At 37.9% G+C, this 60,948-nt stretch overlaps 2 protein-coding genes across 2 annotated transcripts; both read left to right on the top strand.

Annotated features, from left to right (window-relative positions):
- Positions 1–311: 311 nt before the first annotated feature.
- LOC141464768 (transmembrane emp24 domain-containing protein 11-like) lies at positions 312–6,038 on the top strand. Its single transcript, XM_074147871.1, has 5 exons — positions 312–481; positions 1,359–1,459; positions 2,209–2,334; positions 4,597–4,743; positions 5,583–6,038. The coding sequence occupies exons 1-5, from the start codon at positions 352–354 to the stop codon at positions 5,730–5,732; spliced, it is 654 nt and encodes a 217-aa protein (XP_074003972.1). The 5' UTR covers positions 312–351; the 3' UTR covers positions 5,733–6,038.
- A 2,486-nt stretch (positions 6,039–8,524) lies between these two features.
- RNF212 (ring finger protein 212) lies at positions 8,525–31,791 on the top strand. Its single transcript, XM_074148230.1, has 12 exons — positions 8,525–8,636; positions 10,228–10,289; positions 14,249–14,323; positions 17,116–17,172; positions 21,995–22,053; positions 24,191–24,255; positions 24,345–24,414; positions 25,049–25,094; positions 26,451–26,514; positions 28,280–28,352; positions 29,142–29,338; positions 31,754–31,791. The coding sequence occupies exons 1-12, from the start codon at positions 8,525–8,527 to the stop codon at positions 31,789–31,791; spliced, it is 918 nt and encodes a 305-aa protein (XP_074004331.1).
- The last annotated feature ends 29,157 nt before the right edge of the window (positions 31,792–60,948 follow it).

Here is a 60,948-nt window from a genome sequence, read left to right as displayed (position 1 = left end):
GTTTATGGAAAGAGATGTCCAATGTGGTTGCTTAGAGTAACCTAGGGAACTGATTTCCAGTACCTGAGAGGTCTTTTTCAGTTTCATATTCTTCAATGTGTATAAAATAAAATATTAATCTAGATGCTGGGAAAGAAGAAAGTTTTTACAAGTTATCTTTTTCATGTTATCTCATTCTGCAGAACATACTGCAGTTATTTATAAATGTGTTACCACCAGCTGCCTTTTCTCACAGTTTTTTTTTCTCCCTCAAAAACACACTGATAAGCAGCAAACAAGGAACGACCACAGGACTACGTACATTTGTAAATAGTTATTTCAAAACCAGTGAGACTGGGATATGTAAAAACCATGAAAAGCCAATTAATAGGATTTCTTATGAACTTTTGGATTTCTTTTTCACTTGCTTTATATTTTCACAGTGGAGAAAGAGAAGAGAAATGTATAATCGAAGATGTTCCCACGGACACCTTGGTAATTGGTAGGTACCTATCAATGCTATATGATGATCTAACCTATGCAATAATTAAGACAGCTTGCAATGTAACAGGAAAATCTGTGATTGATAAATATGGTAAAACATGGTGATAAGAAAGAGGGCACACTGAAAAGAAATAGAAAGTGTCCTCACACATTGTGTGTATTCATCACACAAAGAAATGCACGTTTCCAGAGTGCTTAACTGACTAGACAAAGAATGTCTTCCAATTCTACAGCAGTGGAATTGCTGCTTCAATGTGTGCTTCTGTACATTCTGACTGATTTACTCATTCATACCTAAATGTCAATAACATGATTTTCCCCATATGAATGGGAGAGTTACTTTTTTGTTTAACACTGGTCTGAAAAGAATCAATTCAAGATGTACTAAAGTTCCATTTCACTTGGGGTATCACAAGTGCATTTAAGTCATCTACAAGACTGTAAATGTAAGAGTGAAATAGGATACTAAAAAATAATATATAATAATCTTTTTTATAAATAATGTGATAAATATAAAAGACAATCCTAAGAACGTAGTTTGAATACAGCACACATACTTTTGGAGATCTCAACATGCCTTCTACAGAAGGTAAAATGCCAGTCCTAATCTTGTCAGAGCATTAGGAGTAATCAAAAAGTATTATTTGTTAATCAACAATTTTTGTATTATTCTAGAACATTTTCTAGTGTAGTAAAGATGTATTGCACTTCACACTGTTATATATTGCCCCCTGAGCAAGTTTAATCATAAGCACGTGAAATACATATTTTTTTTAATTGTTAAGCATTTATCTCTTTTTTTGTTGAAAAAGCAATAAAGATGTTTAATATTAAGCTATGTTTTATTTAGCAGATTTATCTATGTTTTTATTCAGGGATTTACAAAGTACAACGTTGGGATATACATAAACAAGAATTTCTTGAATCTGCTCCTGGTTTGGGAATGTTTGTGACTGTCACAACTCCTTCTGCTGAGGTAAATACGCTTTACAAATGTTTCTGTAGGATTTATGAGTTGACCTTTGCACTGATAGGCAGCATTATCTAAAAAGAATATACATTTTTGGGGAAAAAGTAAATCTACAGCCTACTGGCTCGTTCAGTATTTTGATGCCGAAAGGTATAAGCACCCTGTGATTTCTGTCAAAGTAAACAGAAATGACGATGTTTGATAATGGCATATATGGACATTTTTTGCATTACTATTGGATTTGGGAAACTGAGTCATTAAGAATAGTAAGTGACAACTGAGAAAGCAGGTTAGATTTTTAAAAAATGATAATCCACTAATTAAGTAAAATGGTACAGAATGTAGTTGAACGGCAGAAAGGAAGGCTGATGCTGAACTAAACTGCAAAAGTAAAGATTACCATAAGGCTGCATACAGCCATCTCGCATAGCAACTGCCTGCGCTGCCATGAGGTCCTAAGCTTTTTCAGCAATGGACAACTTATTTCTGTGCCTAGACAAGGTTTTATCTTTCAAGCTTTAAATGCTTTAGAGAGCGTTGATTTTTGTACATTGCAGAAATCTATAGCATTTCAATATTCACTGTGAGTTAAAATTGTTTATTTTTCTTTAAATCTATTCTGAAGTTGAGATAAATTTAATGACTTCAGGAGGTTAATAGATTACTTTTTACATCGAATTCACATTACTGTTTTTTGATTGTTTTATTGGTATTTATAATGTACACATCCAACATATATAATATCTAAATTACAGGTACTATTATCAAAACTGTACGGGCCACAAGGAACATTTTCTTTTACATCCCATCTATCTGGGGAGCATAGTATCTGTTTACAGTCTAACTCCACAAGATTTGTAGCATTTGGAGGAAGTAAACTGGTAGGTATATTTCTTAAATATTCTTTGTTGTAATAGTATTAATTGTTTACAAAATGCAGAGATTACAAATTAGATTAGAAGTTGGTCTAACTTCAAGTAGATAATTCAACATTTCCTAGTGATTAAAGAAGACAAACCTAGAGTTATGAAGATGAAGAGGTAAAAAGTCTGTTCTGATATTTAAGAAGTCAAGATTAAAGAGGAAAGACTAATAACTATAGAGTGATTTCATGTTTGTACACTGTAATGTTTGAATGTGATTCTGATCAATCAGAACAAGTATTTTGTTCCAAAAGATAAATATGTAAGATTGACTAACACAAACACTTGTCATAAAGACATTCCATGTATTCATGAACTTAGATTGAATTCCTAAAGAAAATTTAACATTTTATTTTTCGAAAGATATTGAACTTAAGAATATATTAGCATACTTGATATTGTGTACTAGCAACAAATTTAGTCTTAATGCAGATTTTGAAAAAAAAAAAAAAAAGAAGAAGCCATCAGAGGTAATATCATGGCTCTGATCTATTTCAAAAAACAATTTCATAAACACTGTTTTGAAAATTTTATCTATATACCTCTTCTCAAAACATAGTTGGTCAGGTAAGAATCACTCTTTAGAGGTGTTTTTTTCCCAGTTGACTGCAAAGGTGTTCTATAACCAGCTAGACCTAAGCATCTCGTAAATGTGTTAAGCAAGGTAGGCCAAATTTCATCCTAGATGTACGCTTTGGGAAGATCTAGATGACATAGAACCAAGGGGAGTTAACAATACTGAAGTAGGACTATTGCACTGGAATAAGCAGGTGTTCTTATCGATTGATTTATGGAAATGAGTTGAAAATTAATCATACACATTGCAAAAGCACTTAGGTTCTACTGATAAAAAAAAATTGTGGTGCTCATCAACTAGAGAGGGTAAGGGGGATAAAGTATTGGTTTGTCATAGTTACCTACACACCATGAATATGATTCTGAGATTACACCAGGAGATTTTTATCTAGTATAGATGGAAGTACATTAATACCATTTTACATGATGCATGCACCATGTACAGTTCTAGTCATCCTATTTAAAAGAAGTGAACAGGTGCAGGGAAGGATAACATTAATAGAACACATATTAAATAAGGTGGTTTTTTAAGCTTAAGAACAGAGAAGTAAAAAAAGGAAAATATTGCTCTTTATATCTGCAGAGATAAAGATCACAAAAGGAAAAACATTCTTTAGGTAAGTTAAATCTTTAAGTGGTATTCCATAAGAACCAGATGCAGTAGTAGTTATTTGAACTGCTTCAAACTGTAGTTTAATAAATTAAAGGATAAATTAAAGGACAAAAGCTACCGTAAGGTTGTGAGATGGATGTCTGGATGTTCAGTTAGCTAACTCCAAGAGAGCTGAAAGGAGATGTGCTCTTCATTTGTGGCTGATGTATGAGTAGACCAAATTTCTATTGTGGTAATAACGAGCTCTTGGATTTCTACAGATTATCTGTTTGGCTAAAACTTTTTTATTTTCTCAGGTACAAATTGGCTTCTAGGAGACCTTTCTCCTATTAGGTTTAGTAAAATTTTTCATTGCCAAAATAAGTTGCATAGTATTGCCAAGTTGCATTCTTCTCTTTTCTTTCTATGGGTCTACTGCTTGGCAGGTTGAGGGCAGTTTTGCTATAGATCATACAATAGTTTATAGGATAATGGTGGGTATTTCAAACCAGAGAAACCATGTGTGGGAAAGAAAAAAGATACCTTATGGGTGGTTCTGCTTTAATAACTGTGATGGACTGCAAATAATCACGTAGCTGATCTCCTTCCAGTCTTACATTCCTAACTGTTAGTGGAGGAAACCTAGAAGAACATATATAAAAAGCTTCCTGCAGTACTACTGAAGAATGTAATTTCTGCAATATTAGGATGGAAAATGAAATACAATGAGCAGTCCTAATGGTGCTCATTTTTTTAACTAGTTTGCACAAAAACCAGAAAACATTTGCATGGTGTTGAATCAATGCTAGCATAAAATGATGTCCTAACAGTAGTCAAGATTTTAAATTTGTATAATAAATTTAAAAATAAAATTAAGAAACACTTTAAATATTCCACCTGATTCTCATTTTAGGAAGGATTTCTATAAGCAATTAAAACTTTTTTCCTGTAATGAGCTTAATGGGAAATTATATGTTGGTTTTTTTTTTTTTCCTAAGGAACTTTGAAAACACAGAAGACACAGTAATGAGAATATTTTTTTCTGTTTGCAGCGTATCCATTTGGACATTAGAGTTGGAGAACATTTTTTGGATGAATCTGTTGTTCAAGCCAAAGACAAAGTGAATGCAGTTAATATTAGACTAGAACATCTAATTGAGCAAGTTCATCACATAACCAAAGAACAAAACTATGAAAGAGTATGTATGTTCCCTAATAGAACTGTTAAAAATATTGTGCATATGGTTATTGATTTATAAAGTATTATGAGGTTTATTATTTAATTGCAGTGTTACTTTTAACTAACTCATAAAAATCTATTGGTATTTAAGCAATATAGCCTACATTACCTTGAAAAATATTTTTAAGCTGTAACATAAAAACTATTTACTCACTGTGAACTCATGCTTACAGCAACAGGTGTTATTTTAAAACAGGGATTTCCAAAAATAGTTTTCTTGGTCAGAGTCATTAACAGCAGCTGAGCAGGTGGCAGGTACCATTGCTGGTGATGTTGCCAGCTGTCGTTTCCATGCTGGTCTGCATAAACTTTATTGGAATGGGTAAGGAAATGACTGAGTGTATAATTATATATCTCCATGCAGTTAGAAATAAAGCCCTCCTTGACACATTGTCTTCACTTTCCTGTACATATGCAGGCAGTCAGACTGCATTCGAAATATATCAACCAGTTCCCTAAAAAAAGAAATTTGGCTGCAAAAAGATTCTTGACTGCAATATGGAAGTGACTTTAAACCTAAAAAGGCTTAAGCCTGTACTAATATTTAGCACAATATATATTTTGTGAGCAAGGGAAAGCTCTGCCTTTTTTTTTCAGGGTACAGTGCACCTGCTTCTTGGTTTTGATTTGTAAAGATACCCGCCTTAAGGATAAGAACAAATGTTATTTTTTATGAACATGAAAAAAGTGTTTGTTCGCTGCTATGCAGAAGAGGGAAGCCTGTCCAGTTGCCTGGATAGCAGCGTGAAACATACAGATGCTGAAAGGTAATAATTATGTTTTTCCTTTTTAATTTAGGAGCGTGAAGAAAAATTTCGGAAGACAAGTGAAGAAACTAATAGCAATATTTTGTGGTGGGCTATTGTACAAACACTAATCCTCATCTCCATTGGAGTCTGGCAAATCAAATCTCTCAGAGACTTCTTTATATCTAAGAAGCTTGTTTAAGTCTTATAAAGTAAATACACAGATTCAAAAATTGCACACCATATAACACCTAACATCCAAAGAAATCCTGCATCTATGAGAAAATTGGTCATATATAACTCTCAAGCTTCTCTCATCTTCCACTACTATTCTTACTGTAGCTCTGGTTTCTCCATCTCTATCACAACCTCTGGCATCCCCTTACATTTTACTCCTTGAATCACATCTTTTATTAGGTTTTTTCCCTCTACAGATGTAAAGCTAAATCTAGAAGAAGGGCTCAGTGACTAAGGCAGCATTTAAGTTCAACTCAGGATTGTTAAATCTAAAATAGAAATCTAAAATAGAAAAAATCTAAAAAAAAAAAAGTTTCCTAATATTTTAAATTTCTCTACTTGCTTACTGATTGTATTCAGTACTACCATGAAGAGTTCAATGTTTCAGACTGACTAGGATTCAGACAGTAGGCAGATAAACATCTATATCCCCTGCGGTGCTTAATTTGGTGAAAGTGTCTTGAACTCAATCTATGTATGTGTAATAATACCTAGCTTTTCCTCAAATATAATTGTGATTGTTTTGTTTTTAAAATATTCAAAGTTTTAAGTGACAGTGGAGCCCATCCTTAAGATTATGATCAATGGTTGCAGCAATTACCATGGAAGAGAGAGACCCGGACAAACAATTTGGAATTGTACTTACTTTTTACTTCCAGATAAGCCCTAAACATTAGGCTGTAGAGTTCACATCAGACCGCTACCACAGTTATTTATGTAAATTATAGTCTTTATGAAGTATGCCAAAGTAAACCAAACTGCAGGTTTCTTGGTAAGCACTGAATTTGTGCCTAGATATTTTAAGTTGTTCCTACACTAAATTCCTCAGTCCATTTCTGTGTTGGATAATTATTTTTATCCAACACGTATGTAACAGGACTGTCTAAGGAACTTACCATTTTTTTACTTAATCATGTATTTCCATTTCACGTATTGCAGCTTGGTTGAATATATCTTTATGCCTTAATTTATCTAGTTTATGTACAACTAGCAGAGTAGCTATAGTATCAAGCAATTACAAGTCAAAAACAGTGGTTAAAAATTCAGATAATTAGCTTGACAAAGCAGCAGTAGTGTAAGAAGAAGCTGGAGGTGGTCATAACATGACCCATCTCAGCACTTGTTAACATGTAAAAGTATGAAACCTGAAAAAGTTCCTAGATAGCAGAATATTGCGGTTTGGCTTCCTACTTTTCTTTCCAGACCGACCCTTTGCTAGTATAAAAGCTAGTGAAAGTTGAAATATCTGTAGACCAATTATTGTTTTAAAGGCACTGCTTGCTTTCTGTTTTCTGTCTTCTCACCTTTTGTTTTCATTAGCAAGGAAATGACATTGCCCTTTAAGTTCACTTACATTACAGTATGGGAATGAAAATACAGCTTTGAGTATGTGAGAAACCATAAAGCTGATACGAAGTAAAGACAAAAGGCAATGCTCTACAGGCCAAATCAATCAAAATAAAATCTCATAAAGCTACTCACTGAGGTGTGTCTTATATTTCGAAATTCTGAGACTTTAGAATTGTAACTTGAAATGTGCAGTAAATAAGTGTTATTACATTCACTTTTATAGAGCACACAACATGTCTTGCAATAACATCTTTGGTGGTGGGAAAGAAGGAAAGGTGTTATAACCATATGGTATATGAAGTCTAAGAAGAAGGTTTTTATAATAAAGGGTTGCTATAAGGCTGTGGTTCAAACTTTATCTGATATTTAGTGTAAAGCTCCTAAATACATCCCAATGACAAACTTAACTCATCTCTCTTACAATACATTTAAGCTTTTAAACCAAAAGGGCAGGTGCCATGTCAGAATTATAAAGGAGCAGATTATGCTCCCCAGTATTAATTAGGTCTATACTCAAACCAGCAGTGAAACTTGGAGTCTTCACTATAGCTTGAGAGCGCTTCATTCTTTATCTATAATAATTATAATTAAATATCTTTGCTTTGATGAAATGTTTTCAGTCTCCTTCAAGATTTTTAATTAACTCTATAAAGCAGAATCTGAATTATAGCTCTTTTGGGAAATACTTTGGGGGCAGTAGTCTTTATGAATAGAAAAGCTGGACATTCCTCCTATGCGGTCTGTGGCTCTGTCATACTCAGAACTACAGCCTGCACAGCAAGTAGGTCTGCAAGGGAATTTTCCCCTGAAATTTCATCAAGGGAAATTAGCAAGCCCTAGGTTTTTTTTATATAAAGTATGAAAGTCAAAACTCCTTAGTTTGCACTTTTTTCCCTACCAAAAGAAGCAACAACAAGTCTGTGACAGTAAATTAATGACCTTCCCAGATTCCTGCATTTAGAAGACTGAAAAGGCACTGCCATTTTCCACACACCTGCTGTCCCAACGGCAGCCCCTGCTGCATGGTCACCTCTGTGAGGAGGACAGGGCTCATGGTAAAGCACCTGCCAGAGCCCTGGTGGCTGATCCAGTTCAGTTGCCCACCTGTGGGGAAAGGAAGGGAAAATCTCTTACAGAGGATCCCCTGCATGGGTGCCCTCTCCAGTTTGGTAGTGGGAGACCAGAAAACCCCCTTTTTTGGGGCTGTGAGGGTCAAACTCTGCTGCCCTCAGGCCCCCTGGGTGGGGGAGGGGGAGGTGCCACCCCTCACCTCAGGGCCCAGCGCTGCCTCAGAGCCCAGGAACATGGCAGAGGGAGGCCTGTAGGCCTCATCCCGTGGGCAGCAAGGAGGGTTGGCATCTGTCTCAGCCACCTGCTCCCTGCCAGGCCCTCCTGCTCCTCTGCCCCATGGCCGTCCCAGTCTTTTGCAACATCTGCTTCTGTGAGCCCCGCAAGCCCACCCCACGGTTCAGCCTCACAAGCTGTGGCCATGTTGTCTGTGAGATCTGCCTCCAGAAAGGTAATGGCTGCTGCAGGCATGGGCGGCTTGGCCCTCTGCTTGAGCGAGAGAGGCAGGGCCAGTGTGCACACATTTACCTTAACTGTTAGCATTTCTGACTCACTGTGGAAAAAAGAAAGGCTGAGCATTCTTTTAGTCAGCCTAATGTTATTGATAAACCATTTCAATTCTTGCTATTGATTTTCTTTAAACAGTAAATCATCTGTGTCTGCCTCCGACGAATCTGGCTGGGGCAATGTGGCTTTGAGAACAAACCTTGGACACAGAAAACTGGAGGCCTTAGTAAAAGTTGAGTCTGGATGCTTATGATCCATGATTGCATTGTAAAAAAAATAAGATGGAATTCTTTTTCTTTAGCAAAAGGGCAATTTGCAAACATAGGATTTATTTAGGGTGGGTTTGCTAATGGTCTTAAGACATTTTAAATCTCGGTATTGTCACTGAAACACTAGAACATTTTCACCTCTAGGTTGGAGGTGATGTTTTAAAGCTCTTGTATGTTGTATGCAATTTCTGAGTCATATTTGGGGACTCCTGTCACATGCTCAGCTGAAGATCTGTGGAAAAAATAGCACAAAAAGGAAGTTGGTTTTCAAAAGAAAAAAATAGCAAACAAATATCAATGTTTTTCCCTTTGAGATCACGCTAAATGACTTGGTTTTTGTAAAGGCACACAGAATAAATGATCAATCTGTATTTCAGAATTAAAAACTTTTGACTAAAAGTTTTCACAGGATTGCTGTTGAGGAAAGAGGGTCATAAAATGCAGCCTATAACTACAACTTACAGGCTCCTAGAACCTGAACAATAGCTTTCCTTTCTGCTCTTAGTATTGTCGAGACATTATATTTTTTATTATTATTTATTATATAAACCTGAGACATTATAATTTTTTTTTGCTGTGAATCCAAAAATAATATCAGGTTTAAAATGTTTTTACACTTTAAAGATATTTATAAACATCTATCCTTAGAATACTTAGAAAGGAAGCAGCTAGTAAAATTATCAATTATATATATTGTATTCATATGCATTTACTAGAAATATTCACTAATATGGTTGCCAATAAGCAAAGATACATTTTAAAAAATGATTGTTTTAAAAGTGATGTGATGAATTTTTCACTGGAAAAATTCGCAAGGTAAAATTATTAATTCTTTGAAGTTAAAGTTTCATATGTTTTATCAAGAGCCAGACTGGGCCCCAATCTAAAAGTCATATATCTACTTGACTGTAAGTCATTAGTGCACTTAAGCATACATTTAATTAAACCAGGCAAGTAGTCCTATTTAAATCAAAGGAACTAAAAGTCACCTGCATTCAGTGACAATAATGATATTCATAAAATCATTTACATGAATGCTTATTTGCAGGAGTTAGACCTGATGACATTCACACACATTTTCCCTGTGCAACTGTGTGTAATGGTTATAGAATCAAATTCTTTACTCATGTTTATTTGCATTTCTCATATAACCTTCAGATTCCTTCCACAAGCTCCAAACAAAGGTGTAGACATCAAATTCTATTAAAAATGTATTCAACAGCTGTTGCATTTGATGTATATTTTAAATGTGTCTTTACCTTACAGGCAAAAAAGATGAATGTTTGATCTGTAGAACTCCTTGTCGTACATTATTCCTTTCAAAGCAGGTAAATGAAGCTTTAGTATTGTTGTATTACATTAATCTGTAGTTTGTTTAACAGCTAAATGATTTACATTGCAGAATACTTCCCTTTTGTTTGCCAACTGTGACACGAATATTTACTGATGAAAGGTTGATAGACTTAGATACTTATGCAGTATACAGCTTTTAGCTTTACGGATTTCTTCAAATAAAAGCCTAGAGAGACTCTTTAAGTTTTCAGATTCTGCTGGACTGTAAATCACTCCAACCTTTTCAAGAAACATGACTGGCTACTGTTTAACATCAGTGACTACTTTCAAAATGTGGAAAAACGTTTATTGACTTTGGCATTTGCAACAGAAAAAAGTTGACTGTAATGAATTATTTTATGTAATGGACTGAACCAAAAATCTACATGGCGGCCCATCGATGTTTTCAAGTGTATTGGGTTTTTTCCCCGTTTTCTTTTAAGCTTAACTATTTTCCTTATGGCCATGTGATTAAGACAGGATCTGAAACATTGTTGGGAATTCTTGGTATTCACTAGGGAATGAACAGCTTTTAATTCTCTTTCTTGAGAAATCATTAGAAAGATTTAATTTTCCCATTTCTCTGAGGAACCATCTTTTCCTTAGCTGATTTTATAGATGGGTTGTGAAAACATTTACGTTTTCCTAGACTGATGCCTACCTACAAGACAAGCCTACCTTACAATGATAGAAGAAAAGTACTAAGAGTAATCAATACATCAAGTCCTAGAAGGCTATAAGGCAATCTTGTATATGAAATAGAGGACAATTTGGGACTAAGTCTGAAACCATGACCTTGAAGGAGGCCATGATTTCTCTAGGTATTTTTAAAACTTAGCTGATGTATCTCTAAATACTGAAATCTCTACCTCTAAATACTATATATAAAAAAGTAAAAAACTGCTACACTATATTTCATATTTGTAAACGTGGAATCTTGCAGAAGTGAAACAGGGTGAAGAAGACAATACTACCAAAAAATAAAAAATTAAAACAAAACAACAGAATGCAAACAAAATACAAAGGGAAAGTGCACACAGTAATCAAAGTGAAAATCCAAAACCCCCTCACAGAACTTCTAAAGGAGATATTTTAATAAGCTTTCAATATCAGCCTACCCTGGCTGCAAGTTTTGTTATTAATTTCAGTCACAGAATAATTTAGGTTGTCAGGGACCTCTGGAGGTCATCTTGTCCAACAGCTTGCTCAAAACAAAGTTAGTTTTGAAGTTATATCAGTCTTAAATTGCAGCATTTCAACAGAATTTGATAATTTGCTTCAAAAAATACTGAAGGACTTTAACAATACAATGACTGGGATAACTAGCAAAAATATTAGTTGTTTCATTAGAACCTGCCCCTGCTCTGGAGAACTGGAAGGAAGCAAATTACCATATTCTTTAAAAAAGACATTAATGTTGATTGCTTAGCCTTGATTAAGAACAGATAAAATGATTGGAATGATAATTAAAGATGCATATAAAAAAGTCAAGGCTCTATAATTCAGGAACTCAAGTGGAAATATACCTGGTAACCTTTATGAGCTTGCTGCTATGGAAGAATTCCCAATGAGTAGGAGGTCCTATAAATGTGTTAAAACTCCTCATTAAATTGTATATTGGGGCAATCAGCATCTACACATTTAACATTCTCATCTTTACAGTAATGCACGCTTGTCACCTTTGTATCTTCCTTCTATGTCTCACGATCCCCACTTGCTTCTTCCCAGGAGATCGTTAAGTGTTATGATAAATCAAAATCTCGCTGTTCATTATTTCAAAATATCACGTTAACATCTGGTACTCCTCCATGCAACAGATAAAATATAAGTGTTCTACAAACCTTTATTTTGAAGAGTTTTTAAATCAGCAACAAAGCTGGTTGGTTTTTATTTTTCTCAGATCTGATAGGTACTTAAACCTTTGTTAGGACCCTAAAGAGGTTTCTAGAGCTTGCCTTCAATGAACAAATTTTAAAGAGGCCAAATGTATTTTTATGAATACATTAATTTTTCCAGATGAAATTTTACTGTCTTGTTTGTACTTTCTTTACTTAAATGCCACGGATAGGTTAGACTGTGCTGTCTATCTACTTTTCCCTTTCTTGTTCTGCCAATTCATTCTGTGGAAATTTTTGAATGCTTTGGCTAATGTCAACCAAATTCAAAAGAGCAGAGGAAGTTTCAAATGCAATTAATTTCCTCCTGTGAGTTGTATAAATATTAGTAGCTGGGAAAGGAAGGAAAAGCTGTTTAGTTCCTCTGGTGAGGGAAGTGCAAGTACAGCTCATCAATAACCAGAAGTGCGTTTGCCAGCCACGTGCGGAGTTCTACAGTAACCAAACAGTGCATGCCATCTTCACTCAGATGAATTGCCATACAGGACATCAAAGAAGCTGATGTCAGAATATGGGGGACAAAAGATATAAACCTCTTGCAAATCCAGGTTATTAATTTAGCTCCTCATGTAATTATTTTTCATACAAATGAGACTCAATTCCCTCGTTACTAAAAATATATCATGTAAGCACACATTGAAGATAGGTTTGTCAAATGCAGCTGTTATTTAGTCTTGGATATTTGACTTTATACTAGTGTTATACTATTTTTGGAGTAGGGAAAATTATTGTCTATCTATGTTTAGGCATTTCCAAATGGAGTAAAGCCTAAATCTTCTTTTACTTCAATGCAATATTTTTAATTTAAGTGATAGCACTTATATTTTTATTTTCTTAGTAGCCTAGAAAAGTGATGCTTCATTCGTAGGTGGCCTACTTCTTAATTCCTTCAATAATTCACCTTTCTTTAATTTTTCAAATTTTTAAACTTTTTAAGATTCTTTAGTACTTCTGGGATTCATGGATTTTGGAAGGTGGTTCCTTTCCTGGCAGACGACTTTTTTTTGGGACAACCTTCTTTTAACATCTAAATATGTTGGGATTCTTTTTGCTTTTTTATTCAACTTTTGGCTAGTCATAAAGCTACCTTCTATTATACAATCACAATATATGAAAGAGAACCTTCTGGTTTACAGTTTACAGGTAGATGTGGAGGTTTTTTAATTGAAATGTGATCACTGTTAGTAATATAACTATTTTAACTTAGTACTCTAGCTAGTGTAACTATTTTGGGATTTATTTATTTTTTCCTTATGAATAAATTAGGAATACATGTATTCTGGATTAAAGAAACACTTAACTAAGTTATCTACATTACTTTGTAGATTTGGATAGCTGTCCAAATGTTACTCTAATTCTGAAATTCACTCCATGTTTTGTAGCATTTCTTTTTTACTATAAAAAATAAATATATTCCTGAATTAAAATGATAGCTTAGGTGCTGAGCAGTTACTCAGTATTTTCTAAAAACAGAGATGGCCATTTGTGAGGCCACACCATGATCTCTGATTAAAAATGTCAGTCATAAAATACCTGAAAAATTCAACTATCATTTTAGGGCTTTTTTCTTGTGCTAGGATAGCATTCTGCTGCCCAACAGGCAGGAGAGATAAAAAGATTCCAGTCAACATTGGAACCATACTGAAAAAGGACTTTGAAACACAACTGTTTATATGATGCATCCATGGGGCTGGGGATGGTGGGAACCAAAAAGCCCAGAAAGGGACTGCCAGAAACCTGGCTGTTGGTCTGGAGGTAATGCCTCTTCCAGGGGACCACAACATCTTCCTTGAATGTCCTTTGGAAATTGTTGTTGTCTTAGTTGCAATAAATATATATGTGTGCAATATACTTAAACAAAAGTACAAAGTCTTCCAGATAGTTAATAAAGGCATTAAATAAAACTGGGCTTGTTTTCAATTTCTGTATCATCCTACTCTTGATCTGTCCATTTTTATTTGTATACATCAATCAATTTAAGGAACACTTGACAAAATGCTATTTTTAATACAGCTTGTAAATAAAAATGCTAACATTGGTATACTTTCTTTTCTTGGTAGACAAATCCTGATATTCAGTCACTGTTCGTGGGAATAGATGCGTTATGCAAGAAATATTCAAAAGAAATAGCACAGGTGAATCTGCCTTATGACTTTTTAACTATAAAATAATCAGCAGCTTCTACTGATGGGAAAAATATGTGAGTGAATGCTTGAAAATGAATGTATGCCTGTTACTATCTTTATTTCCTTAATTGTACAGTTGCAAAGTTTTTAAGAATGCATAAAGTATTCATCACGGTCACTGTTCATGTTTTCAAACTCTCTCTGAGGACCACTAGGCCGGTTATTTTAATGATGTAAAATCACTTTCAATGCCATACAATGAAAAATTAGATCTGCCAGAACCTTAAACCTGCCCAGGCAGTGTGCCCTAATTACAGCAATAAAAAGTTACACTGTGAAAACTTCAGCTGGCTAAAGCCCTGAGCTGAACGTGTGTTTTCTCTCTCTCTCTTTTTTTTTTTTAAATCAAAGTGAGCAAGTTAACAAACATCCCTGATCTCAAAGGCTTTATTAAAAACAATAAGAATCTAATTCCTAAAAAGCAAAAGAACCATCCTCAAAACAGGTCTGCTTTTTTCAGAGAGATGCAATAAGAGATTTCAATGTAAATTTCCTCTCTGCCTTCTGTAAACTCCAGACAGGATGCCTTCCTTCAGGCTTACTTTCCAGTCCAGAACTTTAGTAGCTGTCTGGTTAAATGAACACATATAAATACCCATTGCCTCCTCCTTTTCTGCATCTCTTTATCTTGGCTTTGGGACTTGTCCTTGTCCCTGTTACTGAGCATTTCTATGGCAGTTTCAACCACTCTAGGTTGAACTGTAGTGGTACATTCTCCCTGAACCCATCTGCAACCTTCATTGTATATTCTCATCTCCCTTGGGCTGCTACTTGTTGGATCTTGTGGTGACATTGCTGATCCTGCAGAAGAGTATCCCGGGGAAGATCATCTGCTTTCTTCAACGGTGATTATGGATTCACATTTCCTCTACTCTGTGCTTCACAAACTTCTCCAAAGCTGAGCGTGGTCTCTTTCCTCAGCACTCCTCCTCCTCAGATGCATAGGTGACACAAGGTAAACAAGAAGCCTTCCTCTGTCCTTCCATAGACACCTTTTAACAGAATGTATGATGATCAGCAGTTATTCTCTAAACTGAACAAATCCAGACAGCCATACCACCAATCACACATGAATACAAACATCTGTAATGTGTCAAATAAAAGAAAAAGAGGACATGATCCCAAAAGATTAAGGTAGGTTTTCTGTAGCCTGAGATAACCTGTGGGAAACATATTGAAGTGTTATTAAGGCATTAAAGTATGTTCAGAACTTCTACCAGGGTAAAAAGACGTAAGAGCAGCTTGTGCTTTGTTAGGGAAAAGGTTATCTAATCTACTATCCTGTCACAACAGTGGGTGCTTTCCTAAGCAAGGCTGGCATGTAGTGATATAGTGCTCTTCAGAACAGCTTCCTATCTTTCAACAGTTTGTGGCACAGGGATTTCTCAAGGTGGAATTGCTGTCTTTGCATTCAAAAGCTTTTGGTGGATATTTTGTCCCATGTAATTGTCAAATTGTTTTCTGAATATTTAGTTCCTATCACATACTATGGAAAGGAGATCCTCAGGTCTAACACTGTGTGATGATGATTTCCTTTTTCAGATTTTAACATGTTAGCTACTAGTTTCATTTGATACTCTTGAATCCCATTCTAGAGGAAAATATAACCATTCGCATGCACTCCATCTGTGCTAATCATTAGTTTTAGACTGCTAACACATCCCTTTAACTATCTTTTTTTTTTTTTTTCGGCCATGAAGACTCATACTCTGTGTGGTCATTCTTTCACTGAAGCTCTTACAAACCTCTGATTAATCTGAATGATTTCCAGACCTACTATATCCCTTCTGAGATTAGGATATAGTAGCATGTATTTTTTAATACTATTCCTTTTTTAACCACTTCTAAAATCTGATTTTCCTTTTTTGACTGGTACTGAGCACTGAATTGACATTTTCACAGATTCTTTCTTTATAGACCCAAGACCTCATTTCTGATTGGTGGGAGGCAGCTCAAAGCCATTACTTTCTGTGTGGCTGTTTCTTCCATCAGTTCTGAAGACACTTCTGATCCTTAGATGTGTATCCAATGGGAACCTCTCAGGCTCTTCTACAGTGAATAAAAAGTAACCATTTCAATTAGATACTCCACTACGGTTTTATCTTCTCTGACTGTTTCTTCTTGGTTGTCTCTATCCCCACTTATCTTCTGGCAGTAGGAAGAAAGATTTATTACTCAGTTATTGACAATTGTAATTTGTTCCTCAAGATCTTGTCTTGCTTACCTTGTATATTTTTACTTTTAACCTGTCATGATTTATGATCCTCATTTGGACACAAGAAGTGCTTACACACCACCAGACAGCATGTCTAACAATTATTTTTTAATTAACGGGATATTTTTACAAGGCAAGTTATAATTGCCAGTAAGACACACTAGTTTTTATGTTGCCATTAATTTTATGTGTTTGCTTAGCACTAATGAATAAGAAACACTGGAGCTAAACTGGCTTTCCAGTGTCTTTACCTTGTTATTGAGCATAATGTTAAAATATAAATTCATTGAAATAAATCTACCAACTTTAAGGTAGGTCATACTAGATTAAATAAAATTTATAAGACTTTCTCTATCAATCATAATAACTTTGAATGTTTTGTTGGAGAAGATTTAAAGAAGATAGGTTAAATACTTATTAAAATATAGAAAAAAATGAATACTGTGAAGTAGATCTCCATTACTTTTTTGCCGAGGTTGCATAAATGTAATGTAGTCCAGCTTAATATAATTGTATTTATTTTTAGGTTTCAGAATTTCAAGAAAAACACCGTAAACATTTATTAACATACCACAAACAAAAGGTAAATCTAATTGCAATTTTTTAATTTTGTTACTCATGTTTGCCTTGTTACTTTGGTTTATTTTTAGAAAATATATTCACCTTTTATTGGAATACTTAGAATAATTTATGAGGATTGCCTGATTCCTGTCATTATAAATACCACTTTTTAATTGTTTAAAATTTGTGAGGAATTTATTAATTACTGTTACTATTATTTAATAAAACAGATTTTAGTTGTGGGGTGACTGAGATTAAATGGAGAATCAAAGGACAGGGAGAGAAGAAACCAATTCACTGTATGGAGGAGAAAGTAGAAGAGCTGGGAAGAGATTAGTACTCAGTGATAAGCCTAGAGGAAAAGAAGACTAGGGCTGAAAAACTGAATGAGAAGCTTGAGCAAGGGAGAACAAGACTAAGAGCTAGTACCCTGAATTAGGGAACACTCAATGGGTAGAGGAATAGAATTCTAGAGGAATGGAATCTGCTTGAGGGTCGGAAGGCTCTACAGAGGGATCTGGACAGGTTGGATCAATGGGCCAAGGCCAATGGGATGAGGTTTAATAAGGCCAAGTGCCGGGTCCTGCATTTCGGTCACAACAACCCCAGGCAACACTACAGGCTTGGGGAAGAGTGGCTGGAAAGCTGCCCATCAGAAAAGGACCTGGGGGTGTTGGTGGACAGCCAGCTTAACATGAGCCAGCAGTGTGCCCAGGTGGCCAAGAAGGCCAACAGCATCCTGGCCTGTATCAGGAATAGCGTGGCCAGCAGGAGTAGGGAAGTGATCGTGCCTCTGTACTTGGCACTGGTGAGGCCTCACCTCGAGTACTGTGTTCAGTTCTGGGCCCCTCTACTACAAGAAGGACATTGAAGTGCTGGAGCGTGTCCAGAGGAGAGCCACCAAGCTGGTGAGGGGTCTAGAGAACAAGTCATATGAGGAGAGGCTGAGGGAACTGAGGATGTTTAGTTTGGAGAAGAGGGGGCTGCGGGAAGACCTCATTGTTCTCTACAACTACCTGAAAGGAGGTTGTAGAGAGGTGGGTGTTGGCCTCTTCTCCCAAGTGAATAATGACAGGACCAGAGGAGATGGTCTGAAGTTGTGGCAGGGGAGGTTTAGATTAGGTATTAGGAAGAATTACTTTACTGAGAGGGTGGTCAGGCATTGAACGGCCTGCCCAGTGAGCTGGTAGAGTCGCCATCCCTGGAGGTATTTAAGAAACGTGTAGACATGGCACCTCAGTGCATGCTCTAGTGCCCAAGATTGTTGGTTTGTGTCTGTTTGTGGGGTTTTTTTGGTGTGTGTTTTTGGGGTTTCTTTTTTGTTATTTTTTTTTTGTTGGTTGGACTCAATGATCTCAAAGGTCCCTTCCAACCATGAAGATTCTGTGATTCTGTAATTAATTATTTTGTGGAGAACAAGTACTGAATTTGTGACTATGACTCTTTATCTGTAGGTTGGAAAGAAAATTTCTTTTTCATTTCTCAGCTACTTCTGAATATTTGATAAAATATTTGGCTGTTTCATGCATTTCTAAGGACATGTCCAGGTATATTACTTAAAGCTACTTGGCAGTACTGGTGAACCAACCCATCGGTAGGTGCCCTGTGTATGAAATGACAGAAGCAAACTCATATAGCTGGCCAATTGGCCATTTTGTGTGTGAGGAGAGCATCTGATATAGTTCTCATGGATAGAACACCTTGAAAACTTAAGTGCTTTGTGGCCCATTCTCTTCTGTTTTCCATTACTGTGTCTTGGGATCAGTCCTAGTGCACTGTGGAGTAGGCAGTTTTTTCAAGGTCCTGTCCTTCTACTTTCAAAGCCAGGCCACATAGGAGTCCTGATTTTATGCCCTCTTCTCATCTATTGTTCTGACTCTGGGTGGTAAAACTGAAACCCACAGGCAAAGTAAAATAAAGCTCTTAATAGAATTTTGCATAAATAGAAATGTTATCTCCAAGGAATCCGTGCAGAGCTTCGATACTTTTTGATGGTAGGTTTCTAAGTTATTTACTGTTGAGATATTTGTTTAACAGTTGTAAAGTATTCAAGGATGCTGCTTGACCTAAGGAAAGTATTTAGGTGACAGTACAGAAACAGCCGAAGATTTAGTTGGTTGCTATTTCAATGACACAATGTCTTGGGTATTTTTCTTGTAATTTTGTCCATTCTATCAGTATTTTAAAACTGCTCGCATTGGATCAGGGTCAGAAGAGGCTGGTTATCTTAAACACCCTATGTGAGGCTATGGCTAGAACTGGTGAGTCTGCTTTGGTGCAGAAATGGTTTGAGAGTGAGGCTGAGGTGAGCAAGGAAGAGAAGAGTTTGCCCGTGCAATGACCTAGACAGGCTGGAGAGGTGGGCTCGTGCAAATTGAATGAAGTTCAACCAAGCCAAGTGCAGGGTCCTGCACCTGGGACGTGGCAACCCCAGGCACAAATACAAGTTGGGTGGAAAATGGCTGGAGAGCAGCCCTGAGGAGAAGGACTTGGGAGTGCTTATGGATGAGAAGCTCAACATGAGCAGGCAGTGTGCACTGGCAGCCCAGAGAGCCAACCGTGTCCTGGGCTGCATCAGGAGAAGTGTGGCCAGCAGGTCTCGCGAGGTGATTCTGCCCCTCTACTCTGCGCTCGTGAGACCCCTCCTGGAGTACTGTGTCCAGCTTTGGAGTCCTCAACACAGAAAGGACATGGACCTGTTGGAACGGGTCCAGCGGAGGGCCACGAGGATGATCAGAGGGATGGAGCACCTCTCCTATGAAGACAGACTGAGAGAGCTGGGGTTGTTCAGCCTGGAGAAGAGAAGGCTCCGGGGAGACCTTATAACAGCCTATCAATACCTGAAGGGAGCCTACAGAAGAGCTGAAGAGGGACTCTTTGTCAGGAAGAGTGGTGACAGGACAAGGGGCAATGGTTTTAAATTGGAAGAGAAGAGATTTAGATTAGATATAAGGAAGAAATTCTTTACAGTGAGGGTGGTGAGGCACTGGAACAGGTTGCCCAGGGAAGTTGTGGATGCCCCATCCCTGGAAGTGTTCAAGGCCAGGCTGGATGGGGCTTTGAGCAACCTGCTCTAGTGAGAGGTGTCCCTGCCCATGGCAGGGGGGTTGGAACTAGATGATCTTTAAGGTCCTTTCCAACTCTAGCCATTCTATGATTCTATGATTCTATATACCCATCTCCTTCCTGTGAGTTTCAGTTAGCAATGCTCCCTCTTTCAGGGCTACTGGGAGAGAGTCTGAAGGAGCTGGGGAAGGCTAAATTGCAGCTGACAGAGGCACACAGGATGAGAGAGTGGGAGTAGATGCTCACACTCAGGGTTGTAATCTCTGTCTGAGTCTTCCTGCCACTGGCTTTGAGGTAAAGGTGAGTGGGAAAAGGATGGAGCAAGTGATTTACAGTATAAGCAGTTTGGCAAATGACAATGACCCCCAGGGAGGTGAGGAAGCGCAAATCTACCCTTTGACACAAGTGCTTCTTCCTGCCGTCCTCCACTATGCAGGTCTTGGCTTTTGGGGAAGGCAGAGTACTGTATAAGGAAATTCACAGCTGGGTTCTCATGCTTGGCTGTATTGTTTGTGGTCCCCTTCCTTATTTCTAGTATGTGATCCTTGTCACTGTCAACCAACAGCTCTCGTGACCTTGATAGAAACTTCTTTGTTGCTGTTTCTGTGAGTTGTACAGACACTGGAGATGATGGTGTGTGGTGTGGGCACTTCCTGGCAAGTCTAGACCCCAAGATAGTGAAAACCAAATAGTTACCTTCTTTAAGACATTTTGGCCTTACAATGATCCAGTCCTACTGAGTTACAGAATAAGGTACATTGCTCCTGACATCCGTACTGGTCACATTCTTAATTGAACCTAGCTCTCATTAGAAAAAAGAAGAATACAAAAAAATAGATCTTATGTAAATTAGATTGTCTTTAATCTGTTTGTAGAGTTTCACATCTGTAAAAAGAGCATAATATCTGCCACTAGCAATATGATTTTATAAAGGTGTATCAAGTAATGTTATTAAAGAATTCAAATAATATTGTGAGCAGAAGCATGAAAAGTTAACAAGAAAATTCATAATTTGTCTTCAAATCAAAACATGAATAGTATGAAGTAGTATAGGACTAAGGTCACACAATGGAAATTAAGTATAAAATACAGATGCAGTATTGAGGCTACTGAGTACATTTTTACATCCTCTATAAAATATAATGTATGATCATGTAATGAAAAACTGTAAAAAATGCACATACTAGGGACCTGACCTAATGTTCTTGACCTTAGTGTTCAATTTTGCAATCTCATAACATTTTTTAATGGAGATATTTTTGGTTGTGTCTATAACATAATAGGAAATACTCTTCACATAAGCTTATTACAAATAGATAGTGTGAAGAACTGAATAAATTTTGGATTGGAAATGAGAAATATGGGAACATGGTATTTGGTATTTTGTGAGGTTATTGGTAACTTTTCCAGGTAATTCCTTATTAAATGCACCATAACTTTTATATCAGGTATGGAAAAGAGAAAGAAAAATAAAAGCAAACTATTTTTAAGCACTTTTCTTAGTATTAATTTATCCAATATTACCAGCACACTTTTTAACAAAAGGTAATCAAAGTAAATCTGCAACTGCCAAAAAGAAGCATAACTTTTTCAGCCTGACTGCTAAATGGATCTATACAACAGCTATAGTCTTGCCCCAGTAAATGTGGAATAGCAATGTTATTTGAGATTACAACCAAAAGAAAACAGTCTTTCAGCACTTTGGAATACTAATTGTATGAGAATGAAGTTGTATATCACACAAATAGATTTTGTTGAAATCTCTGATTATCTCACAGACAGTAAAACTGGAAGAATCTCTCAAGAAAGTAACACAACAAATTCATCAGATACAACGGTAAGAGGTTTAATGCAGCAAAAGTAAATGAGAAACAGTCTTTGTAATCAGAAAACAGTAAGTTCAATTGATAATAAAGAAATCATGCTTTATTTGCCTTTCTCATATATTGTGGGGTATAAATAGAAGAAACATATTTTTAAGAAATAAGTGAACAGTGATTTCTGTCATCAGGACCATTTTATTCACATTAATTAAGCCTGTCAGGAAGGAATCCTTTTATTTTTAAATTCAAGTCAGTAGTTACTCTAAAAATTAACTTTTAGCAATCTATTTTTTGTGATGAATTAAACATCATATAGATTTCATTTTTAAAATTTGTATTTGTATTTACATGAACATGTTTTTTTCAATGGGCTTTCCAGCATCAGCCTGGATAGTACTATGATATCTTTCCTAGTATCTAGTCCATTTGTAAAATTACCAGAGTTTTGTGAAATGATTCTTATTTCTGTTTCTAGAAAAATCAACTTCTTGACTCAAATTAGTCTTTCTTCACAAAGATTTCAAAGAACTAGGCAAGAGGTAGCTCATCATTATCCCCCTGCTTACTGACTGATACACCTTTTTTCATCTTATTTCCAACTTAACGCCTCAGTCCTTATTGACCCATAAATGCACTTTGTGCTATTACTTTTCATTTCATTAAATTTGGTTTTCAATTATTTGTTTGAAAAGATCACATTTTTAAAATCATTATGTAGTTCTCCTCAATATTGATGTAACTTTTCTATCTTCAGAACTTTCCGTCTTCAGATTTTGCAAACTGTGGGCTATCCCTGAGTCATTAGAGAATAAATTAAACAGGATCAGTTGCAAGACTAAACTGAAGAGGACATCACTAATAACATTTCTGCACTCTCCTCACACTTTTTTGTTGTTATTTCGCTTTTAATATTATTTATGCTATACTTATCTGAATTAATTGCTCTTACCTCTGTTTTAAAGTCCGCGTGGCCTATACAGCACTCTAATATTCAAATCAAATTAACACAGAAAACCGTATTATCTTACTACTGTTTAAAAACATCTGCTTACCAGAACATAAAATAAAACGGAAAAGATATCCAATTGATCTACTGTAATCCACCTATGGTGAAATTATTACTTTTTCCATATAACTTTTGTTTCCATGTCCTGTTTTATCCTTCCCATTTTCTAAGACTTCAAAATCTACTGGGAAAAAGCTTAACAGGTTTGGTCCACCTTTTCCTTCTAGGGAATATGAGTATTGAGTATTTAGTGTATAGTTACAACATACTACTCCCTATAGAGCCATCTTCTTGAGATAAGCTCTTCTTTCGAATACCACTGATCAAGAATGCTGAAATCTCCATAATAAGACAGTTCACAAAGCTGGCAATTTAATTGTAAAATGTTGTTGATCTTTATTTCTATTCTGTGTTTTTTCAGTATAGACTTTCTTTTGACTCTGATGTGCACATAATACTGTATTGTGCATTCTTATGTTTCTTGGTGTAATATAACTGAAAGAAAAACAATATGTAGGGAACTAGGTATGTGGTGGACTATCATAGTTTATATATTTTTATCCACAGCCTCCTTTTCCTTGTCTTCATCTCAAATAAATAGCATCTTGGTTATACCAAACACAGAGTTCTTACTGAGTTTCAGATTTTTCAGAGTTCTACCAAGAGAATGTGACGTAGGGCTTCTCCTTGCATGCCCAGTAGACATATTCCTCCTATTTATGGTCATTGGCAAAGGTATCAGTTTTACATGCCTGTGGGAGAATAGTATAAATATGCCAATATTTCTTTTGATAACTGGATGTTTTTAAAGTTTGGGAAATGTATACATCAGAATTAAGATTTTTGGCTCTACTGTGGTTAATAGTTGTATTTTAACATCTGTTGCTCCCAAGGTACTTTACCAGAATGTTATCCTAAATTGATATTGTTGGGCATGTAATGACTGATACAGACATCATGATATAGACAAGTTAATAGCTTATCAAATAGGTTGTTATTTTGCTTCATGGCAAATAGTATCATGTTAAAACCAGCTATTGATGGATAAAATGTTTTGATGTTATGCTTTATTGACCAGTTAGACAAATGAACAAATCAAACCAACTTTCAGTTTATATCTGTTGTTTCTTCTGTTTCCCCTTTAGTATGAAACCTCCTGAACAAACTACACAACTACCATTTTCCAGTACAAGTAGAAATCCACTTTCCAGTAAGAAGTGTTGGTTTAAGATACTAACTATGGAATACATATCACTGGATATAGCTATGTTCTAATATTAAATTTATTAATGACTTTAGTTCCTACAAGAAAACAGAATGGTTATTCTTCATGTTCTCTTCATCCTGGTCATCCTTCCACTTCTGAAATGTAGGTACAAATCTATTAATTTTCAATGAAAACCTTACCAGTGACAACAAACTGATATTTTATACTCAAAGGCATTTTTTTTGTAGTGAGTTTAAAATAAGTATATTTTCTGATTTTGTGTTTTTTTTCTGCAAACTATGTAAGTATAAAACTAAATGACTTGCACAGACACCCTACATGTACATCGCAGTTGTCTAAAGTTAGATGGGATGGACTCCAGCAAGTCTCATTAAATTTTAAATAAATTGAACATAGAGTTTTCTCAAGCTAGAAGATTTCTATACCTGTGACTTTATTTTTTTTTAAATAAAATTTCAGAATGCCCTTGTAATGGAGACAAGTGACAAATATATAAATATGCATATTTATTCAGACTTCAATGCTAGACTGACAATGCTAATCATAAAATAAATGTATCTGTACATGTCTAAAACAAAAATCAGAATCAATTTATAAATTTTTTTTACTGCTAGTGGGTTTTGGACCAAACCCTAAATATTTCTGTTATGCATAATACGTTACGCTTTTCCATTATTAGTCAAATTTAACATGAGAATATATTGTAATTTTAGTCATTATAGTGAATGTGTTATTTTTATTACAATGTCATACTTATTTTGACTTTTATTGTAAGAATGGAGTCAATGGAGGTTGATCCTATACCTTCACCAATGCGGAAAGTAAGTGGGGGTTTTTTGTATATATGTGTGTATATATATGTGTAGACATGTACATATGCTTTTGATTTCTCCTACTCTGTAAATACGGCAAAAGATAGGATCCCTCTCCCCCATTCAAAACAGTTCTTACGTACATACTTATTTCAGCTATGCTTGATGCTTAGTAGAAGTCAGATGCTCAAAAGGAAATAAATCACAACTTTGATTTCTGGAATTATACTCTCCACATGCCATATACAGGCTTTTAAAATTCTGATGCTAAATTAAATGGCAAATTCTGTAAATCTTAGCATGTTATAAAAGTGTTGTTACTGTTTCAAAAATAAATGTTGCTAATGCATGAAACTGAGAGTTGTAATTAAGTTTAAATTCTAATATGTCAAGGAATGGAAATATATGTGAGATTTCCACCTTCACCAGACCTCATGTAGATTTCTGCAGCACAAATCTATTTTAGCATTTAAATTTTCTTTATAACCTATGGATTGGTTATATCATAGACATATCATAGACCTATATTTATATCTATAACCTATGGATTAGTGTATGTGATTCGTCTCATTCTGAAGGACACTTATTAATCTCATTCCTGTTTCTCTTCCCTGACCATGAAGAGAATTTTGGGGGATCAGGCTATATGTAAATTCTGTCATTGCAGAGTTATAAGAAGTGAATTGCTTGGAACTCTTAACTTCACATCATACTGATTTTTCAAAACATTCCTGAAATTTCATTTTTGATAGATGAAAGGTATTTTTAAGCCACAAATGAAGCCAGTCATTATCTTTCACCTTTCAAAAACAATTTTGTTTCCTGCTTGACCAGTTGATCTTGCTTTTGTCGATGCTCAGGGACAGAGATGTATGTATAGTATCTTCACATGTTAAGAAAAAACTAGGGTAGAAGTCAATGGTCAGAAAACAGTGTTAGAACATGATATTTGACTAGGGAATTGCAAACTTTGAATGACATCTCTAAGATGAGAATGAAGGTAGGAAATTTTCATTATATTAATATTCTCAATAGGAGAGGTAACATCCGGGCACAGGTGGTAGCTTAAGAATGGAATCGCAGCACAGAAAATGACATAAGTGTCCAATATTTCTATTACCTGAATGTGACAGGACTTTTTGGAATAAAGCTAAAATACATGTGCTTTCCTCCCACTGTAGATCTCTAAAAAATAGTAACTTAATTCTAAAGTTTTGCATTTCAGTGCTATGAACAAAACTGGCAGTGGAAGGCACCAGAAATCTGCAGGCTTTATAGGCCACAAAAATGTAACACTGTTGCTTAAAATGCCTTAATAATTAACATACTTATCACACTGTAATTAATGCCTTGACCTCCATTTAGCCTGACACACCGACTGGTCCAACAAGATTCTCATTAATAACTCCACCGCAAGATGGACGTATGGGTGAGTAAAAATAAGGTTTGTAACTGGATAACATTTGTATTACATTAAGAGGATAAATAAATTAAAATCCATACACTGGCAATTTACAGAGCAAACTTGAATTGTGTTGAGGTATAAGGAACTTAGCATGTAGACACCAATCCAGCAGATGGGAAATGAAGAATTAAATAAGTCTCCCTAATATTGACCTACTCTATTCTGTGAATAATTACTTGTAACCAAAATGATTTTTGCTGAGCAATCACAGTCAACAGTTGCAAAGAAAATACTGTAATGACATGTATAGTTGAACTGAACAGTCATACTTGCAATATATACCGTGCACTCTGTGTTAACCTTCATAATTATATTTGTTCATAGTTACCAGAGATTAACATTCTCCATAATGTTATGTTAAAAACCACATGAGGAAATGGGGGGAAAGTAAATGGAAGTTACAAAAGTATTTTATAACAAAAGTTGGGTAATTAAGTTGAGATCAAGAATTGAGAATCAGAAAGGGGATTTTTTTTTTTCCACCATATCGCTGTAATAGGGTGTAAGACATTTTACTTGCCTGTACTTCCTTTCATTCCTGGGCTGTTGCAGAGCTTGGGAAACACTCTGATGTAAATAAGACATGAATAACAGACTACTAAAATTACTGCATTCTCCTTGAGTACTGTTTATTTGTGAGGAGTTTCCCAGAATTCCTAATGCTCTGCAGGTCTACCGTTTATTGTCCCTCCCATTCTTGGTTTTACATTCAGCATGTTTCTGTAACAGCCCAGGCAGTCTTTCATCTGGCTTCACAGTTAATAGAATCCATCTCCAGCCACATAAGGAGCATCTCTTGTATTTTTACATGGTGAAAACATCCCAAAACAAAGACAAATGCAATTGCAAATTGTTTCTTTTATGTTATATTTGATTTATGTGTTCCTTCCTATATGCATGCTTCCCTATAAATTTATGGATAACAAGATAGTGAGCATTGAGGTTAACTGTTTTTATTGTGTCTAAATATAAATAGATATTTAGTTAGATAGTAAAATTATATGTAGAACAGTTATGTGTTCAGCACATTTCAGAATCAACCCATAAATTTTTGCAGAGGACAAAGCTGAATGAATCAAAGTATACTTGCAAAAGTAAGGGCAAGCAGACACAATGCACTAAAAAAAGTTTCCTTCTTTGAGATGGACGAGGCAAAAAAGAATAGCTGAAAAACTGGAGCACCTCAGCAGAGCTATCTTGATAGTCTAATAATAGTGTAATAAATGAGAGAAGGTGAAAGAAACCAATATATGTATTTAACTTGAAAAAGATTTGCAGGAGTGGTGCAATATGATGTTTTCATGACAGCTAAGCTCTATGTAGGATTAATCTATTAAGACAAAGACAATTGTTCACCTTTACCCTCTGCTGGAATACTGCTGAGGACTTTTGATAGCTTTCATTTTTGCTGGATCTTCTTCCAGCAAGAGGTACTGGAAGACAGCTCACACCTCAGCAAATGTCTTGTCTGTGCTACATTGTCAAAACACATTATTAATTTTTAGGGCTATTTTAATCCTTTCTCAAGTGACATGGTGACTTTATTTTGTTAGCCAATTCATTATCTTTCATTGTCTGTTGTAATCATGCACCATTTTTAATTCCTGAATAAACTGATCATGAATTTGTCCCAAATAATGCAATTGAAGTACTAGTCTTTGTTTCCAAAATCATCTCTTAAGTAAAATAGGTGATTCATGTTCTGTTTTCAAAAATTCAATTCTTACAGGGAGTGTATCCTACAGAAATTCTCAATCATCTGGAATAATGTCAAGTCAAAATAGTAGAGCAGGATCTACAAGGTAATTAAATACCTTTTCAAGATGTTACAGTCTCATATGAGAGACTGAAGTTTCCCTTCTCTGGCTTTTATTAATCTGTACATTAAAAGTTTGTACTATATATCTGAAGAAATGTTATTGTGCAGGCTTACTATCACCTGTATGAACGTGTGTATTACTGTTGGAAAGCTTTATTTTGAAATCACTTTCTTCAAAATTGTGCAGAGATAATCTGAGCTTCTGTAGCTGCAGACATCTACAGTCATAGTATTTTTATACAAAAGATAGTAATTTTATAGTAAGAAAGTACAACAATGTGTCTGCCTTATAAATTCTTCTAAAAATCAGAGATGACAAAACAATATCTACATAAGAGCTATTCCCTGAAAAACCTGAACATCTTCATGCAGCATGTAGCAGGTGTTTCAGGTTTTTCATTTAAACATTGAAAGTCTCAAACTGTGAGAATTATTAACATCAAGAAAAAACTTGAAATGGTTCCAGAAAAAGTAAACTCTTGTTCTCTATAATCATTAAGTCAAATATGTCTTCCGAGCACAAATTTAAAATATATATAACAAAATATTTTTTTTTTCCATCTCTGATTCTCCTATCATTTGTTTTGTCATTCTGCTTTTTAAAATCTGTAAAAATCCTAAAAAAGTTAAAATCTGCTAAGGAATACGTAGAACACAATAATTTATAGCATTTTCTATTAAAATATTAGCACTGTGATTTTAAGTAGTTTTGAAATCTCTTGTGCTAGGAAAGTAGCCTCAAATCATATACATAAATTAATTTCATTAACAGATCCACACCTATAAGACTACCACATAGTGGATGTTCACTTACATCATCATCTGGATCACAAAGTAGTAGAAGGGGGTCATGGGCTACTTCTGATTTCAGAACCCCCCAGTTGTATCCATTTACATCACCTTCCCCACAGCCCTCTGTAACAAGACCACCAATCACCATCTCTGGACTTCTACAAAGACAACATATAGGCAAGTATATTTTATAAAATAACAACATTTAACACTTGCTGAAAAATTTTCAGCCTAACATATGCTTTTTACTTATTTACTGGACAATAGTAAATAAGAAATAAATTAAGTAACACAAAAGTGATATTTCAAAATTGGAAGCAGGCTATCAGCAAAATATGAAAAATATTAATGTTTATGATGAGCATTTTGTGTTAGTCTTCTGTGCAATAGAATATCTGCTGTGAAAATGCTTCACCTCAGAATAATATTTAAATCTGATAATGTCCATAATTGTTTCTAGAAAAAATACCAGTTCTAAATAATGCAAAACATATAATAATTTTACAAAAACTAATCTTGCAACAAATGTCAAATAAGGAGTAGAAAAAAGAAAAACATGAGTGGAAGAAGTGCAGTGAACTCAGAAGGAGTCATAGCAAGACTGGGATAGGTTTCTGCTAACAAAGCAGAATAGTTGAGTTGACACATGGGAAAGAAGGAAAAAAAATGTCTATAATGAAAACAATGAATGGAGACAGTTCCTGTATGACTGTACGGTGTGCTGTAGAAATTAGGTGACAGTTGACATGTCACTATGTCCAGCAGAGAAAAAACAATCATAAAAGGAAACTACAGTATTCTGAGAGTAAGAAATGAAGTGTTAGTCACCTGATTATTAGGAACAGGGGAATTTTAATGGAAATTAACTTATGAGTGAACTCATTCTGAAAATGAAAAATTGATAAGGAATGAGCAGATGATGAGACAGATAAGAAGAAGGAAGATGTACTAAGTAACAGAAAACAAGGTGAGGATATTAAAAGTTATGGGAGTAGAAAAGGAGCCCAGAACAGTGCATGGGACAGAACAAAGGCTATAGAGGAAGCAGGTTAAAGAATTTATGAAGAATGGAGATAAGAATGCAGAATATAAGTGTAAAAGAGGAAGCAGGATGGACCAAAGGAAAAAGATTAGAGGACAGTAAAGGCTATTTTCCCTGTGAAGCATGAAGAGATGCTCTGGATAGTTACAACAAACAGATCAAACACAAAAGAAAAGAATAAGGAAATGATGAGAAGAAAATTAAAGGAGGCAAAAGCATTATCTAGTCTTTTATATTTATGTTTTATAACTATTATTATTTATTTAGTTGTACTTCTCTGTCACATGTTCTGTATCTTCCCAGTTTGGGAGGAAAGGCTTAGGTGACAATTATAATCATTTGTTGCTGGTGATTTTTCACATATTCTGTATGATATTAATTTTAATTCTTTTATGATTACCTATTATGCCATCACAGACTTAATAGTAATCTTCTCAGTCCCATGTTTTTTTCAGTCCTAGTACTGTTCTATCATTTGCCAAATTTTCTGTCTCAACTTCACATTTCTTACAGATCTAGCTGTCAAGACACCCACATAAATGTCCAAAAGTGACAGTAAAAAGGGAGATAGCCCAGGGTATTATTTGTTGAGTGCAGCGTAAAACTAGCAAAAGTAGCTGCATAGAGACCAGCCCAAGAGTAGGTAGGAGTTGCACTGGGACACTTTTAACTGATAAAATCATGAAATTGTAGAATCATAGAGTCGTAGAATCATAGAGTCATGGAATCACAGAACAGCTCAGGTTGGAAGGCACCTTGAAAGACCATCTGGTCCAACCTTTTGTGGGAAAGGGGGCCTAGATGAGATTATCTAGCACCCTGACCAGTCACATCTTGAAAACCTAATTCTTCATATTGCAGAATTTACATCACAAGTGAAATCTTTGTTATTTACATTAAAAGGATAATTCAGCTATAAAGGATTTTTCAGTCCATATTAGTAAATATGACCTTTCTATCCCAAGAGTAACACATCCCAAACAGTTTTGAGTTCATGACACTAAAATAAAGATATTTTAGGAAATTCACTTGTACTCAAGTTATGAATGCTTATAGCTTGTGGAAGCTTACATCATAATTGTTTTTCTTGTGGAATTTCTGGACAGTGATATAGCATATGAAATAATGCACGAACCTGATAGAATCTGTAAACAATGTAGTAGAAATCAAAGTTAAAAAAAAAAAACAAAACACCTATATTGAACTTAAGTATTAGTTGTCTTTGAGCTATATCATTACAAGTTAATTGCAGTTCAGATGCAGAACAATGCTTTGGATATTCACTTCTGTAGCTGAAATTGGAATATGGCAAAAATGCTTTTACGGAAAGAGAAACCTAATTCTTTTATCTAAATAGAAAGAAGCATATTTAGATTCATAAAAACAACTACACAAAAGTTCTCATCAAAATGTATGGATTTTTTAAAAAATTTTTAATAATTTTCACTTTCTGTCTTCCTTGAATAAGTTCCCAAAATAATTTACATGAATAAAGTTTTCCTTTAGTCTTACTAAATTCCTTTCCATTTGTAATTGTACTCTTTTTCTAGGATCGACTAATTTTGGAGGACATTCGGCAGAAAGATAAGAAAACATCTGTGAATTGTTTTGGTCAATAAGCATCTGGAGACGTCCTACACAGTCTTTGAATATCAAAATATTGTAATTTGTATAAAATATCAAATTGGCATAAACCAGCTAACTATTCGGCATGAATAATGTATTTAAAACATCACTGATCTTGCTGATTAACACATACAATAGTTTTAAACGAGAGTGTGAAATCCCCTTGCCATTTTTAGAAATTTTTGGCTTAAAATATGTTGTATAAATAAACAGCCTTTATTAACTAAATGTTAAAACAAAACATGATTATATATTCAATGACCATTTCTTGCTGTGAATGCACTGAGCTGCAACAGAACTCTATTTTTAAATGGTCACACCTGTACAGTATTAGAGATGAGCCCCAGTCCTAAAATTTTTAATTTATGGATTTTTGATTCCAGAATTCCAAATTTTGGGTCTGACTCAATAGTCACCTTTTGTTTGCACTGTTGAAAGGGGTAAAGTTTGAGGGATGTTACATTCTAGCAGGTTCTCCTGAGCTCATAATACAGTATCTATTCCACAGTCCAAGAAGTTTACCATTTGATTTAGGTAGCAATTATTTCTGCACAAAATGGAATGAAAAGGGGGAACTGGGAGGAAGAGAGAAAACACAGTGGAGGCTACTATCACACAGGAATAGCAACAGGAGACTCTGAATGAAGGATACCAGAAGGCAACCTTTTTCTTTCAAGAATAACTTTAAGTTGAAATTCCCACCATTACTCTGTATGTCTGGCAAATTTTTGGTATGACTAAGTCATTAAATATGCACCTTTGTTTTTTTTTGGCCCTAACTTTCCCTGGACTATTTAAAAAAACAATAAAACTAAAAACTGGGGGTTTTTTTGAGGTCAAGTCCCCTGAGTACATGATAAATTTCTTTCGGGTTGAAATCTTTTGCTTGACCTAAATGAAAAGTTAGAAGTGAAAAGGAGTGCAAAGGAGTTTTTTTGTGAATCTGAAACAAATTGCTAATTCACCCAGGAAACAGAAGATTGAATGGTTGCTCTTACAGTCTCAGAATTTGATTTCATTCTTCCTACATCATGTCCCTAGCTAGTTACTGTGAGGAGTTTTAATTGGCAAGTGTGCCCCTTGAATGAGAGTAAAATAGATGGAGAAACACCTGTTCTGTGAACATCTTTGGACAAGTTTTAAGCTTCACATTTCCCTTACTTCAATGTAAAACTGCTTTTACTTTTTTACCATGGGAAAGTTTGTCTGTTTTCTCCTCCTCAATATTATTATACTTCAATTTTACAAGGGATTTCTAAGTAAATTGCCTTTCAAGCAAGCTTCTAGTTGAAAGATTTAGTTTTACAATACCACAGACATATACAAGTAAAGGACTGTGGTGTAACTTTTAAAAATGTCTACTCTCCTTTAGTTCCAAATTAGATAAAATAGCTTGAAAAATGAGGCTAGTAAAATATGATTGCTGGCTTCCACATTAATTGTGCCCCCTATGGTTTTCTGTTTGTTTGGGTCAAAAGGCAGCATTCTCTCTAATTTCTATTTGATCACACTGCAGAATCATCATCCAAATCTGTAAAGTCATAATTTAGCTTTTATAATTGCTGAAAGTTGCATTCTACAATCAGGTGAAACATCTGGGTTTCCTGTTTTGTTCTTCCCCTTGTCAGTTGCATGGTTGTAAACGAAGGCAGAATTTGAGGCTGACCAAGCTACAAAGTTGTGTCTATTAATGGGACTTGCCTGAAGGTTCCCTGGAAGAAACCATATAGGAAGGAGACATATATATGCTAGTACTACAGAACTAACAATAACAAAAAAATGCACATTCAAAGATGTGAATGAGTTTATCCAGAGAGCTGAATGGTTTCTGTTTTGCTGCTCCCTACAGTCATTTCCACACAAATTCAGTAGCAATCTCGTAATCTTCACAATTCACCTTCTCTGTGGTAAAAGCTCAACACAGGCAGAGCATGTTTTATGGCTGTAGGTTGAGAAGAGAACTTGAAACATCACATCAATAAAGAAGAAAGTGTAGTATAAAATGGGTATTTATATAATTTTACCTCTACTTTGAACTACTTAGTAGCACCTAGTAGTGTCTTCTACTTAACAGGTAATACCTAATCTATTTGACCACTCAGTGCAATCCTGAAGGAAAAAACCTGTTCATCTTTGGAGATATGTACAGCTTTGAAATGCATTTTGAAAAGAAAACAGAATGTAATTTGAGCTTAAAAAAAAAAAAAAGGCACAGGAGCTATACTTTCTGAGTAGAAATACCTTTGAATGACACCCTCTTGCTTCCCAATTCAGACAAAATGAAATTTTTGAAAACATAAGTTCATGAAGTGACTATAATGTGAAATTTTTCAAAGCTTACATCTAAGTGGCTCTTGTATAATGCAAAATAACTGCTAGAAAAAATAATTTAAAAGAAAAAAAAAACATTTGAGGAATATAATTTGACAGGTTCAATGCTTTTCTCATTTGTTCAAAAACCGTATGTAATTCAGTATTTTCTTCTTTAAAAAGAGGAGAAGGAAAAGAAGTAACATTTCCTCTATCTTCCAATAGGCACAAAAGTTTCTATATTCATCTCTTAGGCATCCATCTTCACCGATTTTTTCTTGCTTTTGGGAGGAAATAGCATCCTTTGATCTTTACAAAAATTTGCAGTACACTAATGATACACCAGAGGGTGCTAACTTACCTCGAAACAAATTTAGTCCTACCACTCTTTTGGGTAAGTGGAGTAAAATCTGTACTACTCTGGCCTTTTCAGTTTGGAATTTATATAGAAAAACTACAGATAATAAAAAGAAAGGCAACAAAGTGATGTAGAGTCTGAAAATAAACACCAGAGAAGCACCCGAAGATGAACAACAAAGGAGAGGGGCTGAATGAACTAAACTTGAAGTTAAAACAGTAGCTCAGATAGAGTAGTCCACAAATATGTGACAGGTAAAAATGGAAGCGGGGATTAGTCGTACTGGTGGGGTAAGCAGTAGTGCTTTGAAGGAAGAAATTATTTAGGCTTGATAATGGGATAGGGTCAGTGCACCGTCACACTGAGTATTCAAGGCTTCAGACTTAAGGTGCCGGTGCTAAAGCTGTGATCTACGGCTTTGAGAAACACAGAGACTGAGCTGGCCTCAGGTTCTTTCAGTGTTTCTGTCTGCAGCTTTCTGGCTTTAAGTCATGAGATGGCACTAATTTCTCTTTTGCAGTTTTCTGGGAGAGAACACGGGAGTATATATTTTACTACAAGGCTGTTTTATGCACATACGAACGATAGAATAGGTTCTATTACAAGTCAGAATCATTCTAGTCATGCAATGGGGTCATTGCTAATGCTGAAGGTATCCTTTTGTTTGCATTATCATTGCCAACTTCAGCTTCATTTCACAGTCATCACTTATCTTATTCACAAGGTGACTCCTATACCATATAAGGTAGCATCATGTCTATTTATTGCTTTGTAATACAAAGGAAGTCTGTTGCAGACAAATGCTTAGTCTGTTAGACATAATACCTGGTACTTGCCAAGTAGCATTTTCTACAATTGTGCCAATTAAAATGTGAAATTGCTACCACTTATTTTTGAACTCTCATGTTCTGGCAGTCAGGAAAGAATGCCATAACTCATCATGATGCAGCACTGTTGGCTTATCTACGATAGTTCTAATTTTCCTCTAGAATTTAACCTGCTCCTTACCTGAGGAAATGCAATTTGATAATTTTCTCCTTCTGTAGTCTCTGTGTCAGAAATGCCAACATACTTCAGTCTGTAGATCAGCTTTGTGTGCCTCTGGAGCACATGCTGTTACTGATGGTTAGACATGTGCCATTGTGCGAGACTCTCTACAAATCTCTTCTGTGCAGACAGAAACATCTGTGTGGATAGGAGGACTCTGCTCACGTCCATGCTGTGAGTGTTTGGGGCTCTTTCATATTACACCTTTAGGATTGCTAGGTGTCCCATCAGCTCCAGCAAGCTTTAGCACTATGCAGTCACTAAATCATCTGCATCACGAGAACCCCTGACTGCTGCAACACTTTGCAGGGAAAACTGCCTGCTTTGTACCGAGATGCACCAGTATCCCTCATAACAAAAGGACTGGCTTGCTGAATGTCTTCATGGAGAAGGTTAGTCATGTCCTGCCCCAAGGATTCTTTGGCTGGTGTACCCCATGAGCTCTGGTCAGCTTTTCCCTCAATTATGTTTAAAGCCCTGATATTTCCGCTGGGTTAAAAACTGGCTGGAGGGCTGGGCCCAGAGAGTGGTGGTGAATGGAATGAAGTCCAGTTGGCGACCGGTCACGAGTGGTGTCCCACAGGGCTCGGTACTGGGGCCGGTTCTCTTCAACATCTTTATCAATGATCTGGACGAGGGGATCGAATGCACCCTCAGCAAATTTGCAGATGACACCAAGTTGGGTGGGAGTGTTGATCTGCTGGAGGGTAGAGAGGCTTTGCAGAGGGATCTAGACAGGCTGGCTGGATGGGCTGAGACCAACGGAATGAGGTTCAATAAGGCCAAGTGCCGGGTCCTGCACTTGGGTCACAACAACCCCAGGCAGCGCTACAGGCTTGGGGAAGAATGGCTGGAGAGCTGCCTGGCAGAAAAGGACCTGGGGGTGTTGGTCGACTGTCGGCTGAACATGAGCCAGCAGTGTGCCCAGGTGGCCAAAAAGGCCAACAGCATCCTGGCCTGTATCAAGAACAGTGTGGTGAGTAGGACCCGAGAGGTGATCGTCCCCCTGTACTCGGCACTGGTGAGACCCCACCTCGAGTACTGCGTCCAGCTTTGGGCCCCCTACCACAGGAAAGACATTGAGGTGCTGGAGCAGGTCCAGAGAAGGGCAACGAAGCTGGTGAGGGGTCTGGAGCACAAGTCTTACGAGGAGAGGCTGAGGGAGCTGGGGTTGTTCAGTCTGGGGAAGAGGAGACTGAGGGGAGACCTTATCGCTCTCTACAACTACCTGAAAGGAGGCTGTAGAGAGGCGGGGGTCGGTCTCTTCTCCCAAGTTACAGATGATAGGACAAGGGGTAATGGCCTCAAGTTACGCCAGGGGAGGTTCAGGTTAGATATTAGGAAATATTTCTTTACTGAAACGGTTATCAGGCATTGGAATGGGCTGCCCAGGGAGGTGGTTGAGGCACCATCCCTGGAGGTATTCAAGAGAGGAGTTGACATGGTGCTTGGGAATATGGATTAGTGTTGGGTGGTGTGGTGGGGGGTGTGTGTGTGGTTTTTTTTTTTTGTTGTTTGGTTGGGTTTTTTTGGTTTTTTTTTTCATTGGTTGGACTAGATGATCTTAAAAGGTCCCTTCCAACCTAGGTGATTCTGTGATTCTGTGATTTCCTCCCTTGGAAAGATACTAAACATTTGTCCTGGACTCAGGACTCCAGTCATCAAAGACTAGAGTGTCCACTGTCTGGAGGGGATAGGGAAAGAACTTTCTTGGGACAAAGTGATATTTGTGTGATGATGAGGTGGGGAAGGAGACGACTGTGGGGTGCTAAAGGCTTTTCTGTATTAGGAGTCAGTGAACAAGCTGTGTTATCAAGTTGCTCACAATTTACCACCAACAAAAGAGGAAAACTCTATTCTGCAAATGAAAACAGTTTCTTTCAGTTTCTACACAGGACATGGGAAAGGTCCCTCACAGCCCTGTCCATAACAAACAGCAGTCCCCTGACCTTGCTGCCCAAGAGCTATTCAGAAGCCACCAAATCTTGAAAAGAGGTTCTTCTACATCCTGGTCCACCTTGCAATACTCTGAAACCAGGCACTTACCCCAGCTGTGCAGCCAAGGCCCACAGGCCAAAAAACCTCTGCAGAAGATCAACAAGGCTGAGAGAACCCACTTTAATCCTGGCACCCTAGAGAATTACCACATGCAGGTGGTATTTTGTCCTAACCAACACAGGGCCTCTCAAGTAAAGATATTTCCTATCAGGGCAGCCTCCATAACAAGATCAAGGGCTGTCTATCCCTGTGTGAATGCATCTGGAAGAAACAACACAAAAGAGAAGAGGAAATCAGTCCCACTAGACATTCCTGCAGGCTTTTTCTGGCCCCTGCCTTAACCGAGCACACATTTTAACCATGTTTGACATCCTTGCCCAGCTCAGTGTTGAGCCAAACAGAAGCTGACTTTGGAGATGGTCTAAGCACATCTGCGTCTTCACGCTTTTGACTGTGCAGAATACGATGAAAAAACATTTCAGCCACCTCCGGCTCCTCTGAACTCGACTGATTTGAAACAGGCAGGACAAAGTCTGAGAGTCAGAGTGGGTGATGATGGGCAAGGCTTTGTGCAATGGGAATAAGGAACAGGTGGGCCATTTGGGGTTACCCAGGCCAGTCTCAACTATGTTTTTGACCTATATTTGCAAACAGGACCCAGCCTGGGCAGGGGACAGGTCTCTGTGGGTTAGGTGTTATGTTAGCAGTTGTCTGTAACATGGGAGCATTAGAGATTGGGGATGGTGCAGGGGAAGGGCAGGAAAGCCTGTCCGGGAGGTAGGGGGAGGGATAAAAGGAGGAAGAACAAAAGCAGCCAGGAGCATCAAGGAATGTCTTAGATGCTAACAACCGCATTCCAGTCTTGCTCAGCTTTTCTCCTTGTGTGTACTCAGATGTTCCTGCATGTTCTTTCTGCTGCTGCCCATGCAGTGTTAGCAGTGGATTGATCCTGGAAGGCGTTCAAAGCAAGGAGAGGCTGTGGAATACCTAAAGGAGACATGGTTGAATGCCCCTGCTATTTTGTGCTTTCATGTCATTCTTCTTGGAAGAGATATGCAGACCTCTATTGCCTTCTTTCTTTCATTTTAAGCTCTGAAATGGGCATTTCCAGCTTTCTATGTATTTATTTCCCCTTCTATTAGAATCTCTGCAGTGCCTAGTAATGGCTAGCAGGTCTTTTACAAATTATGCAGCTTTTCTAACTAAGGAATAGATACAGGGATAAGAAGCAAGGCCAATAACCATAGTGCAGAGGACTTGCACTTTTTCACAAGCATAGCGCAGTTACTGTTACTCCACGCTACAGCATTTTGCGGCTTACCAATAGAGTCTATAGTGTGGGTAAAAGTAACACAGCCTAGTAGTGTAACAGCACCATACATTAAATCTTTGCTGAAACATAAAAAGAGAGCTCTAGTTTGTGTGTGTGAAATTACCAAGTTTGCAGATTATTAGCGTGAATGTAAAAAGCTTCTAGCACCGCATATGGTAAATACATTAGCGCTATATTCCAGAAAGCATCATTTTCCCAAGCTATAGGTCTTGCTGACATATGTGGTAGAAAGGCGAGTTCTGCCAATTGTCTGCTTCCTTCATATCCTCTGATTTTGGTGCAAGTTTAAAGCAATACGCTTAGTAGCCTTAGTCTAATATTTTGAAAAATTGCAATACTATCTATCTGTGTGGAAAGTCACATATCAATGACATTTGGTTGGCAAAGTGGGTTCTGATAAAAATGGCAAGGGAAACAGTTGGCACTGAGTTTTGAGAAAATACGTATCAGAAAGTGTGAGTCTGTATGCAGTAAACTCACATTTTATTTGCTCATATATCACTTTGTCAGGGTTTTCAATAGTTCTGGAAAATGTGTAAATGAAATATAAAGCAGCTTTTACATATAGTGAAGATTTTTCCTTTAACCTAACTGGTGTTCACACAACCTATGCCATACACAATGTACCAAGTAATACAATATTGTCCTCCTAAGAGAATTACATGAGCCCCAAAAGTAATTTCTTTGTTAAAGAGCACACCCACTCACATTTTGCAGGGCATGTATGAGGCAAGGGTGAGTGTGTGTATGCATAAGCTGAATGACTGGTACCCTGCCATGGATGTACATGGGGGTGGTTGATCTGTATCTTCACTTGCTCATGTAAATATTGATGCTGTGGTTGCAGATTTAGAGGAAAGCTGCTGTATATTTCCAGTTCAATTCCAACTGGAAACTAGCAAGCCACACCCCAGCCGCAGTCCCTCCTTCACACCATAAATCACAGCCAGCTAATAATAATAATAATGCTAAGGCATCAGACCACTGAAGCCTTTTTGTGCACTGGAGGAGACAGCAGCCTTTTGGGGTTCAGGAATAAGGTGTTCAGAGTCTCACTGTGGGATGAAATTGGCAGCTTTTGTAGGAATGCGTGCATGGGGCAGAAAGTCACCTCTGTGCTGGCATATGGAAATCTCTTTGGAGTCCTTGCATGGTGGTGCCCCTGAGCTTCTCCTCCCATAACACTCACAGAGACTTTCTTGCAGCCTATGATTAATAGTTGTAACATTTTGGCAGTGAAATCTACTCCTGGCTCTGTAACTCAGGCCAATGGGTGACTTCTGAAGTATTTCTCATATGTGCAAACAATTTAATGCATCTCAACTTGAGCCCTCTTTCTTTGGGGCAATCTTTGTTTCAAACTACTACTCCCTTAAAACTCTTACCTCAGATATTGTTGATGGAGCTACAAATATCACCACTAAAGATACAAACTATGAAATACACGTCACAAATATACGTACACCATATATAAAGTACAGGCACATTGAAAGCCTTCCAGTTGTTTGCAATGGATAATTTATACCCTGTTCCTTGAGAATCAGTTGAGAAAGATACAAATCAGAAAATTGGTTTCCCACAGTATGCTGTTGAGGTAATTGCAAATTTTCTACATTGATTGTTAATATGGCAACAGAGTATTTAAGGGGACGAAAAAAAGGGTTGAAGAGAAGAGAATAGCTCTTGTAAGACTCAGCTGTGGCTGTCAGAACTGTTAAAAGAGTAATAGTTTTTGTTAGGCAAAAAACTGGAATCCCTGCTGTGCTTCATTTAGTTTCGAAAATTCATAAATGCAGCCTGTTTCCAAAAAATTAATTAGGTCATGAGTGAACTAGAAAGCACGGAAGTTTATGTAGAGTGCTTTGGAGCTTTCTTGTGATATGCTAATTGATGTTTTATTTTACCTGAATTACCATTCAACAGTATTGAACTATTTGAATACACCGTAAATAATGTCATATTACTGCATAGATCGTGTTTAATGAGATACTGATAAACTAGCGATGTATTTTGCCCAACTTTACATAGTGTTTAATCCACGTTCTTTATATCCCAAGTCAGTGAAAATGGTGACTATTCAGGGAATACAACCTCTTAGAGTTTCCTTTTAAGCAGTAGTAGGCAGATCCTGGAGGGGCGTATTAACGCAGATAAAGCCAAGTCGGTGGGCACAGGCCAGATTTTGCCATCGAAGAGCCCGGCACCCAGCCCTGAATTTACTCCAGCAAAGACTGTCAGCAAACAGCTCATGAGCCAGTGGCCTCGCACTCACGCGCCGAAAATACAACCAAGCAGGGCAGAAGTGATACCTGAGCCCAACCATCTGAGCAAGACGGGAATTTTATTCTTTGTGAAGCTTTTTGGGCCGAGGTGCCTGGAATATAACTATTCACTGCCAACAATTACTTTTAAAATAGAGCAACAAGTCTCTTTTATACTGAAGGGCGAGAAACAATTTCTGTGAAACTCAAGCAGGGGTGAAACACCGACAGCCACGCTCATCATTCTTATCCACAGTCCTGGGTTGTGGTGGTTTAAAACAAGATACGTGCATGTGTTTTGCCACATAATTTCATAAATAATCAAACTTCTGGCAATCAGATTGTTATAACTGGGAAGGTAACAAATACAACAATTAGTAGGGGTTATATTTGAATTCCTTTCCATAAACCTGATATTATTGTTTTGGCAATACCAAATATAGCTTCAATGTCTGATTATTTAGCCTAAAAATAATATTTAAAAAAAAAGAGCAAAAATATGCAACTCACTTTAGCTTTACAATTTGTTTAGAAAAGTCAGTCAAAAAGTTATACAAAATGGGAGAAGCTACGTATATCTTTTCTTTGGTCCCAGTTATGCCTCGTTATGCTGCTCTGTCATAAATATTTATGTGACATATAACTCTGATATTTTTAACAGAGTTCTCAGTGATTTTCCAGTAAACATTACGTGTAAACTGGGAGGGGAGAGACAGTACTTACTTGTTCACCATTGAGGGAAAGCCACCAGCTGGATGCAGTGGTTTTCAGGCACCAGAGAAGCCCCATGGGCTGGTGACAGTAAAAATCCATGCTTGCACAGCTCGGCCATATCAGACATGCAAGAATACACTCCACCATCAAGGTTGCTCTGCCGTGAGGAGCCTGGGATGTCTAATTAGCTGTGAACTCTCTCTGAACTTTTCCTTGAGCTTAGCGCTACATTGTGTAGCCTTCCTAGTGTCTAATAAGGGTGAAATCGCACTGCAGCACTAATCTAATTCAGGTAAAAACAAACAAAGCATGAGATAGGCGTCTGCTGGGGTCCAGCCTTTTAATAGTTCCTGTATTCAAAGAGATGCTTGTTCATTTAACCCAAAATGGCCCTTTTTGTCTAGTACTTAGTTTAAAAACAAGCGGCAAATCATTTGCGATATCGATCTGTGAAACAGCCTAGGGAAGTGTCCTGGTTTGAAGTAAAACTGAACCGGTTTTCTGTTCTGGGGCTTTGCATCCTAGCTAGGCCTCCTCTAGCTCTCTGAAATTGGTGGCATATTGTGGAGAAAACTGCTCGTTCTCCGAATGATAAGACCAACGTTTGTGCTCCATGCCAAGGAATGGTATGCAGGGAGGCCCTTGCTTATACTCATTGCTATAACAACCAAGGTCGGCCAATTTCGTTATTTGCCCCCTTAGAGGGTCAGAAACGGAAAAAACGTAGAGGGGTCACATCAGTGGGGAGGAGTGGACAGGACAGGTGACCCAAACCTGACCAACTGGGGTATTCCATCCCATCTGCCCCATGCTCAGTATAAAGGCTGAGGGATCAAAGGGTCAGTCCCCTTCCTGCGATGGCCGACGTCCAGAGAGGACTCTGTCTGTTCATCTGCCTTTGATCCCGATCTGTGTGTTCCTGACTCCAGAGCTGGAATCCAGTTCCCATTCGTCGCTGACTCCAGTCTGGGACTTCCCCGGTGCCTGTCGGTGATGTGACTGTCATCCTGGGAGCTTGATACGGTTTTGTATATATTGTATCTATTTCATTATTTTCTTCTTTATTTTTATTTTAATATTAATCCTTCGTTAAAGTAGTTTAGTTCATTCTAAACTTCTGAATTTCCTTGTCTCTTTCTCTCCTCTCTCTCTCTTTTGGGGGGAGGGAGGTGGGGGGGGAAGGGCCATCTGTCGGTCCGGTTTTGGTAAATTCGGCCGAAACCATGACAGGAAGTTAGGTGCGCAGGCCCTATGCCTGGAACTGGCACTGGTCTTTCTGTGGTTTTCAGCAACAGAACTGGTTTTCGGTGAAAAGAAGTGAGTTTTCCAAGATAGTTTAATTTTAAAAAAAATCATGTTAGTTGAAAAATATGTGAGTTTTTCATATTTTTTCCACTTGCCAATCAAAAAAGGAAGAGTATAAACACAAAATGTTTTACCTGAAATAGCATGTTCTTATTTGGAGGATAGTAAAATAGGTATCCTGGCTGCCTCCTCTCCCATCATTTTCTTCCTGGGAGAGCAAGCGGAGCTAAGAAAGCCAGGATGTCACACTGCAACGCGTGGCCAAAGAACTACTCACCCTGCCTGCTGCACCTGAGCAGGTTCAATATACAAACAGGTTCTCGCCCAGTTTCCAGGGGACTGAGGTGGATTCTTTTTATTCGGTAGTGCTGGACTTTCCTTCCAAGGATGTCCATGCAACATAAACAGGGAAATGATTTCAATCATTGTTTTCAGAAGCAAAGAAATAATTTCTCTTGTGCTTCTACATCCATGAAAACATGGTAGGATCAAGTTAAAGTAACATACATGAAAAATAAAAGTACATTTTTTTGTTAATATAAACAACATTTCTGGACCAATTTTCATATCTAATCAGATGTTAAACTTTTCCAATCCATGGGCCTATTTCTGTGAAGCACAAAGGGAGATCTTAGGATGTGAAGTGGAATATCCAAGGAAGTCACCTTATTTTCATTGCCGTTAATTTAATCCCATGAAATTTCCAATGTTGACTACAGCAGAACAGAACTAGTGTGAAAGCAGCTGAAACCTCCCCAAACCCCTTTATACAACACAAAATACGAATCTGCAGTCTGGTGCAAATCTGAATACAGCTTGCACACCCTGCAATAAATGGGAACAGCATTTCCTTGTGGCCGTGGCAGAGACAACAGGGTTGGGTTGATGCGAAAGCAAAAGGCACTCTAAATAATGAACTGCTGAGTAAGAGGGAAGTCAGGATTACAGTACATACCTTATGGCTATCAGCAAGCAATACAGTGAATGGAAATGGTCTCTGAAAAATGCATTCAATCAGGGAAATTGCCCCACCTGTAGCTCATTAACAGGATTAAGTCCTGATACAAAGTGACAGTCAGTAATATTTGTTTAGGCAAAAAGCTCGCTCTCTTTGTAGTTTTTGGCATATCCAGCTGGCTTTAACAATATGGATCTGAGACAGCTAGTGTAGCTTTAATGTTAAATTAGCCAGGGTTAAGAGCTTGCCAAGGCCAGGCAGAAACAAAGTGTTCTTTTTTGCAAAGTTGGCACATGGGGCCGGTTTCATTTCAGTAGCACCCATGTGGTAGGTACTTCATTTCCCGCATCCACGGCAGCATTGTTCCAGGTATTAGGCGTCATTTTGCCACCAGAGCCGCACGCTATTGCAGTGCGAGGGCGGTCACGCTCCCCGGGGGCCGAGCAAACCGTGTAAACACCCCATCGCTTGCTGGGAATCAGTCCTCTGCCGCTTGCTGGCGCTCGGAGCGGCTGAGCAAAAGGGGAAACCCAAAGATCAGCCCTTTGTTTAGAAGAAACTCACGCTACAGAAATCTGAGGTCTGCTCTGAAGCCTAAACAAGAGATAAAGGCTCAAGCCCTCAGCTGGTAAAAATTAGTGCCGCTACTGTGAACTTCTGGAGCTGCTGCTGCAGTTTAGTTTATTGTGAGACAGCTGGAGTGTGGTCTGCAGCGTGTAACTGATTCATTGCTGCATCGTTCCAGCTCCGTGCAGAGGAACCGGTGCTGGAGAGGCAGCTCATGCTCCAGTGCTTGCTAAATATGACTGGTGGTCTGGATTTAGCTTCGGAAAATAAATATCAGAGGCTATTATAACAGTTGTTACATTGCTATTTTAAAATGAGGCGGATCGTAGTATATTTCCCTGTTTGTATTTGGAGGCTAATGTCTGTATTTATGGATGTTCGATGGCAGAGTTTGGGTCAGTGTGTATAGGGGAATTATTTGTGTATCCCTGTACAACAGCATAGCATCCACAGTTCAGAAACGTGTTTGTTGTTAGTAATGAGTACCTTCCTTTCTAAATGCAACTACTGCATGGTATTCCCTTGCTTGTGGTGCTGCCATCCCACTACCCCGCTGCCCAAGGCCAGCAGAAACCTCTGCTTGCACTGACAAAACAATATGGAACTAAACCATAAAAAAAAAAAAAAAGTTATTGTTCTTCATAATTATTTGCTACGCATCTTTTTCAGAGTTTAATCTAAAGCATAGGCCTGGTGGGTTAGGATGAAATTTTCTTTTGAAATTTTCTAAACCTGCTCATTTGCACCTTTTTTTCCACAGCGGCTGGTGTAAGAGCCATGAGTCGGAGCAGGCACAGCGGCCGCTGTGCTTCTCTCCGAGAGTCCTGCAGCACTTATGCCTTTGGGGTCATCCAGCCCAGTGATGCTTAAGGTATTCTGGGTTTGAGAACTGTGATTTATTGTGTTTAAGAGAAATCAACATTAAACCCTGTAACATACTGCAAAGTCAGAAAATGATATAGTAATATATATACACTGATAAAATGTGAAGTAAACATGGTAATGTAAAATCTATAAACTGCTATGAACTTTGGCATTAAAGGGGCAGAAAACGGTGGAAAAGTTTGCTTATGTCACAGCTTAGTGAAATCCTAATGAATAAGAATCAGGCATGCAAGGTAAAAGAAGCACAGATGAAAAAAGAGAAGACTGATATATATAAAAAAGTTTGATCAAGAAGCAGAATATAGTACTTGCCAGAGAGGAGGCTGAGGTAGATATGTGAATCAAGCTGTACCAAATCTTTACAAAACAGATTTGTTTACGCCTATTGTTCTAGCACCGAAAGTAAATGGGCAATATAACTAGATAAGGCACCAGAGTCTGTCATCACTTACAGCCGGAACAAGGCCATGGATAATGGACTATAATGCAATCTCAGAAGCACTGCTATGAAACCAGAGTAATTTCATTTAGATCAGAGGATTTGGTTTGTGTGGTATAGACTTATGAATATAATAATTCTTTGTCATGACAGATTAGCCTGCCAATGTACTGCAGCACTTTGGGCTTTTACAGAAATGCCATCCTCAGTTACACGTTCTGGTTTAGTCTGTGCCCTGTGATATGCATTAGATTTGAGATATACATGAGCCACTAAAGAGCGAACTGAAATCCCTAAATCCAGTATAGTCTCAGAGATCATAACATAAGCTGCCCAAAACAACAAAAATAATTGTACCATTAACTCAGAGGATATAGATGATCATAAGTATTATTTTGAACAAGTAGGAAATAGTCATGAAAGGCCCAAGGAACTGGGAAGAATTATCCCTATTGCAGGAGAATGTCTACAGTCAGCCAATGAAACCAGCATCTTTCTTGTAGTAAACTGTTTTAGAGTGCTGGAGAATAGTGATTCCAAACACATTTATTCTTACATGTGGGAAGCAAGTAGGAAACACAGAAAATTTCCTTCCCTACCCACTAGAAATGTCCTATCTCAGATCCTACAGGACTTAAAAAGATTACAGTTTCTCTTCCTTTGATTGTCTCTATTTTGTGTTAGCAACTGTCAAACAACACGTAGACGTGAATCTCCTTTTCTGTTTGTATAGTCTCATGCTGTCAAATATTAAATAAATAAATTCTTCTTTCTAGGCTTAAATATTCTGGCAGGAACTAAGACTGTTGCCAACCAAGGAAAATAATGCTCTGTTTCTCGCAACCTCACATCATCCCTGTCTGAAAACCTTCACCATTTTTTCAGACAGACCATCGCTCTCTAAATGAGCTTTTCTCTTTCAGTTGTCTCCTCATTTGGAAGGTGACACTCAGAAATAGTGTTGTGAATGGGACCATGTTGTTAAAATATCTAGACTAATCGTCACAAACATGACATAGGCTGGCACAGATGTTTGTTCTTCAAGATGTTTTGAAGCATTTTAAATTACCTTAGACTGCAGGACAAGTGTGCTTTAATGTACCTCCAGAATACTGGTGTTGACCAGAGCAGGGATCTTTGTGGATCTTGCTTTGGCTTCCTTTCAATCTGTGTGCCAGGATCTGCTTCCTAGAGGCTAGAAAATGAGGGCAAACTGGGGGAGGGTGGCATAAAGAGGTAGGGAGTGGAGTTTTATACCTATCATACTCCCCATATGGGAGCTGAGACATAACTAGAGCTCATACTCAGAGCCAAAGCATTTCTCCAGGTGCCTGCAGTTCACGCTCAACCCTTGTTACTCCATTCTTAATGTGTAGACAGAGACATCATGAAATGTAAGCTGACATTTCTCAGCAGTGTCTTTCTTTGGAGTGTCAAATCAATTCATGGTTTTAAGTTTTGCACTGAAGTATAAGGAAACCACTAATGCCCAAATTCATGTTTTATCATTGCAATTGTCCAAAGTTTTTATAACTGTGGAAAATATGTGGAAAAAAATAATCTTGAGGGACCTAGGGCTTGCATAGAAAAGAAGCCAGATCAATTTATTTAGCTACTGCGTGTTGAATTGTTGAATAGAAACTTGATAGTAGCACAGGAACATAGTAGCATCTTTTTAACTTGTTTTTATTCCATGTATTTTAATTCCACAGGGATTCAGGATACAGTCACTGTGACCCACAAATGTAGTTAGTTCTCAGCTTGTAATGCATATGTGAAAAAAAGCATTTGTCTCCTTAGCCAAGGTTCACTTGCATTCATGGCATATGGAGCTGAACTTTTCCTGTTTTCTTTTCTGGCCAAAAAAGCATTGGATCAAACTTATATCTGGTGTAACAGTGCTGATTTCAGTTACTTCAGCAATGAATAAGACCCATAGCTTATTTTTAGGCCAGATAATGATACCAGTAAAACAATACTGCTGACTGTAAGTTTGGCTCACATTAATAGATTAAATGTGGGTAGATGCAAACAGATGGCATTGGTTGCTTTGTCACTTCCTGGCAGAGCTGGCCTCATTAAAACAGCAATTTTGCTGAAGCTTTTGTGCCTGTGATTAAAGTTGCCAAAACTTTTAAATAGGCAGAGTTTCAAAGTGATAGTTGGGATGGTTTCCAAATGTATCTGGCATAGTACAGCACTCCACATTAGAGTTGTAAAGCTGGATGTTTTTGAGAATAAAGGAGATCTTTCATTTACCCAATAGGCACTTTTATAATTTCATATGTCATCTGTTGTATTTGTAAGAATGTTTGTTTCCCTCCAAAGAAAACAGTTGGTGGGATGTAAGGAAGAATTATTTAGTAAACAGTATGCTAGAATGCTGCAATATTGCTGCCACTTCTTCTCTGAGCTTTGTCAGAAACAGAACAGGGTAAAAATATTCTCACAAATGAAGATTCACAAACGAATGTGGGAGAGAAGGAGAGACGAATATTTGGAAGACCGAGTGCAGCTTTTGCTGCTGCGCAGTAATGCAGAGAGATGACAATTACGAGCTTTTATTTAATCTGCAACTTGCTTCTTTTGCAGTGAGAGGTGGTGCTGCTGGCAGGAAGAGCAACACTGCTCTCAGGTTGAATTCAAGGGTGTTTTCAAAAGCAGTAGTATTTATTGCCCAAAGGAAGGGTGGCTTTCAGCGCTGCCCTGGCACTGCACTGTCACTCCTGCAAGATGCCTCAAGCACTGAGCTCCAGTGCAACCACGAGTAAATTATTTAAGCTGTTTTTTTCACTGTCAAGGTGGTTTTACTTTTATATGGGGGAGGCAGGGTTATTCTGGAGCTAGAGGATATAAAATTGTCTGAAGATTAATTACTGCAGGATGCTAAGAAAATAAAACTACCTGCTAGCGGCTGTAAAATGGATAGATATAAGGGTAGAGGAGAATAGAAATGGTCTGACATTGTGAGTTGAGGCTGGAGCTGGAAGATGTTATATTAGCAGAAAATATTTTGTCTACCTGTAATTTTGAGCAAGTTAAAAATGGAGGGGTTGCTTTTTGCTGGTAATTAGCAGATAAAGGCTTGGATCTCATGGTAGGAGGTACTGCATGAAAACTCAGATAAATCTGTTGAGTGGAAAAATTATTTGACATTTGGAGAAATGAACCCAATCTTTTATAGGCCTCAAATATATAGCAAACATATACAGCCTCAGTTCCAAGGATATTACAAACAGGCCACTTAGAAAACCCTGAAGTCTGATATACAGTATCTGGCTGTAAGAAGGAGATTATGCTTGCACATATGCTGGGTCTATTGTAGTTAATGACATATGAGAAACACAGTTTTAATGGGTTCACAGATTATTTATTACGGGAGCAGAACATCATAAATTTGATAACCAGATCCTACTAATTTGCCAAAATATGTAAGAAACACATTGATGTAATTGTGCTGTATTCACTTGTGTGGAATAGTTTAATTTTTATTTATGGGAAATTTCCATTCAAAGGCAAATCAAGTAACAGTATGTGCTTCTGTGCTTACATGTGCAAGATCTTACACAGACATGCAAAATTCTACTACAAAATACCGGTATCTCCACAGGAAAAAAAAGGGTTAGTTTACAATTACATATTACAAACTGTTTATAAATTGGCAAATCTCTGAAAGAAGAGTTTTGAACATGGCTGTGTTTCTGCAAATTTATAGAAAAATATTGTCCCAATAATAAAAGTAGAAACTAACAAAATGTCTGATGAAAATGATGAGTTAATTCCAGTGATTCATTAACACTGGTCCTGGAGACATGAAGATCAGTCTGTCAGATGTAATTCTGTCCCATCGTACTCTTTGACCCATCTTCTAAGCAAGAAGTCAAAAGCAGCTCAGCATGAGGGTGCTTCTAAATACTCTGTGAAACTTTCCTATCTTTTAAAATAAAATCAGAGAGTGATTCTAACTATAATACGAAAGGGACCAACAGTGTCAGTGAAAGGTAGTTTGTTACTGAAATGACACATTCCCACAGCGCTGTGTTTTTATAACAAGTATGAAATCATTCATGAATGTCAAAACCATCTCCAGTTTTAAACTGAAAGCAAGAATCTCATTCAAATTAGTGTAATGAGCTGTCAATAATAGATAGTCTCATGAGATTATTATTTTAGCTCTTTTCAGGAGGATCTGGCAGGAAAAGGCAGTGGAAGAAGGAACTCAAGCAAGCTGTGCAAACCCTCTTATTTCCATGAAGTGAGTGTTTCTTACATCTGATTTCTTCCTGCTTTTGCAATGGAAGTTGCAAATTATTTGATTTGGACAAACAGTTTAAGGAAAGACCATGGTGTCTTCAGGAAAGACCTCATGCTCTCCTCAGGCAGGATATTATTTCCTTTCACTCCCTCAAAGCAATTTAACTGGCTTACTGGATGTGTGTTGCACAAAATGACAGCGTGCAGGGTGTTTTCCCCAAGAGAGGAACACATTCTAATGCGACAATATATAAACAGTCTTACTACTCGTAAATTCCCAACTCTTTTTCCATGACTGATTTTCACAAGCAGCCACATTGGCTCCCCCTTTTCTTCACATGAGGAATTTGCAGTATTTTCTTTCTGATGAGAAAAAGGTGGGAACTCAACCAGATTCAGTTGGTTCAGGGATCTCAGGTCTAGGTGTGATCAACTGGGACTTGGACCTACGTTTCAAAGCTGTTTGGCAGCTTAACACTGGTGCGATATCCAACAGCCCACAAAATGCCCATGGCAAGAATTATGCTTATGTGTTCTCAACAGTGCAGGCTGCTTCCGAATTTCAAGAAGGAGATGGAAGTGTTCGTTTTGTTCATCAAAAGCCAAAAGCCTGACTCTAGCAGAGATGCAGCTCTGAATGATGTGACTCCAACTAACTGTCACCTCATGGGGCTGTGCATAGTCCTGATCTTGGATCCCAGGGCTGGTCTTACATTGAGAAGGTGACAGGTTACAGGGTAGAGGTGATTTGCTAATTTTTTCATTGAATTTTCTTGGAAGTTATGCACTGGGTAAAAGAAGTCATAGATGAGGTATGATTCCCTTACTATTTGGCTCCAAAAAATATGAAAGTACTAACAGTTAGGGAGCTGACCTGTCATCTCTGAGGGCTGCAGGGAAAGAAGGACCAGGAACATGGTAGCACTTCTCAAAGGTCACTGCAAACAGTAAGCTTTGTCACAAAATTTAAAGACCTGAAGGACTTCTTTAAATAGTAAGGCTGAAATCCTTAGTCTGAAACTGCTACCAGAGTAGCTGCCTACCCTCCATGTACTTACGTGTATGTACAAATATATGGATGTATATTTGCATATTTCGGAGTGCCAGTTTATATGATGGGTCTCAAACAAATGTTAAGCCTATTCCATGTGAAAATACAAATTGAGAATTAGGAGAAAGAAGGATTTAGTTCTGCAAATAACTACCAATAACTATAGATAAAAAATAGACCAGAAAGGAGAGAAAGAGAAGCTGAAAGACCATTTTCAGTTCTTCTTCAGACCTCAAAGGCCCCTCCACGTAGGAACACTGTGCTTCCTTTGGTCTTTGACAGTATGTGTCCCTTGATCTTTGTGGTGTTTTGTTAAGCTGCTATTTTAGAGGTATAGTATTCCAGGAAAAAGAATGGTCCAATAACCAGACTTTCTTACATCCTCTTTCCTAGAAAATATGATGGTTCATTTGACACATGGTTGTGGTTACCAGCAGCTATTATAAACTAGTTTTATTGACTGCATTTTGAAATGATTGACTGAGTTCAGAGTAAGGAGCTCTGTGCTGCTCCTCCTTACAAACAGAGAATTTATCAGTCTGTGCAAGTAGATTCCATATTTAAACTCTTTCCTATCCGATTTTGTCCCTCAAAAGCCATATGTCAGCTTATGCTTAATAGGTTATATAGGTTTATCTCAGTAATGGTCTGTCTGAAATACAGTGTGGGAGCAGAAGGGAGAGCTGCCCATCAGCAGCATTTCAGGGCCATTAAAAGACAGCCACATAAGGGAAGGGTTGTGTCTCCACCTTCCTTTGACCAGGCATAACCATGGCTTGCCAAACAAACACAAGCAAAGCATTGTCGTCTGCCCAAAATAAAAACATTTGCTAATGGGGAAATAGAGCCCTTGTGGAAAAATGAGACTAAGAAACAGCAGTCAACTGTATAAAAGCTTTAATCCATCACTCTTCTGGTGTGACAGGGTTCCAGGTCACAGACAGGTGGGATATAGGTTCTTTGGAAATGCCATCCCCTCAGTGACTTGCTGGTTTCTGCTAAACAAGAAACAACCTCGCTCCACCCAACCCCCCCCCTCTGTTTTGTAGTCATATCAGCCAGAGTGCGGCAGAATTTTTTTTTATACTGTTGGGCCTTTGAAGAAAAGCGTGCATTAAGCAAAATCCTGATATTGGAGGTGTACAGTGGTGCAATTTCTCCTCACCCCAGCTTAGAAAAGATGTGAGAGGTGAGCAATGACCAATGTTAGGAAGCCACAGCTGGTCTAAATTAGTTTCCATGACCAGTATAGCAAGTGCCAGATACGCTGGTCTAGCCCAGCTGCTTTACACTGCTGTTCCAGTGATCCTAAACCTTGTATTTTTAAGCTAGCATAGGTGCTTTACATCACTGTAGCATTATAAAGCTGCTAGTGTAAACCAATGAATAGGAAATCCACCTCCTAAGCACCTAGACACTTACTTTATTCAAAGAAATCCCTGCCTCGAGCAGTATTCCTCTTTATGAGGATTCCTTTCTGGGTGGATTGACTTTCATAGGAAGTGAAACATTTTTTCCAGGTTCACTTCCATTTATTTTTATGCAGGAGAGAGGGCATCCAAAGCAACTTTGCAATAACTTGCATATTAAGTCCTTGTTCATACAAAGGTCTTATACATGCTGGGGAAGTCTAAGGAGCTAAAAATGGATGTAATCCCTCTCTAAATTGCCAGAACAGTGCAAAGGGCCTCAGTGTAAATAAAAATCAGGGGATAGCTGGCAAAGTTGTGTTTCAAGATGTTCTTTCCCAGAAGAAACCCTTGCTCCGTTGAAAGCACCAGAAGAGGGAATCTTGGAAGAAAATCAAGAGGGCAAAGGAGGGAGAAGAAAAGAAACATTTTATAGATCAATATCCCTGTCAAAGGCAAATATTTTCTCCTGTTTTGTCTGGCACAGACAGTTTTGGAGGGGATATTTTTAGAATATGTTACATGAATTTTTGATTACCTTAAGAGATTTATTTTCTGCCAAAACAAAGGCATCATATTTCTTTAACCAGAATGTGGCACTTATTGTGAGGAGGGCCAAATCTTGCACATAATCATTGAGGTCATATGCAAATAAAAGGCACCATACTTTGTGTAAATTCCCATTTTAGCTATTCTTATAATATATCTCATTTATAATATTGTAACTATTTTATGAAAAGCTCTCTGGGACTAGTCCATTAAACCATAACCAGCCTATTTTCCTTCAGCTCCTGCTGAGGAACTGCCTTCAAGGAATATTTAGAGATTCAAAAATTAAAAAAAAAATCTTGAAATGCTTTTTAGCACTTTAGTTTGAACCCATCTTTTAAATACAGTAATATCACTAATATCTGATTCATCTGCCTCTGTCATGGTCCAGTGCAGCGGTTATGGTGTCTGCAGGGTGGGAGACACAGGAAGGGGTCCCTGTGCTCGTTATTCTTGTCCTTTAAGTGACCAAACACTACCATGTGCCGCAAAAAAGGGGTACCACAGCCCTGCTAATCCCTCTGGACAGCCAATGCTTTTCTGTACTTACCATTTTATCACTCCCCATTCTGTCTCCTTCCTCTCATCTCCCCTGGCCCAGCCTTCATCAAATTTCCTTTTTTGTCTTTTCTCTGGAAAAAACATTTGTCTGGCATGTTGAAAGACTCGTGGGAAGTGTATTGTCTCATGTATTTGTGCATGAGGAGGCCAAGGCAGGGGCTGCTGCATTATAACATTATTTCTTGGATGTAAGTACTGTAATTAGGGTATTGCATGTAACGCTTATTAATGGTATATTCCAATTCCACTGCTAGACTAAAAAGGAATTAATATTAGGTCTAAAGACATTCAGATTACTGTCCATGCTAACCCCTTTCTGCAATCACATATTACAAAGCTTCCTACTGTTCTGTGCCGTCTTCTTCTGGCCACTTACAGACGTCAAGCAAAAGAAAGTACTTCAACAGGGAAATTAAAACCAGCTTTTTTTGTGTTATTTCAAGCAAATGATTGCCCGTTTTAAAGTTGTACCCAAAATATCTCTTCTTTTTTTTTCTTTTTTTTTTTTTTTTCTGTGCAATAATAGGGCTAGATGGGAATAGTGGGAAGATTTTGCACACTTGGCCTTGTAGCATGGCCTGTCTCTTCCTTTCTGCACAAAATCTTGTAAACTTTTTTTTAGCTACCAGCCATCTCTGTTTCGTCTTTTAGATGCTATTTCCACAATCCCCACTTCAGAAATATCTACCCACCTGTATCTCTCTGCTGCCTTCGCTCTTGCCAAATTGTAGACCCTCATTTAAGCCACACTCTTCCCCAGAGCTGGACTTAGTCCTTTGTCCTTATCTGAACGACAGGGATCAGCAAATTATTTTTCACATCAGCCTGCACAGGCTGCCAGCTCTTCCAGTCATCACCGGCCTCCTGTTTCAACAGAACTGACAATAAGGAAGTTCCGGCTATTCCACTTTAACAGATAAAAATCTTTATTTCATGAGTAACAGTAAGAAAACTGCCAGGTAAAGTCAAACACTTCCAGGGAGTGAAAAGAAACCCTGTCTGAATGACTTGAATGACAGATCCACTTTCTTCATGAGGCAGATAAAACATACTGTGCCTGTGCCATCTGGAAGCTGCTCAAAATCACCTGCCCTGGTGCAAGGCCATCCACTACCTTCCTCCCTTGCTCCCATCCCTTCTTGCACACACAGTGGTCGCAGAGCATGGCAGAAATGCTATTATATAGGTAATTGCTACTGTCATCCTCTGTGAACAATTTGTGACTTGTTTTCCTGACATGATGTGAAGGCAAAGACAACAGATGCCTTGGAATATACCCTCTATCCCTTATCATTAGAATAGAATAGAATAGAATAGAATAGAATAGAATAGAATAGAATAATTTTGGTTGGAAAGGACTTACAATGATCATTTTGTTCAACTGCCTGACCAATTCAGGGCTGACCAAAAGCTAAAGCATACTATTAAGGGCATTGTCCAAATGCCTCTTAAACACTGACAGGCTTAGGGCATGCACTGTCATTTTCTGAGTCATACCCTCTTTCTGTTTTCCTCGCTTTCCAGCCACAGACAGTGAGGCAAAGAATTTAGGGCTTCTGAGAATATCCTTATTACCTTCCACTAAGCACAGCTGTTTCTGCTCAAGGGACAAGGAATTAAAGGACAAAGGTTTTCCTTGTGTGCAGCAGCAGACAACCACATCCTACTGATGTGAGATTACAGACCCTTTCTACAGTGGTAATAAATCTTCCAAGTCAATTGGATGAAGAGAGCACCTGAACATCATAGTAGCACATGGTGCTACACAGAACCCTGAGAGCCTTGTGACATGCAGGGCATGTCCAGTGTGTCTCCCGTCATCAGATCCCATATTTATGTGACTTACTTACTTTGTAAATGCTAATGAAGAAAAAGAACCCTCTCAATGTGTGAGGTTCCCTTTCAATACCTCCCCACATTTGCATGCAGACACTGTCTGTCTTCAGCTTGTAACAGATACCAAATTGTCTAAATTAATCTTCACTAAAAAGCCACCCTCTCACTTCTGTTGCTTAAACTTCCCTTTCCTTTACTGACTGCCATCAGAACTGCTCTTTCACAAAAGGGAAAGAAATAAGCATAAATTTTACAGATGTCAGACACAAGCACTGGCATTGCAGCAAAACATTATTTACTAACCCAAGCAATTTATGTTTTAACTAGCAGTTAAATCCTTCTGAGGAGTTCAGTACAGAATTACATCCTCAATGCAGAATTTTTATCTTTCCTGTAGAAAGGCTTTTGTTTTCTGTAGCATTCTGTTGTTTTGCAGAATAATTTCTAAGGAATATTTTCCTTTTTTTAGCCCTATTCAGTTCTAAAAGGCTTTGCCATAAGTGTTAGGACTCCTAAGTGATTCCAAGACTGCTGCTGTTCGTCTTTGAGGACCTGTCAATGCGAGTCTCTGAAGATGCAGGTTGCCACTGCTCTCTGTCAAAGAAGACTGAAGGATCATAGTTTGGATTCATCTGTGGCTGCTCCTGGGTTTTCTCGGAGCACCTGCACATAGCTTTTGTTTCCTATAGGCCTGCACAATGTTACCACCAAACAAAGAGAGCTCTAAACATTAGATGTACTTCAAGAAAGAAGACAATGTTTTTCCATTACCTTACTGTGATGTCTCAGTGCTGTTTCTTCCTTGAAGAGGATGGCTCAAGGGGCTTGTTGAAAGATACAATTTTCTTTTCCATGTCCAGCTAAAACCCAGCCGACCCTGATAATAAATGCAAATGGTATTTGGGCTGTTGTCCCATTCAAAATGAGATGATTAGCCTCCATTCTGTCCTCAGTTACCAGGTGTTCACATTACATAGTTGTACAGCACTGCTCTCTGCAGAGTTATTAAAAACAGACAATCCCCTCTTTCCTTAGCAATGATCTACAGGTCAATGCAGTGGCATGGGATCAGAGGGATGTGGGGACTGATGAAGCTTTCTGTCCAGTTGAATAGTTATATCTCCTTTTCTTTACATCTCCAGCTGCTGTATACAGAGGTGGATTTCTGGTTGCAGACAAACTAAGGTTTTGGCTGAGCAATTTCCAGTTTTCAGAATTACAAGCCACTCCAATGTTTCTCTGGAGTATCAAACTCGCATGAGCTGAAATAATTAAACCTCCACATTTTACCAGCCCTTCCTGAGGAGCGCTGGGAGGAAAGATACTTGCAGGAAGGTACTAACTCCTCTGTCTCCTTCACAGGATCTGTGTCCATCTCTATTTTTCATTGTCCATGATGACTTCTCCAACCTCAACCAGCTGGCACAGGCATTTTCAATAACTGTGACTATCAACTGAATGAATTCCCTGAATTTTCTTCCTTGCAGCAGGTTTTCTTCTAAGGCTAGATCCATTCTCCTAGTTCTGCCTAATCCAGTTTCAGGTGGGCTTTAAAAGGTCTCTTTGACTGGGCATTGCAGGCCCTATAGTCCGTGTAGTAATCTCTCTAGGTGCTTGGGGTTTTGGGGTGGTTGAATGGGTGTATATATTATTTTTTTTTTTACTTTGGCACATCAAATGGCACCTGAACTCCAAAGATTTCTTTTTTTTTTATAAATTAATCCTTTACTCAGGAAAGTGTCTCTCCTTTTCTAATTATGAGGAGCCTATTTGTCCCGAGTCACAATCTCATTTTATTTCTGTTTTGGAACTGTTTTCTGTTTTAGAATTAATGTGTCTGACATGTGTGCTATTCGCAACTCATTTATTATCCTATGAAAGCTATTCCTCCAGTTTATTGTTGTTGTTTCCCTCCCAGTTGCTCACAGACACCCCTTTGTAGAGTGCATGTAATAGGTTTTGGCAAAACCTTTGACTTTTTTTCAAAACTTCATTCTGTTATTTAGCTTTTTCAAAGACACTCCAATATTCTACTGCCATTTCAGCTGTATGAGGTGATGTTGATTAGCAGTGATAGGTGTAATGTTCATGCTAGTCAGTTATTCAGCTCTTCCATTTCTGCATATTTGGTGAGTTACATGACCTTTCCATCTTGCAAAAGGTCTGTTGTTCTCAAAACTTCTTCCTTTGGGTAGGAAAACAGAATATTCCTTCCCATGAGCTTTTCAGCAGATGCCATTTCATGGAAGATCTCATTTAAGGCAGGAAGAGTGTCTTTGTCACATCTTATTTTTGTGGCATTACATCCATGTCTAGGTACTGATGTAGTTCTCATGATGTTAAGGAGCTCATGCTTTCTGCTTACATAAAACCAACACAGAATCTCTGAGGAGGGTCTGGTGTGCTGGCTGGTTGGTACCTGTGTGTCTACATGCATTATGCACAGTTACAGCTCTTCAGGAGCTGTGATAAAACTTCCTGGTGAAGCAGACGTTCAAGAATCCATTTACAAAGAAACTTCTGAAAAGACTTAGGAAAATCACCTTTCAAATATTTATTATTTCCCAGAAGATCTGGGTTATTTTTTTTTTTTATGGAATAGTTTATTTATTAAAAAATGTGATCTAGCTTGCCCAATATAATTTAGATATTTCAACTAAATTCACCAAAGAATTGCAATCAGTTAATGTTTGGGGGGCTATTTCAACATGCAAGCATTCTGCTGGAGCAATTAATTTCATCCCAAAGGTGAAGCCTACATTTGCTTAGGTGAATCTCAACCTAAAACTGCCTATTGTTCCCTCTGACTGTCTAGGAAACTTTAGCCAATAACTTAAATGTAGATATTCACAGTGTAAATGTATGGTTACAGGGAATAAGTCTCAGCTGAGCCAGACAATGGGAAAATAGGGGCTTTTTGTTCAAGAGGCTTTAACAGCACATAACAAGATCCCAGAAGCTTACACGTTTTGTTGAAAAAAGTCACAGGATGAGACAGATTGGGACAGACGAGGTTAAAAAAGTTATTCAAGGTCATTTAGCAGCTTAATGGCAGGACCGAAAGCAGAGCAAGGTCAATGCTTCATTCTCCAAACCAAATCACTTCCCCTAATTATTTATGAAGTTTCTTGGCATTGGGCAGGACTGAGAGAGGGGAAAGGCAGCCCACACTGCAAAGGACTGAACACAGAGGAGACAGGAATCAGCGCCAAAGAGGTGAATGACTTCATGGTGATCTTTCGTCCCATTGTTACTTTCTCTTTGTGAGCATTTTGAAAGGAATAACTTGTTAAATGGGACTTGAATGAGTTGGAGATGTAAACAGAGACACTGACAGGATGCTTTAGACACAGAAGCAACAGAGAAGAGAGACACAAGGAGGCAAAGGGAGTAGAAAACTGGACAATGAAGAAAGGAGTGAAAGGAGAGAATAGCAGTAAATTTGAAAGGGAATGGTACCAGGACTGTCCAAATAGGTATAGCAAAGACAGGGAGAGAAAACAAAAAAGTAATTGTTTGTTTCTATGTTAACAACAGTTAAGATCATGAAGACTAGAGGAAAGTGGTCTTTTGGATTGTCATCCAAAGGCACAACCCCTGCAATTCCTGCAGGTTCAGAACTGACCTTGCCACCGATGCAAGGATATGAAGCCAATACTGTTCTTTGAAAACCCTTCAGCTTCAGACTGGCTAGTATCTCTGTATGGTCTGACTATACCAGGGCTTTCTAAATTTTCAGATTGAGTACTTCATATATTTTACATATAATGCTGCATTGCAAGAACAATTTCTGTGGGATGGTTGGAAAAAATGCATCTGCAAAGGAGGGTTCTGCACGTTCCTGCTGTGAGGGTTCCATCTAAGAAGTTCTGTAAGAACATAAGTCCGTAAGAAGTTCCATCTAAACATGAGGAGGAACTTCTTTACTTTGCAGACGGCAGAGCCCTGGAACAGGCTTCCCAGAGAGGTGGTGGAGTCTCCATCACCGGAGACATTCAAAACCCGCCTCGACACGTTCCTGTGCAACTTGCTCTGGGCAGACCTGCTTTGTCAAGGGGGTTGGACTAGATGATCTCCAGAGGTCCCTTCTGACCACATACCATTCTGTGATTCTGTGAGGAACACTGTTGGGGAAGGAGACTACAGTGTGGGAGCCTGTGACATGATTTTGAAACTGAAATGTAAGATTTCAAAATAATCTGCAGTAGAATTTATGGGACAATTTTGGATTTACACCCAGAAGCCACAATTATATGCATACAAAATGATTAATTCCTCCTCCCTCTCCATGAGGCTGGCACTAGGCTTTGTTGCGTGATTTCTGAGCACCTTCATGTCCAGCAACACAGGACTGGCCCAGGTTTAGCACTAGTGAAGTTCTCTATAGAGAAACAAGTAACTTAATTATGAGCTCAGAAGAAAATCCAGTTAAAAATATATTCAAAGGTGTTAAATAGGAAGAGAAAGAAAAGTCCTTTACATTAATGAAATGTGCTTTTCAGATATGATTTCATCAGCATCAAAATATTTTTCTAAGTTCTTCCTGGTTGCATTTTAACAGTGGAAATTTATTTCTCTGTGCTTGGCATTTTCTTTTGTTAGTTTTACTCACAATTACGGGGAGAAAAATGTGTCTTTGTATGTATTTCCCAATGGGAATATGTCTGCATGTAAATAGTGATCCAGTTTTAAAAATTAACAGAATAGAATAGAATAGAATAGAATAATCTAGTCCAACTGCCTGACCAATTCAGGGCTGACCAAAAGTTAAAGCATGTTGTTAAGGGCATTGTCCAAATGCCTCTTAAACACTGTCAGACTTAGGGCATTAACCATCTCTCTAGGAAGCCTGTTCCAGTGTTTTACCACCCTTGGTAAAGAAATGCTTCCTAATGTCCAGTCTAAACCTCCCTGGTGCAGCTTTGAACCATTCTCATGTGTTCTTTCACTGAATACCAGGGGGAAGATCTCAGCATCTCCCTCTCCACTTCCCCTGCTCAGGAAGCTGTAAAGAGCAATGAGGTTGCCCCTCAGCCTCCTTTCCTTGTAACTAAACAAATCCAAAGACCTCAGCCGCTCCTCATAGGACATTCCTTCCAGCTCTTTCACCAACTTTGTTGCCCTCTTTTGGACAAATTCACGTATCTGAACATCCGTCTTAAATTGTGGGGCCCAGAACTGCACACAGTGTTCAAGGTGAGGCCGCACCTCTTTTCACCAGCTGGTAAGAATAAAGAGATAATTTCTTTACCTGCAAGGAGATGCGGGAAAGGTGGGAGACAGC

Source organism: Numenius arquata, chromosome 5, assembly GCF_964106895.1.
Source record: "Numenius arquata chromosome 5, bNumArq3.hap1.1, whole genome shotgun sequence".
In the NCBI taxonomy this organism is placed as follows: Eukaryota; Metazoa; Chordata; class Aves; order Charadriiformes; family Scolopacidae; genus Numenius; species Numenius arquata.
Note: the sequence above shows the minus strand (reverse complement) of the source record. Positions and strands in the feature narration are given on the sequence as shown.

Bases quoted from the DNA above. Each gene is read 5' to 3' on its own strand.
- LOC141464768 (XM_074147871.1), top strand. From the start codon at position 352: ATGAAAAGCCAATTAATAGGATTTCTTATGAACTTTTGGATTTCTTTT. The intron at 1,460-2,208 runs GTAAATACGCTT...TCTAAATTACAG, and splicing joins TCACAACTCCTTCTGCTGAG to GTACTATTATCAAAACTGTA. The intron at 2,335-4,596 runs GTAGGTATATTT...TTCTGTTTGCAG, and splicing joins CATTTGGAGGAAGTAAACTG to CGTATCCATTTGGACATTAG.
- RNF212 (XM_074148230.1), top strand. From the start codon at position 8,525: ATGGCCGTCCCAGTCTTTTGCAACATCTGCTTCTGTGAGCCCCGCAAG. The intron at 8,637-10,227 runs GTAATGGCTGCT...TTTACCTTACAG, and splicing joins TGAGATCTGCCTCCAGAAAG to GCAAAAAAGATGAATGTTTG. The intron at 29,339-31,753 runs GCAAGTATATTT...CTCTTTTTCTAG, and splicing joins TCTACAAAGACAACATATAG to GATCGACTAATTTTGGAGGA.